The following is a 72,089-nucleotide window of genomic DNA, read 5'->3' as shown; positions in this document are numbered from 1 at the left end:
AGTTTCCCATATTCTGGCAAAACCTACTTTCTTCCGGATCCGGCTATATCTCAGTGAATCCCAGTTGCATGAATTTGGAAAGCAGACAAACATGTTTGTAAACTACATATAATTATTTTTATTCTGAATAGAATTAATAAGTACATAGTACAAAATAAAAAGACAATGTATAATAAAAAAAAATTTACCAGCTCCCTCTAAGTTTATCCCTCTCTTCAGCTCTAGAAATCCTAGACATAGGAGATGCCGTGAACCCAAGTATCTAAAGTTCAGTGTGCCTTTTGAGTGAATGAAGGAATGTAAACAATACAACACAATTCAAAATGATATCAGACTCACATCCATCAGGGTTGATCAACAGATGTTGATTTAGAACTTCTGGAGAAATCTTGAACCCAGACCTCTTAGCTCTGGCAATGGAGATGCCCTTACACTTATCCACAACTTCCAACATGCTCTGGTTGCAGCTGGTTTGTCTCTTGTGTAGTGTGGTGGGTGGGCCCAACGACTAGCCTTAGCAAAGATAAGCTACCTGGCATTTGTCCCATGCCACCCCCAGTCCCAATCTCAGTTTCCGTCAGCACACCACTGTTCTCCTGTAGCTACCTGTCTCATCACTCCTCATCATTCTCATCACTCAGCTAAATCCCTGCAGCTCCATGCAGAAGGGTGGGGTAGGTGCAGAGTGAAAGGGGTACTATAAATACAGGGCTGCACACATAAAGTCTCAAGACAGAACCTTACACATAGATGGTGCTTAATAAAAGCTTTGGAAATAGATGAATGAATAAATGAATGCCTAAATAAAGAGTGAAAAAAGGTCAAGGAAAATCACATTATATTTCCCAGGACCTTGTACCAACTTCGTAGTGATAAAGATGTTTTAGAAATGGTTAAGTTTTTTTTTCTGTAATCACTCTAAAAACCTCTAGAAAAATCATAGTTCATCAGAGCGCCAATAAACACTGACATTGCTACTGCTCTAGAGTAGGCCCTCATCATCTCATACTTGGAGTCAGGAATACCTGGGTTCAAATCCCTCTTTTGGTTCTTACTAGCTATGTGACACTGGACGAATCACTTAATCTCTCTAAGCCTCAGTTTCTTTCATCTGTAAAATAAGGGAGTTGGACTTGCTGATGAATCTGATGCACAGCACCTAGAGCTTAAGAAGTTTAAGTGATTTGCTCAAGTTCATAGAGGCAAGAAATGTCAGAGAAGAATTTGAATCCAAGTCCTCTGAGCTCTTTTCACTGTGTCATGGAGCTTCCTTCAATCATGTTTACAATTTGTTTCCTCCTTAGGGAAATGTAAGTTCCCTGAGGGTGGAGACATTCATCTTCTTGGTATCTCCTTCACTTAAGTGCCAACGTGCATAATAAGTGCTTATCTTATTTAATCGAATTAATGCTTTCCCAGTTTCCTCTACTGTAGGCTTTCCATTGTTAAAAAACTTTTCTCACTCATTTGGGGTCTTTACTTAATAAGTAGATTTTTCTTCCTCCTCCTATACTCATTCTAGCTAAGAGGTGTCTCAATAAACACTCTCCTCACCCTAAATCCTATTACTTCCTCCTACCTGAGGAAGCAGAAATGTTATCAGTCATAATTAAACTGGAAACCCAGATGCCTGCATTGGCCTAGCTAGTGGCGCAACAAAAATGTTCTCATGTACCTTGCTGCTAATGAGTTTAGTAATATGGAAATCTGATCAGAGCTCATTCAGATAGGTTTCAGGGTATAAGATTATTTCTACTAAAGAGAAGAATTAATTTTAAATAAAAGCTAAGGGAAAATTGTTTCTTTGCACTGTGTCAGCAGCTCAGGCTTACCTAGACAAGGAGCTGGCTTCAGGCATTAGAACTAAAGGCATTTATGGATCTTCTTCTAAACACATTTGCCTCTGGCAATGGCATAATGGAAAGGAAAACCATAACTAGCAATTCTGGCACTTGCAACAATCAACACAAACCATACCTTTAGATCAACTTTGTAATTCACAATATGAAAACACAAGTAAATCTGAAAAATGGCAAAATTACAGAATCTTAGAATTTTGGAATTGGAAGAGATCTCAGCTACCGTCTGTCTGGTCATACCCATACCCTCAAAGGAATCTCCACTATGACATTTCTGAGAAATGGTCATCTAATCTCTGCCTAATGACCTCTAAAGGGATCTCTAATAAGACCTCTACTCTCCCAAGGCAATCTATTCTACTTATGGTCATTTCTAATCATTAGGAGATCTTTTCCTGGCATCAAATCTAAATCTGCCTCTTCGTAATGTCCACTCTCTGTTCCTGGTTCCAACAACTGGGCCAAATAAAGCAAGTCTTTTTTTTTAACCTTTTCAGTCAATCAGGGTTAAGTGACTTGCCAAGGATCACACATCTAGGAAGTGTCTGAGACCAGACTTGAACTCAGGTCTTCCTAACTCCAGGGTTGGTGCTCTATCTCCTGTGCCACCAAACTGCTTCCATATAAAACAAGTCTAATCTCAACTCTTCAAATCCATAAAGACAGTTATTGTTCTCAATTGAATCTTCTCTTCTCTAGGCTCACCGTCCTTTAATCAATTCCTTCAACCAGTTTTCACATGGTATAGATATAAAGACTTTTGCTATCCTTGTTGCCTTCCGCAGGACATTTTCTAACTAAATCCATATAAGCGGAAAGATAAATTAGTTATTATAGTGATGGCTACACTGTTGAGGGTGTGTAGGTGGTAATTCTGATGTCCTCATTTTCAATCTCAATTTTTCAGACCCCCAGGATTTGAGAATCACAGGGTACCTCAGCATCCATCTAATCTAATCTATACGCAAAAAGGAATCCTTTCCAGCAAGCCTCTACTTGACGACCTCCAAAATAGGAGACCATGCCACATTTTAAGGCAGCCCTTTTCATCTTTGGACATCTCCAATTGTTAAGGGGTTTTCTCCAACACAAAGCCAAATAGTCTCTCTTTGTAACCTCCACTGGTTGTTCTTGGCTCAACTTTCTGGAACTAATAAAAGAAGTCTAATCTATCCAGGACACAATAGTCTTTCAAGTACCTGAAAACAGCTAACATGTTCCCCCTGGGTCTTCTCTTCTCCAGGTTAAACATGCCAGGTTCCTTCAGTCAATCTTCACATGAGAAGGACTCAAGGCCCTTTGTTATCTCCTCTAGACAGTTTCTAGCTTATCAATATACTTTTTAAAACCATGGTACCTAGAACTCAACACAATATTCCAGACGATATATGGTGAGGGCAGAACTGTGGAACTTTCCCTTCCCTATTCCTGAAATCTATTCCCCTCTTAATGCAGCCTGGGATCTCATTAGCTTTTTTGGATGCTACCCATCCGCACTTATGGCTGTAATGGAAATTAATCGAGCATGGTGGCCTTTGACATAACTTCTATTTTTTTCCTTCTATTTTAAGGGATCAGAGCTGACTGAGGCCAGGGGAGAGCAGAATCTTGCCATCTCTGGAAACGTTGCTTATTTTTCCTATAATTAAAGGATTTTGCCTGGTGGCTTTTATAGTAGCTATCCCAATCTGCTTTCCATGCTCAATTTCTCCATGCACATAATCACTCTAAGAGATTGTCACAGTCTAGAGAAGCTGCTAATGCCCAATCCATTATGGGGCTGGATGATTTGTTTTATTTTAGGGTTTTTTGTTTGTTTCTTTGATGAGTTCTGTACCTTCCCTTAGTGACAACATTTGATTGGGTGGTGATTTTCATTTTTTAAACCTCCTAAAACATTCGTGTTTATTATCTTAAACAACTAGATCAATGTATGATTTAAACATGCAGTTTCCTAAAATGAGGTAATACCTCCTAAAACTGACTATTGAGGAATAGCCCACTTCTCTGTAGTAAAATGTAAAATAACCCAGGTCATAGCAGTCCTTTATAATGCTGAGATTTCCTAGATGCTGTTTACAAGTCTGAAAGAACACATAGTTCATCAACTCAGGAAAGAAAGACATTTGAAAGTCTTTACTTCCCAATGATTCTGTTGGAATGGAGATCAGCAAAGGGCAACAGAAAAATCACTGAATTTGCAGTTTCACCTCTTTGGGCCTCTGTTTCCTCAACTATAAAATGAGAGAGTTGTCCTATAGGACCTCTAACATCCCTTCAGACTTTACTATGGTCCTAAAGTATTTATGTATATCTCTTAGAGGATAGAAGCAAGGATGTAGGACATGGCCCCTTTATCTTCAGGCTGCTGCTTTGACTACTAATCTTAGGAATGGCAAAAGGAAAAATTTTGTTCTTGTTAAGTTCAAGTAGAATGTCTTTTACAGGAGTAACATCTCCTTGTTTCCCTAATATGTTATATTTTCATGTTGATGTTTCATTCAGCTTTTTTGAGCCATTTTTGAATTGGCAGTTTTACTTTTAGGACTTCAGCACAATTTGGTATTTTGCTTTTGTTTGTTTTTAGCTTCCAACACTTCATAAATCACTCGATACTTTCAACCCTATTACTACAGAGTTGACGTTTGATAAACACGGTTTGCTATTTAGTCTCTTCTTCCATCATTCATCCATCTCTTCTTCATCTATTTTTCTTACACATGGACTCAAGTGCTAAAAATACACAGCAGCTGTAGGTGCTGCCAAAATGCTTTCAGAATGAGTAATCCCACTCGCCCAAGATTCAAAGTGTGAGGGTCCTGAAATAATTTCCTCTCAAGTGAATGAACCAATTCATGTGGCACAGGCAGGAAGAGAGGAACCTGATCTCATGTATGGAGCCATAAGCTCATGGTAAGATAAAGTCACTAGGTCAGCTCAACACCAAGGCTGGAAAAAGTTGATGTTTGTCACTCAAGCAAATCTCTCTCCTAACTAGTTCTGCTACCTGGGAGAAATATCTCTTTTTTTCTTCTTACAGCCAGTGACACCAAATATTCTCACTCCTTTCTTAATGTTTACTTTGCATTTGTAATAGAATCTTCAATAAGGTACTTAGATTTCTCTGATTCTTGAATGGGGATGAATGGGACTGGGCCATACAGTGAGGCATTTAAATCAATTGCTTTGCTGCCATTCCACTGGGAGAGAAGTATCCTAGATTTGGAGTTGGGGAATCCAGATTTGAATTCCAGATTTGTCACCTGTCTGACGTTAGGCTACTCACTTCATTTCTATGGGTCTCAGTTTCCTATAAGTATTAGGGTTGAACATTTTCATTTGGCCCAACAGAAAACTGCTAGATCCCTACAGAGGTAAAAAGAAAAAGATAAGGGGCAGGTAGGTGGCACAGTGGATAGAGCACCAGCCCTGGAGTCAGGGGGACTTGAGTTCAAGTCCAGCTTCAGACACATAATACTTCCTAGCTGTGTGGGCAAGTCAATTAACCCCAATGGCCTCACTGAAAAAAAAAAGAAAGAAAGAAAGAAAGAAAAAGATACAAATGTGTGAAAATATTTATACCCGATTTTTTTTTTGTGGTGGCAAAGAACTAGAAACTAAGAGGATTCCCATCAATTGTGGAATAACAAAATAAATTATGGAATGTGAGCATAGTAGAATTTATGATGTTGTACTATAAGAAATGATGAAAAAGATGGTTTCAGAGAAACCTGGAGAGATTTATGCAAGAAGTGAAGAGAGTGATGCAGAGCAAAGTCAGTAGAACCAAGAGAATAATTGGTTGTTGTTATTATTTTTAGTCATTTCAATCATATCTCACTGTGACCCCATTTGGGGTTTTCTTGGAAGAGATACTGGAATGGTTTGACATTTCCTTCTTCACCTCATTTTATAGATGAAGAAACTGAGGCAAACAAGGTTAAGTGACTTGCCCAAGGTCGCACAGGTTGTAAGTGTCTAAGGACAGATTGGAACTCATGAAGATGAGTCTTACTGACTCTAGGCCCAGCACTCAAGACACTGTACCACCTAACTGCCCCATGAGCATAATTTATGAAATAAAAAATATATCTATTCAATGACCATCTACTATTTCAGAGGACCCGAGATGATGTGTGCTATCCACTCTGACAAAAGAGGTAGACTCAAGATGCAAAATGAGATAAACATTTTTAGACATGGCCATCATGCTAATTGGTTTTTGCTTGGCTATGCTTATGTTTTGCAAGGGTTTTGTTTTTGATTTTTTGTTGTTGGGTTGGTTTGTTTGTTTTTCTTCAGTTGTAGCAAGGGGAGGTGGGAAGGAGAAAAAATAAATGCTTATGAATTTAATTTTTTAATTTATGAAATAAAATGAAGGAATTGGACCAAATAATAGACAAGTTCTCTTCACATTCTATCTGTAAATCTCTGATTCAATCACCCCCATTCATATTCCCAAGCAAATCAGGAGCCCTGTGCTTCACAATAAACCCCTACAACCTTATCAGCCCAGATCCCTTTCTTTCCTGAAGGATTTCACAATGACCCTCAAGTGTTTGATTGACTGGGTCAAGAATGAGAAACTCCCTGAAGGAAAAAAAAAGTGTAAGATAAGAATGTTGTCCTTCTTTTTGCTTTACCAGTCTACTGATCTTTCTTCTTTTTGATGAGGAGGAAGCCCTTCAGGATCTTATTTGGACCTTTCAAGATCTCCCACTCCCCTCCCCATTTCCATCTCATCTGATCAGGTCCTGAGTCTCAACTACTATCACTCCAGATAATATTGACTTATTTATATATATTTACTTCATTTTTAGCAAAGTGTGTTGAAGGCCTATGAGTTCAGTAATATACTTTTAAAATGTACCTTATGCCTCCAAAAAATGACCTTTCTTTCCATTTTTCAGCTGTAGCTTTACTCAATTTGATGCCCCTCTCAGGCTAAGATAATCACTTGAAATCTCATCATGATGCTGCTAACTCAGCCTTATATACTCAACACCTTCCCAAATCCCTCAACTTCATCTCCCAGGATCTGGTCTTTCTAGCTAACTCTCCACTTTTAATCTGCTGTTTTCAGTCCCCACACTTATCTGAGCTCCTAGCACATAATAAGTTTCTTAATAAATGTTTATTGAATTGAATTGAAATGGATTGAGGCCCATCCAAAGGAGGTTTGGTTAAGCTCTCTCTGGACCTTCCCCTTCTGTTTTGTTACCACTATGGTAAGCAGCTGCTTTTTATTAGGACAGCAGGAAATTGTATAAATTTACCAAATTTTAAAGTTCGAAGGAATCCTAGAGTTTGTCTAGTGAGTCTAGCCCAACTTCCCAGTCAATGTAAAAATTTTAAAAAGCTAACATTTATATAACACTTGAACAAATTTGCAAAATGCTTTACCCATATAGTTAATGTGTATTATTTTATTTGACATGAGCTTCACAACTCTATGAGATAGATATTACTACTATCCTCATTTTACAGATGAGGAAACTGAAGCAGAAAAAAAGTTGTGACCCTTGCCTACAGTCACATAGCCAGTAAATATCTAAAGCAGGATTTGAATCCAGACTTTTCTGACTCAAGTCCAATGCTCTCTCCCTTTGTGACCTCATAGCCCATGTCAGGAATTACCAGATAGCCCTGATGAAAGTCATCTGATTTCTGTGTAATAATGTCCAGCATTGGAGCACTTAATATAGCATAAGACCACCCATTACACTCTCAGCCCTAATTATTAGAAAATCCTTCTCTAATGTAAAATCAAAATTTGCCTCCCAATAACTTCAAAGCATTGATTTTTTGCCCTCTGGAAAAAAGCATAAATTCAACCCTTTAAATACCCAAAAAGAACTATTACCCAGACCATTCCTCATATCCCAGCACCACTACCATCACCAAATGGTCTCTAAGTTAACAGTCCCTAGTTACCTTACCCCTTCTTCAGAACCTTTCCAATTCTGAATACTAGAAAGCATGTTATAAAATGTAAAGCATTATGGAAATATAAGTTACTGTTTTTTAAAAAGATATTCCAATTATCAATGTTCTCTTAAAACTGTGATGCCTAGAGCTGGACACAAAATTTCAGATGTGATCTGACTGATGCAGAGTACAGTAGGAGTATGTATCTTCCTCAGTCTGTACACTCTATTTCTCTTAATTCCACCTTAAAATTGAAATTATATCTTTTAAAAACTTTGTAGGAGCCACATGCAGTTAAGTGCCTTGTCAGGGATAAAAGGCAGGTCTGAGCACTCTTAAGGCCATGACAATGACAAACCTCAACACCCTGCTGCACTGAATTGGCTGGCCCTTGCAACAAGGAAAACCTACTAACGCAAGGCCCAGTAATGGACTCTGTCATCAGAAATGCAGCCTAACTAAATTCAGAGATGGTTATCACCTACAGGTTACCTACCAAATAATGCTCTGGAGCAGAGTGAGTAGACTATAACACATAATCTTGTGTACTAACATGTGAAGAGATTGAGATCTACATTGTTGAAGGGAGCGCCCATCCTCATGAACCCCTGGATCTTTTGAGGAATTTTAGTGATAAGCAGCCAACTGATATTTTTGGCTTCCATTGTTTGTGCTTAGCTAAAATCCACGAAGTGTTTTAAACTAAATCCCTAATCCCACCAACAAAATAATTACAAACTATTTTACTCTTGATTACTTTCTAGAAAGTATTTATTTCCAAAGAAGTATAATTCTCTTCACTTTATGCAGACTCTTCCTGGTTTTACATTCAGTATTATCTGAAATTCTATTTAAATTCTGAGGGTGTGTATTTGGCATACATATACATGTATATGACTACTATATATATGCATGTGCAATTATAATAATAACAAAACTAGCATTTATTTAGCCAAAGCACTTTACAAATATTATCTCATTTGGTCCTGTAAGGTAGGTGTTATTATCATCCCAAGTTTACAGATTGAAAATGTTGGTAAATGTCTGAGGCAAGATTTGAACTCAGTTTTTCCTGAGTCCAATTTCAGCCCTCTGGAGACTGTACCACCAATATATAGGAGGGGTGGCATTGATCAAGAGCTGACCTGGAAAAAAAGGAAGATTTGGCTCCAAGTTCTAACTCTGACACATACTATGTGACCCTGGGCATCTTTTTACCTCTTAGCACTTTTATTGTATTCAAATTTTAAAGACAATAACATTGCAGAGAAGGTACTGATTTGTATTGGTACAAGGCATTTTCTCACATTGGAGTTGTCTGTACCAAAGACATCACAGTTATGTATCCATACACTTAGTTTAATAACTGCTAACATTTAAAGTGCTTTAAGGTTTGTGAAGTACTTTACATAATTATGTCATCCAATTCTCACAAAACCGTGCTAAATAGGTGCTATTATTATTCCTATTTTATTGATTAAAAAAATTGAATCTCCTAGAGGTTGTGACTTAATTTGTGGTCACATGGCTGGTCAGAGGCTGGATTGCACATAAGTCTAGCACGCCTTCCTCTACAATATGATACCTACTTATTATGTGTCCTGTAGGCCCTGTGCCCAAATAAAAAAAAATAGGTACAGTGTAATATTGTTTCTAATTAGCTTGTGACCAACATACTCTGAACTATTCTCTCCACTCTAAACAGATTGTTCATAGCCTGGTTTTAAGTGGTCAATGTGCATTTGTAATTTCAGGTTAATATTGTCATTTTATTCTCTTCTATGATTGAAAGCCATAATGAGAAAGTCATATTCTTTTTGGTATCTACAAACAGCCAGCCTCCTTCTCCAAAATGGTCTGAAGCTCTTTCCTCTAATGATAAGGATTTTTTTCTTGAGCAACTTTTGAGCAATCCTCTTCTCTAAATATTTATCAGTTGAGTCATTAGACCCTGAGATCCTTCAGGGCAGAGATTTTTTCTTTTTTTTTTTTTAACCTTTCTTTGTAACTAGCATTTAGTATAGTGCCTGGTGTAGGAAACTCAGCATGTTAAGTGATAAAAGCATAAAACTTGATTATGGAGAAGAAGTGATGTAATATTTGAAAAGTCAGATCAATGAATAAGTATTTTGCAATAAGAGAAATTAAGTAAAATTCCTCTAAGGAAAGTTAAGGTATTAATATCAATTTTCAAAGAGTCTAGTAATGACAATGGAGTAGCTCCAAGAAACTCTAGAATGCTTCAGAAGAACAACTTTTAAAAATAATTTTAAAATATCAACAAAAAATGAGAAAGTTGGATTATATCACCTCTAAAATCTCTTCCAGATCTAAATTTATAATTCTGGGAGTTTTTCATTCTAGGTTTAAGGTGCCTTTCCTCTGAAATTATCTCCCAATTCATCCTGCATATATCTTGTTCATACATAGTTGTCTGCATGTAGTTTCCCTGATTGGACTGTGAGTTCCTTGAGAGGAGGGGCTACTTTTTACATTTCTTTGTATCCCCAGCACTTAACACAGTGCCTGCTGTACTTAATAAATGCTTGTTGACTTGTTTATATGACTTTTAAAGGATAAAAATATAACTATTAAAAAGCAAATCAAATAAGAAGAGTATAGAATTTTTAACAAATGATGGAGACATTCTTCAATAAAAAGATTCTCTGAAAAAGTAAAACAGAATTAGAAGACAAAAATGCAGAGGCAGAAGGAAAATTTTAAAGAAAAAAGTCTGGAAGAACATATGGGAAAGCTACAAAATGAGAACATTGAACTTGAAAATAAGATGAATAGAGGTAACATAACAATCATAGTTCTCTCATAAAAATATCACCAAAAAGAAAATCTGAAGTCCATACTTTAGGAAAATTACATATATATAGATATATATAGATAGATAGATATATATGTGTGTGTATGTATGTAAAAATATAAAATACATATTACCCAGAAATATATATGTATATTGCGCACACACACACACATGCACACACACACACACACACACACACATACACATGCAGGAAGGAAAGAACTTTTCATTTCCCCAAAAGAATCCACCAGAATTTAATAGTCATGCCTTGGTTATAAAAAATCAAAGGAAATCTTTGAAAATGAAAGTCTGGAAATAAAAGATCAATTTGCCCCTAAAAGTAAGATGTCATCATAGACATGCCTGGAAGAGTGTGCCAGGTTTGCTGGCCCAATCTAAAATGCCACTGAAATTTTTCTGAAGGAAAATCAGGAGCAGGGATAATATACACACAAGGAATTGCCTTCTAGGCATGCTCCTGCATATCCCACACAAAGCTGCACTTGGCATTAATAATTGGTCAGTCAGCAAAATGTAAGAATTAGAATCATTCTTTCAAAAGAACCCATAGGTAAGTAGGGTATTAAACATACAAACTGAAGAAATAGAAGAAAGCTAAAAAATGGTCAGCAATGTAAAGGAAAGAAACGAAATGGTTCATTGGACTACTACTACATAAATTCATAAATATATTAGGATCATGTTTTTGTTTATCATTTAATTTTTTATTAAGAACAAAAGACTTCACACTTCGTCTGAAAAACATTGATAAGGCAAAGAGAGTGTCAGAGGGCTAAAGGATCTATGGAACAAAAAAAAGTGGGGGAAAGAGCAAGGGGGGATGAAATGAAAACATTTCTTGTAAAGGAGTATTAAAAATTAATGCCACTGAAATAGAAAAATTAATGAGGTATGTGTGTGAACAAGGAAGACTAGTCACCTCATTCATTTTTTGTTTGTTATATAATGTTTTGTTATGATTTAGAATTTTCTCCAAAGAGAACAATATCATAAAAATTCAAAGTATCAGAAAGACTGAGAAGGCTGCTTTTCACTCAGTTCAAGTTTTGCTTCCAAGCAGTCAGTGTGTCCCACAGTTGTTTCCACTGCTATCTTCCAAATGTCCAGTGTGCACTATGACTGACAAGTACTTTTTCTGTGTTTGCTCAACTTTGCAGTAGACCATCTTAGTTCTTACAGCATCATTAACAAATGCTTCCACACCATCAGTTCCAAAAGTTCTTGTTGCATTGTGTCAAAAGATTTCTTTGTTCTCTACTGCCATTCCCATAAAAGTAAGTAGTCTCCTTTTTGCCGTATTCTGTTCATTCAGCAAGCCAAGAGAATCAATGATGTCTTTATTATTCTGGTAAAGCTTAACATATGATGCCAATTTAGCACTCATGAAAATGGTTAAATGATCATGGATAATCTACCCTTCCAAATACTTGACTGGTTTTAAGGGAAGAAGGTGGTCAAAAGGAATCAGTTTGGATCTTTCTATGGCCCTGCAATATACCTGTGGGCATCAACCCAAGCCTGAAAAGCACTGAATTCTGGGTAACATCCTAAAAATTCTATTCTGACTTTGGAAAAGTGTTACTCTTCTTGCAGTCCATACATGTTTCATAAAGTAGCCTCAAAGGAGTATGGGTATTTTTTTCCATTGCTGAGGTTCCAGTCAGAAATAAATTTCTGAACTTGATCCAGTTCAGTTGGAAAATATTTGATGGTACCACAAGATGCTGCTACTTTAATAAAACTGCAATAGACTGTATATCTCGCATGAGCGTTCTTATCCATTTCTTGGAAATGATTGCTCAACAACTGAAGCCACAGGGATGGATGTTAACTTTCCCAAAATTAACCAGCTTTTCATACAGGCTTTCAATCCAAGCTTCTTGCTTATCAGGCTCTTGGACCAAGAAGAGGGATGCAATGCTATTCATCACACTCTCGATGTCTTTATCATCCTCTTTTAGACAAACATCACATGCTTCAATGTTATGAGTTAAATCTACATGGAGTTTGCCTTCAAAGTTCTCTTCTGAGATTTCAGCTCCTTTAGCTTTCAGGTAAGCTCAAAATTCTGTAGCCTGGTCCTTTTCAATGATGTCAGTGAAGCCAGGATGCTCATGGTGAAAACTGGGCACTGCAGTGGTCTCAACTCATTGCTCCATCACCACGTTCATTTTACCTAGAAAAGGGAATGGTAAAATAAACCAAAAGAGAGAGAATAATAATTCCAACAAGTTCCAACACTTGGGGGATATGGGAATAAGGGGGTGTTAAAGGAAAAAGAACATGATCAGTTGAGTGTAAACAAAGAAAATCATGGAGATTTGATGCTGATTTATGAAAGAAAGGAATTACACGCATATATGTATATATGCATGTATTTCTGTGGATATATATTATTCAATAGAAGAGAGCGTGTTTAAAAAACAATTTAACCCTAAATGTCAGTGAATTAAATTTCCCAATAAAAAGAAAGAAACTGAAGGTATGGATTAAAAAAAAACAAGATCCAATAATTTGCTATATACATGAAATACATTTAAAATATATAGACATACCCTTTGATCCAAATATCCAACTGATAAGCTACAGATCATTGGCAAAGTATATCAAAGACAGAAAATATATGCTAAAATGTTTATAGTGTTTATTTTTGTCTTTAGCGGCAAAGAACTGGTAACAAAGCACACGCCCACTGAATGCCAGAATTGTTTTTTAAAAATTGTGGTACGTAGATATAATGTAAGAGTACTGAACTATAAGAAACAACGAAAATGAAAAAACACGAAGGTTCATGAAAAGCACATGGACTAATGAAAAACTAAGTAAATACAGCCAAGAAAATAGTATCCACAATTTAATTGGAAATAACAACAAACCCTGAACACTGTGTAAATATAATATAAATATAATTATAATAAATGGCCAATATAAGCTTAGTCCTAATGAAAAGATAAAAAAAAATGCACCTTCTTCACTTCTTTGCAGAGAGTCAAAACTTTGGGTACATAATGTTTGTTTTTAAACTAAGTTGCTTTGTTGGTTAATTTTATTGAACTGATGGTTTTTATTCTCTTTTTAAAATTTTTCATTCAAGGAAATGGCTCTGTGGATAGGGGAAGTATGTAATTGGAAACAGAGGTGATACAAAAACAAAAGATATAATTTTATCAAAACAAAGGAACAATTTTATATTTATAACAAAATTAAAGTAAAAATGGAACAGATCTATATGAAGTAAAAATGAGAGGATAACAAAACATCTATTATAATTCAGAAAACATTAAAAAGACAAAAATTACAATCATGAGTTCAGATCAGTCACAAATAATAATTGATAACATCAAGAAAGACCAAAAAAAAAGAAATTATGTAATAATTGCAGGCACCAGAGACAATGAAAAATAACAATATAAAATATACATGCACTAATTTGCAGAGAATTTAAGTTCTTAAAATAAAAGCTAGGTGAATTGTAAAAAAGACATTAATTATTAACAAAAGCAATTGTAAGAAACTTTAATATTTCCTCCTCAGTGATGGACAAATCTAGAAGAAATATAAACAAGAAAGAAAAAATGAAATATTTCTAAGAATAATAGATGTACTAACCTATTGTGGCTTCTCAACGATCACATTATAGAATAAACATATTTCTCAATATTCTGAAGTACTTTTACAAAACTCAATCATATACTATGGCATAAAGGAATCATAAGCAAAAGCAAAATGATAAGTGCAATAAACACACGTTTTATAGGCCAAAGCACAATAAAATGTGAAAATATAGAACTAAAAGCAAACTAAGTAATCCCATCCTGAATAACGCCAGTTAACAAACAAATCATATGAACAATCGTTGCATTAGAAATTAGAGCAATGATACAGTACATCAAAACAGAAGCTACAGCCAAAGTGATCAGAGAAAAATTTACATCTCCAAATACTTATATTACAGAAAAAGAAAAGAAAAAAAGGAAAAGGTAAAACTGATTGAGCATGCAGTGAAAAGTGAATGAATGAACCAAGCAGCACTTATCAAGTACTTACTGCATGCCAAAGACTGAAGATAACAAATAAAAAAGTGAGACAGTCCCTGCTCTCAAGGAGCTCACTTTTTTTACTGGGAGAGACAGCACAAATAAGCAGCTCAGCTGTAGGGCACATGGAAACACCCAGAAGTCCTAAGTGTTCAGCCTATGGTAAATCCTAAGGGTCTTTAGGTTGCATTGGTAAGTCAAAAACACTAGATAAAAATGTTTAAATTGCAACCTTAAAATAATCAAGAAGAAAAAGAATCAATTAAAACCGCAGACAGTAATGGTTACACTCCTAAATATAAATTATTAATGGAAAGAACATCTCTTCTAACAAAAATTAGAAAACTAGAAAACGGTTTGGCAAGTGTCAGGTTGAGACCAGCTTTTTACACCATACACAAAAAACTTAAAATGGTTATACAACCTGCACATTAAATGTCACATATCAAAATGAATTAGGAAAAAAAAATAAATGAAGAAGTGATGGACTAAATATACACAATGAGAAACATTTTGGGGCAGGCCAATGTAGAAATTTGTGTAACTTGATTATGCATGCTTGTTATAAGTCCTGTTTTTTTTTTTGTTTTTTGTCTTTAGTGGGAGGGAGAAAAGAATAAATGCTTGATAGTTTTAAAAAAATGAAATATATGAACCTGACAAAAATAAATTGAGAAAAGGACACCTTTTTATGGCTAGAGGAAAAATTATTAACTAAATAAACGATACGAGGACATAAAAGACAAGATAGATAATTTTGATTGTATAAAATCAAAATAATTCAACATAAATAAAATCAATGAAGGTAAAATAAAAAAGAGAAACTGTAGATTGGGAAAGCATCTGTACTGTCACCAATAAAGGTATGAGAATCAAGAAATATTGGAAAGTAATGAAAATATGTAATACCAAGATCTACTCTCTAATAGGAAAGCGGCCAAAGGACATGAACTATTTTAAAAAGAAAAGAAAAGAACCACAAACAATGGGCACTTTAAAATCTGGTTCCAATCACTAATAGTAAGAGAAATGCAAATTTTAAAAATGCCAAGGTTTCCCTCTGCAAATTGGCAAAAATCACCAAAAATGAGACTAGTCAATGTTGAAAGGACTGTGAGAAAGTGTATTAATCCATTTTGAGTGGTGTTCTGAAATGATACAAACTTTTTGGATATGCCTTTGGAATTATGTAAGAAAAGGAACTTTACTGTACATACCCTTTGTCCTAGCAATCCCATTACTGGGCATATATACCATAGAAGTCAAAGATAGAAACTAAGGTCCAATAGATGCCCAAATATTCATAGCAGCAGTTTTTGTGGCAGAAAAAAAAACTGGAAACAAGTTGCTGCCTATTGATTGTGGAAAGGCTGGAGGGCAGAATGATTTTTAAGTGTAATGGAATATTATTATTAGTAACAAATGACACTATGAGGAATTCAGAGAAACATGAGATTTCTATATATTGATGCAGAGTAAAATAAGTAGAACCATAAGAAGAATACATCCAATTACTACAGCAATATAAGTAAGAAATCACTGAAAAGAAGCCAAATTCAAGATGATTTTAAAAAATGATGATAGGCTTTAAAAACAGCAAGACGCTATATACGTCGTCAATTGTAACCACTGTATCTAGTGTTTTCACTTGTTTTTCTTTGTTGCGGCAGTCACTATGGGATCACTTTCCCAACTTCCACTTAAATGTTAGGCAGGATGCCCAGCAGGTGGCTAATTGCTACCTTAAGAATTCTATGGTGTAACTCAGAGGGATTGGGAGTCTGATACTGTCACCAACATGCCCCAGTGTGCTTCCCATTGATTATAAGCCATTCTTAATTACCTTTGTTAAGAGAGAATTTACTGAGAAAGCAGAGCAAAGACAGTAGCTACGGAAACATCTCCCTGAACTGAAGGCACACTCCCAAGGTCTCTGGGAAAAGTGGGCTCGAACACAGAGAGCTCATGTAGACAAAGAGTGAACTCAGCTCTTAATTACAGGAAGTATTTTTTCTCTTCTTGGAATCGTCATGAATTTCCTCTTAGGTGTAGCTCTCTGCTGGGCTCCAAAGATCAGTGCCTTTGTACAGTCCTGAAACGGCCTTTTTTCAACATGTCAAATTGTCCTCTGTGTGTCTTTCAGCTCCCAAAGCAGATGCTGCCATCAGTGACTGCTGCTTGGAAATCCTGTTATTGATGTTGATTGGAGCTCCAGATTTTCTGACTTTTTTTGAGGTTCACAAGTTCACCTGGCCATTGGGAGGTGGACCGCTCCCTCTGGGCTCACTCTTCCCTTCCTCCCCTACTACCCTCTGATACAGTCATAAGTATCTGTCTCTTCACAGTCCTCCTGAGCCTGGAAGCTCCTAATCTGCGATGTGTAGGAGAAATTCAGTTTGAAATATCCAATAGGCACTTGTTAATGCAGAATTAGAGCTCGGGTAAGAGACTAGGAATGGAGCTGAAATAAATTAGCATTTGAATTAACTAATTCAGGCTTCTGAAATCTTCTGGTGCAGCCTTGGACTGTATGGAACTACTTTACTGGATTTTCTTTCTATCTTCTTAAACATGTTTTCATCAGGCGACCTTTGTAACTCTTTTCTAGTGTGTTCATCAGGAAAGTTGGGTTCTGCTAGGGCCTTTCATGTTGTTATCTGAACTAGAAGTTCTAACTCCTCTACTTGGGCCCTTGGTCCTATACCCTCCAGTCTCCTCCACATCCAGGAAACTGACCCCTCAATTAATTCCTATTCTCTCATCCTATTTTTTCTTATCTATTAATAAGATAATAGATTAATAGAATCCCCTGACTTATAAATATGCTCAGGTCTCCCTCATTCAAAAAAAAAAAAACCAGCCCTAAACTCTGCATGATCTTTGTTCCAGTTACACTATCCTATTTGTTGTTTCCAAACTCAGCACTCATTTTCTTCCTCTGGCCCTTTTCACAGGTCTCCTCCATGCCTGGAATACACTCCCTCCATACCTTTAGCTCTTAGAATCCTGAGGTTCCCTCAAGACTCAGCCTGGGTGTCATGTCCTGTGCAAAACTTTATACAGTCCCCTTCAATTATCAATGCCTCTCTTTCCTCAAATTATCCTCGATTTACTCATCCCTATCCATGTTGTATCCTCCAGTGAAATGCAGGCTTTTTGAGGACTGGAGCTGTTTTTCACTTTCTCTTTGTATATCAACACCTATCACAATGCTTTGAATAGAGAAAGCATTTAATAAATGTCAACATTATTTCATTGAATTTCACATTTATAATTCTTTTGGTATATTCAGGCAGAGATAGTTAACAGTCAATGGATAATGTTGGATTAGAGCTCAGGAGAGAGTTTGTGGCTTGGTATATAGATCTAGAATTCGTATAATACATATAATGACATTTAAAACCATAGACACTGATAAGATCTTCAAGAGAGAGGAGACAAGAGGACCCAGGACACAACCCCTGCCATTACCAAGGGATGGAAAGAGGAAAGAGATAATAGACCAGCAAAGGAGACTCAAAAGGGGTGGTCAGTTAGATTGAAGACGGATGGAAACGGAGTAGCATCACAGAAGCCAAGCCAAGGTCAGAAAAGCCCTGAAGGATGAGGAATGAGAAATGGCCATCAGATTTAGTGCATAAGAAATTTGGTGGTAGACCCGGAGACAGTCATTTCTGTAGAGTGGGGAGACTGGCACTCATAAAGAGTCGAGAAGTGAGTGAGGAGTGAGAAAATAGAGGCAACAAGAGGAAAAAGTTTAAGAAGCTTGGAAACGAAAGGAAAAGAGAAATATGAATATGGTTGGAGGACGGTAGGGACAAGCAAGAGGTTTTCTTTCTTTTTTGGTCTGTTTATTTATGTATTTGAGTGGTTTGGTTGTTTTTTAATAAGAAAGACCTGAGTATATCCATAAGTGGTATGGAAAGAGCTTGTAGAAAAAGAGGTTGAAACTGAATGATAGGCTTACCCTACAGGAAAATAGGGGAGAAGGGGGGGGCAAAATGATAAAGGGGAGGGCAGATTGGGGAGGGGATAATCAGAAGCAAACACTTCTGAGGAGCGACAGGGTCAAAAGAGAGAATAGAATAAACGGGGGTTGGGGATGGGAATAGGATGAAGGGAAATAGAGTTAGTTTTTCACAACATGACTGTTATGGAAGTGTTTTGCATGACTACACATGTATAACCTGTATCGAGTTTCTTGCCTTCTCAATGAGGGTAGGTGGGGAGGGAGGAAGGGAGAAGATTTGGAACTCAAAGTTTTAAAAACAAATGTTAAAAATTGTTTTCACATGCAACTGGGAAATAAGATATACAGGCAATGGGGTATAGAAATCTGTTCTGCTCTATAGGAAAATAGAAGGGGTAGAGAAGGGGAGGGGGAGATAGAAGGAAGGGCAGATTAGGGGAAGAGGTATTCAGAATGCATGCCGTCTTGGGGTGGTGGAAGGACAAGATGGGGAGAAAATAAAATAAAACGATATAGATGCTAAGCTCAAAAAAAGTAAAAATTTTTTTAAAAAAATGAATGATAGGAAATGATTGATAAGGCAATTTCCTTTAAAAAATAGAAAAGGAGGACAGAAGTAGAGGGTATGGCCTTGACAAAAAGAGCCACATCTTTCTTGAAAACTGGAACAAACAAGACAAGAGCAGAGAAAGATGTGGAGAGGCTTTGAGATATGTTGTAGAGGAGAGAAGGAAGTTTAGAATAGATGTTCTCACTTTGCTCAGTGAAGTAAAATGCAAAAGCATCTTCTGGGAGAGTGGACAGAGAGCTTCAGGAAAGTGAAAAAGATATAGAGTAGCTACACACATGAGCTTGATAAAGTTAATCAGAAAAGAGTAAGAGGATTGCAATGCAGCAGTGGGGAACCAACTTTAGACTTTTCAAAATAACGTCCTTCAGAATGACAAATCATTGAAGAGATGTGAGAAAATAGAAACACTAATGCACCGTTGGTGAAACTAGTCCAACCATTTTGGAGAACAATTTGGAAATGTGCCCAAAGGACTATAAAATTGTACATATCCTGTGACCAGCAATACTGCTGCTAAGTTCTATACCTCAAGGAGATCAAAGAAAAAAGAAAAAGATGTGTCTGTACAAAAATATTTATGTTGTGGCAAAGAATCATAAAGTGAGGAGATGTCAATCAATTTGGGAATGGCTGAACCAGTTGTGATATATGATTCTGATGTAATAATATTGTGCTATAAGAAATGATGAAGTGGAGGTTTCAGAAAAACCTGGGAAAACTTGTATAAGCTGATGCAAAGTGAAGTGAGCAGAACTAAAAGAACACTGTAAAATAATAGCAATATTATAATGACAATCAACTGTGGAAGACTTAGCTACTCTGGTCAATACAATGATCCATAACAATTCCAAAGGACTCATGATAAAAAAAAAATGCTATCCACCTCCAGACAGAGAACTGATGAACTCTGAGTGCGTATTGAAACGTTTGTTTTCTTTCCCCCCCTTGCAACATGGCTAATGTTTTGCATGACTTCATATGTATAATGGATATCATATTTCTTGCCCTCTCAATGAGTGGTGGAGTAGTTGGAGAAAGAGATAGAATTTGAAACTGAAAACAAAAGTTGTTTAAATATATGTCAAAATGTCACCGTTTAGCTACGGCCAAGAAGTCTGAAGCAGAGTGGTACAATGGAAAGTGTACTGGATTTGAAGTCAAGGACCTAGGTGCAAATCCTATTTCTATTATTAATTATCTGAGTGATGTTGGTCAAATCCCTTACGCTGTGTAGAAATCAGTTCCTCATCTGTACAATGAAGAAGTTGAACCAGATGGCCTCGGAGGTCCCCTTCAAGCTCTCAATTTTTGAGCCTATGAAAACTGGAACAAGACTGTATTTACTTAAGCTTGATTTTGAGTAGGGAATAAACAAGAGCAAATGAATTAAAACAAAGCAGTTTCTCCTCTCTTCCAATCTGGTAGGCACTGAAAGAAATTAACACCAGAAATGTGGTCAGTATCCACTGGACGTTCACTAAATAAAGAAAATGCAATGCATCATCTGCTCTGCCTAACAGCAATTTGAAATGAGTTGAGGTACCAAGGGACTTGAGGAAAATGAATGTATGTCCCAGTTCTTTCATAAAGGGATGAGAAAGGAGCCAGGAAATATTAGACTAGGACATTTGACTTTGATGGGAAGCAAGGAACTCAAGAAATAAATAAGAGATGAGATCACACAACATCTGGGGAAGTCTGAGATGCTACAGACTTGCCAGGATCATTGGAGACAGCAAATTTTGCTTGAAAAATATGGAGGCCTTTTCCTATGGGATGAGGTTTAAAGAAAGTGTGCTGATATAGTGGGCTTTAGTAAGCCATCTGTCATAGGATATGCTTGGGTCAAAAGTCACAATCTGGGAGTTAAGGGGTTCATTAAACATTGAGTGTAATAGCCATAGTTCTGGATTAAGGAGCAGAAAAAGAGAAGCGGCTGTACATTCAGTGTAACTTTCTTTTTTTAAGTCACTCTAGGGCACTTGTAGAGTTCTTTTGAATTGTCTTAAATTTATTAACTTATCACCAGCAAAGCCTCTTTCAAGTACCTCAGACTGCAATAAATGTTCTGGCTGAAGTGAGAATTTTACCCATTATTTATCATTTGCTTCATCAGGATGCTGTGCAAACAGTGCAACTAAACCAAATATTTTGTCACTGCTGGGAAATTCCTCTCACCTCCTCTTCGAACAGGAAGCTACGGCATTGTAGATTTTGCTAAGAGAGTAAAAATAAAATATCCTTTGACCCACAAAAGGGGTGGGAAATGGACTCTGCTCTTCCCCCCTCCTCTTCCCTCCACTTAAGAAATAGCTCTGAGTTTAACCCAGTGACTCACTATGAACGTTATCTACAAATCAGAGGGGGAAATATGCTTTCTAGGCAGAGAATTAAGGGTGAGCATAGCTTTATAGGATGTGGAAGGCAGAACTTTAGAGAGCTGTACATGGGTAAAGCTGATGAAATGAAGTTTACAGAAACGACTTTCTAGTCCCTATGTCAAAAACAGCCACAGGAACGACACTATTTAGCAGCAAAGGTTAACATGCTGTCTTATTAAGGAAGAGACCTTGTCTTCAGCCCAAGCTACAGGGGTATTTGATACAATCAGGTCTCTTTGAATCTGTTATCAAGCCAGAAAGTTCTTTCAAAAAATTCAGATCAAAAAGGCATGTTTCAGTGACAAGTTAAATAGAAAATTCTTAAAGTTCAGAGACTATGTCTGACTTGCTCAATGTGCACCATTTAATCAGAGACTTTAAAGATGGTTACCTGGAAATAGTAAAAAATAAATTAATTATCCATATTTTAAAGGCCTGTAAATACACAGGTGTGGATCATGCCCTAGGTGTTGTCACCATAAACTAGGCCATGGAATTAATGTAAGGTTTTTCCCAAGGTAATCCATTGGAGCTCAATCAACATATCCTTCCAAATATAAGAGAACCCGTGTGTGTGTGTGTGTGTGTGTGTGTGTATGCACGTGTGTATGTTGAGTAAGCACCAGAGGCATTCTCATTCAACTAAATTTTATTCTGGTGCCTTATGGACGTTTAACTTGGAAGTTTGAAAAGAGTTCTGAACTTGGCTTCAGGAGCAACCTTGGTTCAAACTCAGCCTCAGGCACTTACTAGCTGATTGCCTTGGCCAATCTCTGTGTCTTCATTTTTTCATCTGTGAAATCACATGCATGTGCACGCGCACACACACACACACACACACACACACACACACACACCCCAACCAGTGACTTGATCACTATGGGGAATTCCCCATGATTAAACTCCCTTTATAATGGAATTCAGCCATCACTCCACAACTTTCACTAAGTTGATAAATGACTTGTACATAACCAGTATGTATTAAAAGTAGGATTTAAACCCAGGCCTTCCTGGCCCCAAGCCTGTGGTATTCACTTCACAGAGTTGTTTTTAAGGAATAAATGAGATAATATATGCAAACTTTAAAGTGCAACAAAAGTAGCTAGCATTTATATGGCACTTTAAATTTTGCAAAGTTCTTTATGTACACTAATTCATTTAATCCTCATAACAACCCTGTGATGTAGACAATCTTATCCCCATTTTACAGATTAAGAAACTGAAGCTGTGAGAAATCAAGTGATTTCCTTAGAGTCTCTTATAAGTAGTGTCTAAGACAGGATTTGAACTCAGGTCTTCCTGACTCCAGGCCCAAAGTTGTATCCATATTTATGGCACTAGCCTGCCATTTTATGTCAGTTACTACCTGCACATGAATGTGATGCTATGCTAGATACTTTATGGAGCAAGTTAAACAAGGCTTATTAGGACATTTCATATTTTAAAAAAACCTTAATAATGTTAATCAAGGGGTTTTTTGTTGTATCCCATACCTCAAAATCATTTTACATGGCCATCTTTCTCTTCTTTTGCTCCAGTCTCCTAAAATGAGGTGGTTCTTCTCTACACTAATGTCAACCTCTACTTGTATCCTTTATCCCATCTTTTCCCATTGTTTGGGGAGTTTTCCCCATTGACCCTCCCAAAACTCATTCTAAGGAAAATATGCATACCAACTATGTTTTCATTACTCTATAGACAGCACTCCTAACTCTTCCGATTTTCTCAAGCTCTGTGCCTCTGCTCACCGCACCCCACTCAGTGAACTTCCTTGCATGTGTATTCTACCAGGCATTAGAATATGAACTCCTTGAGGGCAGGGATTGTCTTTTGTTCTGCTAATATTTGCATTTCCAATGATTAATAGTGGTTCAGAGTGTGTCCAGCTCTTTGTGACCCCATGGACCATAACACACTAGGCCCTTTGATCCTCTACTATCTCCCAAAGTCTTTCTGAGCTCATGTTCCATGTTTCATGTTTCCATGACTCTATCTAGCCAGCTCATCCTCTGCCATCTCCTTTTCCTTTTGCCTTCGATCTTTCCCAGTATCAGCGTTTTTTCCAATAAGTCCTGTCTTCTCATTATGTGGCCAAAGTACTTAAGCTTCAGCTTCAGGATTTGACCTTCCACTTAGTAAATGCTTAATAAATACTTGTTCATTTAATCAGGAACTATTTAATTATTATTTTTATTATTATTGTTGACAATAATAATAATGAGAGTAAATAAATGTCTTCAAATCCATTGCAGTTACATAATGTAGATACCTTTCTAGGGGGAAAAAAAAAAGAAGCCCTAATCATATTTAAAGTTAGCATTCTTTTCTGAGATGAATTGTTTGGGATGATTTTCCCTTCAGCTTCTCCCTCTGTGAAGAAATTTTTGGAAGCACTATGTCATAAAGGTATGGAGACCAGTCAGAAAATGGGAAACAATCCTCAATGGCCAGATTTGAAATCCTAATAGGAAACAATTATTAAGTAGAGGAAATGAAGGGATCATTCCCATGACTGGGTTGACAGCAGGCTGTGGTTTCCTCATTGGCCTCTATCTACAATCCTAAAAACCCCAGCCAAAAACCTTTGTCTTCTAGGAAGGGTAGTTTTAACAAGAAAATAAAAAGACATCTTCCTTTAAGAGAACTAGAGTCTGGCTGAGATTTCCCATCTGGGACTTGGGCCTTTGTACACCACAGACATATTTAAAACAGATCTTCATATCAAAGGAATGAGCAGAGTATTAAGCCACTCAACTATAGTGCTGTACATCCCTGATCTTAGAGAAAATACTAAATGAAACTACTTTAAATAATGTTTCAGATCTTCAAATATTCATATCTAATAGGGATGGTAGGAAAAAATGTTAGAGATAGTAAAATGTTACAAATCTACTTGAACACAGAAAAAAGAGAAAAACCTAAAAACCTGATCAACACGATTGATTGGTTGAAAGTAAAATGCAAACATTTTATGGCCCAGAAGTTCCTTTAAATGAATGGAGAAATATAGCAATACTTATATATACATAACCTTTCTTTTGTACACATTAATATTACATTTACAGTTTTACTGCAAGTGAAAGAAATATATTTTTTTCAACTGGTAAAGCCAAGGTTAAGCTCCAAACAGCATTTTTTTTTAAAGCATTAGAGGTGTCTTGGGTTCTCTCCTCTCTACCCCCTTTAAGTAACTAATTATTGAACTCTCTTCTCTTTTTATCCTCAAATAGGCCTATTTTTAAAAAGTAACTGCTGTCATAATATACAAATAACTCTCTCTGGAAACATTTTATGACCATGCCTGCTTTTATTTGCTTAAGGATAGATAATAATATGGATCTCAAAAGAAGCTATATTTGTGTCTCTCTATCTCTTAAATGTGGATGGTAGTATAGATTTCAGAGCAAAGAGCTTCATGTTCTGTGATGTATTCACCCACCCTCTTTGCAAGTTTAGTATCCTGAAGATCTAGAGATCAGGCAGATTTACTTGTCCCTCACACCAAAACAACTAGTATTTTTTTTTCAAAGGTTTTTTTTTTCTTCCAGGAAATAGTCTTTATTTCTGGACTATTTATCTCTCCCCTACAGTGGAACATATCATAGACATGTTTCAGCTCTCTTTCCTATAAAAGTATCTTTCTGCTAAATACGAAAAGTAGAGCCAAGAACTGGCAAATACCTGGTGAATTTGATCCATGTGGGCAAAAAATTCAAGCCAAAAACATCTACTCTGGATTTGTAGTTGGACTTTCCATACTAATCAAATTCATCTGACATTGCCAAATGCACTCATTGTGTTTTATTAATGAAGTCCCATCAGAAGAAGTTTACCCACTTGCTTTCTTTAACTCCCCTTTACCCTCAGCCTAGGCCCATCTTGGGAATTTAATTTTTGTCACTTGTGGAAACGTGTTCCTTTAAATATAAGGCTTATATGTGTATAATAAAAATTTCAAATTTTCCTTTAAGTACACAGTTTTGTTCCTTTAAATACAAGATTATATTTATATAATAAGCATTTCCATTTCCATCTCTGGTGCCTAATTGTTGTGGTAGAGGTAGCCACATATACTGAAGGTTATGTCAATGGAGTACAAGTGCTGGAACACTCTACCATGCCAGAAAGGTTTTATATGTGGTCCTAGCGATAGATCAAGCCTGCTTTACAACTCAGCTAAGTATTAAGAGATTTCTGAACAACACATTGGCCTGATTTTTTGGCCAAAGCAACCCATGAAACAAAGAAAATTATACAATGGCCCCCAGTCTATGTAGTCTCTTTCCTTTCTTCAAGAATGATGGGTAATCTAAATGTAAATTCTTTCCCCAGTGCCTAAAGAGTATGCATACAACTAGAGAAACTGAATCATGTTCATCTTGACATTTTCAATATATATAAAACCAGAAGGAAGAAGTAAGTTGCAGCTAAATGGAAGGATGGGGAAACAACTCATTAAATGGGACCATGAGAGGTTACAGAGGAGCTCAGTTTTCCCACATAGACTCCTGCAAAGATCTAAAAATAGTATCAAATCAAATATGTTGAAGAAATTCAAAGAAAAGTTAGAGAAAATACTTTAATCCAGTTAAGTGCTGGAAAAAAAAACTACCAGAAGCCCACAGGATCCTTGCACCAGGGAAGCCAGTAGGGGACAAGGTAAACAAACTGCAGGCTTGACAGAGCCTGGGCCAAAGACATAGCAGGGGGATCTAAAGTTTGTAGACCCCTCTATCTAGGCAGAAGAAAAGCCACAGTAAGTGAAAAGGAAAGCCCCAAAGGATTAAGGAACCCACAGTGCTCTGACCACTCTGACCAGGGCCTTGAAAATGGTAACAAGCAACACTCTGATATCAATGTCCTGTGTGGGTAGAAAATCCATAGCAAGTTGACCTATGATGCTCCAGAGGGCCATTAATCCCATAACACTTTGTACCAGGGGAAAGGCATCCTGGAGTGCTGGGACAATAAAACTTCAAGGAAGGATAGATAGGAATGCTCTGGCAGTTATCACCACAGACACGAGCTGGGAGATCTCAGTGTGTCCAGGACACACAAGGAGGGTATGGAAGTCAATAGCAGTATGACATGAGGTACTCCAGTAGGTCCTGAAGACTAAAGTACTCTGTACCTGGGATCCACAGGGATCTGAAACTTGACATTGCTCTGATCACAGATATGCCAGGGAAGGTGAAAGTCAGAGGCAAGAGCCCAGATACCAGAGATCAAGACCAGAGTCTGACTGTCCCATCCAAGATGATGGGAAAGGATGAAGCCTGGCTCTGGCACAAAATCTGAAAACAGGAACTGAAGCTAAAGATGTTAATAAATAGAAAAGGATATTAAACACTATAAAGAAATATTACAGAGTAAAAGGTGCCCAAAAGGAACACCAGGAAAAAGAAAATAACTCTGTAAGAACTATAAGAGCCTCTGAGAGAAAAATAAAATGACTGAGCCACAAGGACTATGAATGCCTGAAAAAAATGAGTGAAGAGATAAAAATAAAATGTTAAGTGAAACCAGAACTTTGAAGGAAATATCTGGAAGAAGAATAGCTTAGAACAAAAGGGAGAAAATCTTATTCAATTAATTTTACCTCAAAATTATAATGAGGAATCAATGACTCCATGAGACAATACAAATATTAGAACAAAATCAAAATATAAAGTCTTCACTATAAAAAAAAATAACTGACCTGGAAAACCGGTCAAGGAAAGATAGTTAAGAATCATTTAATTTCTTGAAAACCATGACCAAAACAATCTGGATACCATATTTTAAGAAATCATAAATTAAAACTTCCCAGATCTACTAGAACTAAAGTGAAAAGTAAAAAAATAGAAAGAATCCATCAGTCATTTCCTGAAATTCCAGAGTGAATTCTCCTAAAAGTCATGCCCCAAATCCAGAGCTTCCCGGTCAAAGAAAAAAACACTGACAGCAAGAAAAGTCAAGTACCAAAGATCCAGGGAGAGTATCACACAAAATGTGTTGGCTACCCATGTAAAAGAAAGGCAGTCATGGAATATGATATTTCAAAAGGCAGAAGAAAATACCTTGTAATCAAGAATGACTTATTTAGTAAAACCCAAACTTAGTTCGAGATGGACCATTAATGGAATGTATCAATGGTTATCAAATGTTGAAAACTCAAAGTTTTATGTGAAAAAATATCTGTTGATATTTATGATATTAGAAATTAAAACATATTTAAATATGTACTAATTCACTTAACAGTAATAATAATAAATGGCTTATAGGTTAATGTAAATAACATATTTTACTATAAAAAAACCCTTATTTTCCAAAACAAAAAAAAAAAAAGAGTGAGAAGAGTGTCATTGTTTTTATTTTTTTTTATATATTTTGGCAGATTGGGTTAATCGAAGACAGATACATTTCTGTATGTGCTTCTGCATTTAGTCTTTTATAATATGTTGCTTTGGTTGTGGTATTTGAAGAAAATCTGGCCTCATGTAGATATGTAGTTAGAAAAGGGAATATTTTCATAAGCAAGTAATGTGTTAATATTATTATGAAAATAACTTTGACCTTCTGGACCCCCTGAGAGGGTCTTGGGATCCCCAAAGGTCCATGGACCACACTTTCAGAATTTCTGGAATAGAAAACATTAAATATTCCTTAATGAAAGGACCAGAGCTTAATAAAAGTTTTGAATTGCAAACACAGAAGTCAAAAGATAACAAGGAAAATAAACACATTTGAACCCTTGAAAGGGGGCTATAGAATAATAAAGTGATTATATCCTAACAAGGAAGAAGAAACAAGGCTTCCTTTCAAACCCTTATGTCTGCAAAGATCATAGGTAGTTATATAGGCAAAGAGGTGGCATAGAGGTGTTGTGGCTCTGTTATGATGTTACTGAGAGAAGAAAGAAAAGGGAAGTAAAGGTGTGTATAGGAAAAAAGGAAAGAGGGAGGAGAGGAAATATACTTTCATATAATCATGATGTAGGGAATCAAATTCATACAAATGCAGAGGAAAGTTTGGAAAGAATGAAATTCACTTTCATATGAACTGAACAATGGAAGATTGAACACATGCTTTCAGGTGCTCTTAGGCTCATATAGAGAATGAGTTTGATGTGGAAATACATTAAACTCAAGAGGGAAATAGGTGGAGAGAGGGAAAAGCAAGAGGATGGCTTAAGTGAGGAGGTAGCATCAGTAAGTGATATCATAAGCTAAATGAACTCCATCATCAAATGGTGTAATAAGAAGGAGCGGTTAAAAGGAAAGAAAGGTTAAAAACCTATGGTCAAGAGCTGGGTAAGGAAAAACAGGGGGGAAAAAAGCAGAACCAAGCTGCTACACTTATAGATCATATAAGTGTTCATTTAAGCACACTTATATAACTTTAACAAGAGTTAAGTTATTCTTAAGTAACCTTTTTTGAAAAGAAGGAATGGAGGCAAAAAGAGGAGAAAACATAAGAAGACAAGATGGAGAGAAATATACAATTAATAATCATAACCATAAGAGGAATTAATTCACCCTTAAAAGAGAGGAAGATAGCAAAATGGATCAGAAAGCAGAATCAAACAATATGTTGTTTATGAGAAATGGGGGGAAAAAAGCCAGTTAAAATGAGTGGCTATGGCAAAATTTATTATGCTTTAGGTGAACTCAAAAAAAAAACATGGTTAGCAATCATATTATACAAGGCAACAGTAAAACTAGAAGGTAGATTAAGTATAGTATGCTTAAAGAAACTATAGACAATAAAATAATATCATTACTTGACATATATGCAACTAATGGAATAACATCTCTGTACAGGGTGTCACAAAAGTCTAAGTGTAGTTTTCAGCTTAACTTTATTTTTTAAATAATTTTTTATTTAATTAAATATTTCTCAATTGCAGATAAAAATTAATCTTTATTTTTTAATTTTGAATTCCAAATTCTCTCCCTCCTTTTTGCCCCTCCTCCCTCCTTGAAAAGGCAAGCAATTTGATATGTATTATACATGTAAAATTATGCAAAACATATTTCCATATTAGCCATGTTGAAAGAGAAAACAGACAAAAATGAAACAAAAATAAAAAGTTCAATCTGCATTCAGAGCTTATTAGTTCTCTCTCTGGAGGGGTTATACTATTTTTCATCATGAGTTCTTTGGAATTGTGTTGGGTCATTGTTTTAATCAGAGTAGTTAAGTCTTTCACAGCTGATCATCCTTACAGTACTGTTGTTACTGTCTATAATGTTCTCCTGGTTCTGCTCATTTCACTGTCATCATTTCATGTAAGTCTTGCCAGATTTTTTCTGAAAGCAAATTGGTCATCATTTCTTATAGAGCAATAGCATTCCATCATAATCAGTCACCCCAGCTTGTTCAGTCATTCTCCAACTGATAGGTGGCATCTTCTCAATTTCCAATTCCTTATCACCATGAAAAGAGCTGATATATTTTTGTACAAATAGTACCTTATTTTCTTTTCTTTGATCTCTTTGCAATTCAGAGCTATTGTGGTATTGCTGGGTCAAAAGATATGCACAGCTTTATAGCTCTTTGGACATTGTTCCGAATTGTTCTCCAGAATGGTTGGACTAGTTCACAACTCTACCAACAGTGCATTAGTATCTCAATTTTTCCACATCCTCTTCAACATTTGTCATTTTCCTTTTCTCTCATGTTAGTCAATCTGGTAGGAATAAGATGGTATTTCAGAGTTTTTCTCTGTACAGTATTGATTTAGAGCAATTTTTATGTGAATAGTGATAGCTATGATTTCTTCTTCTGAAAACTGTCCATGTTTTTGATCATTTAGCAACTGGGGAATGGCTCTTATTTTTATAAATTTGGCTCGGTTCCCTATGTATTTGAGAAATGAGGGGCAGCTAGGTGGTGCAGCAGATAGAGCACTGGCCCTGGAATCAGGAGGACCTGAGTTGAAATCAGGCCTCAGACACATAACACTTATAAGCTGTGTGACCTTGGGCAAGTCACTTAACCCCATTGCCTAGCTTCCCCCCCCAAAAAAAAAAGAGAGAGAGAGAAATGAAAACTTTATCAGAGAAAATTGTTGTAAAAAAGTTTTTCCAGTTTCCTGTTTTTCTTCTGATTTTGGCTACAATAGTTTTGTTTGTGCTTTTTAATTTCATCTTTTTAAGCTTTTTTACTTTTTAAATTAAATTAATTTTTTATTTAATTTAAATTAAACTTTTTAATTTCATCTGTTCGAAACTATCTATTTTACTTCCTATGATCCTTTCTGTTTCTTCTTTGGTCATAAATTCTCCCCTTATCCCTAGATCTGACAAGCACATTTTTCCATGCTCTCCTAATTTACTTATGACATCACCTTTTATGTCTATATCATTTGTCCATTCTAACCTTATATTAGTATATGGTGTAAAATGTTGGTCTATGCCTACTTTCTGCCAAACTGCTCTCTAGTTTTCCCGGAATTTTTTGTCAAGATGTTGAATTCTTACCACAAAACCTTGGATCTCTAGGTTTATCAAATATTAGATTACTATGATCAATCACTACCATGTATTGTGTATCTAATCTATTCCACGGATGTACTACTCTATTTCTTAGCCCATACCAGATTGTTTGATGACTACCATTTTGTAATATAGTTTGAAATCTGGTACTGCTAGGCTGCCTTCATTCACATTTTTTTTCATTGATTCCCTTGACATTGTTGACCTTTTCTTCTTCCAGATGAATTTTGTTATTTTTTTCTAGGCCTATAAAATAATTCTTTGGTAGTTTGATTACTATGGCACAGAATAAGCAAATTAACTTAGCTAGAATTGTGATTTTTATTATATGGGTTTACCCTACCCAAGAGTAATTAATATTTCTCTGATTGTTTAGGTTTGTCTTCATTTGTGTGAAATGCATTTTATAAGTTTATTCATAACATTCCTAGGTTTGTCTTGGCAGATAGACTACCAAGTATTTTATATTGCCTGCAGTTATTTTGTTTTTTAGATTTTTTAAAAATTGTTTTCAATTTTTTTTTGAATTTTGAGCTCCAGATTCTCTCTCTCCTTCACTCCCTCTCCATACACTGAGAAGGCAAACAAGATGATATCACTTATACGTTATAAATTGTGCAAAAATATTTCCAAATAAGCCATATTGCAAAAAAAAAAAAAAGATGAATGAATTGAGAAAATTCTACTTCTCAGAGTTCATCAGTTTTCTCTCTGGAGGTGGATAACATTTTTTCTTCATGAGTCCTTTGGAATTGCCTTGGATCATTGTATCGATCAAAGTAGCTAAGTTTCTCATAGTTAATCACCATTACAACATTGTTGTTACTGTTCACAATGATCTCCTAGTTCTTCCCACTTCACTTTGCTTCAGTTCATATAGGTCTTGCCATGTTTTTCTCCCTGAAAGTACTCTCCTTGTCATTTCTTATAACACAATAATACTCCATCACAATCATATGATACAACTTATTCAGCCATTCCACAGTTTATGAACATCCCCTCAATTACCAATTCTTTGCCACCACAAAAAAGAGCCACTATAAATATTTTTGTATATATAGGTTCTTTTCCTTTTTCTTTGATCTTTTTGGGGTACAGACCTTATAGTGGTATTGCTGTGTCACAGGGCATGCAAAGTTTTATAGCCCTTTGGATATAGTTTCAAATTGTTCTTGGGAGTGGTTGGACCAGTTCACTTCACCAGTAATTCATAAGTGTACCTATTTTCTCTCATCTCTTCCAGCATTTGTCATTTCTGATAGGTGTTAGGTGGTACCTCTGAATTATTTCAATTTGTCTTTCTCTAATCTATAGTGATTTAAAATATTTTTTCATATTACTATAGATAGTTTTGGGTTTTTTTCTTTCTAAAACTGCCTGTTCACATCCTTTGACCATTTATCAATTGGTAAATGGCTCTTATTTTTATAAATTTGTCTTATTCCCTATATATTTGAGAAATGAAGATTTTATCAGAAAGTAGGTATAAAATTTTATCATATTGCTTTATTGTCTATGATACCTTTTAGCAAAATGTAGTTTCTCTGATTATCTCTTTCAATTAGGTTTAATTTTGCTTTTACTTTGTCTGATAGCTTGATTACCACCCTGTTCTCTTCACTTCAACTGAAGCATAATAAACTCTACTCCATCTCTTCATTTCAACTCATTGTGTGTCTTTCTGTACCAAGTGTGTCTCTTATACACAATATATTGTCTGATTCTGTTTTCCAATTTATTCTGCTATCTTCTTCCATTCTGTGGGTTAGCATATCCCATTCACATTCACATTAATAATTATGAACTGTGAATTTCCCTCCATCCCATTTTCTTGTTTATCCTTCTCTCTCTCTCTCTCTCTCTCTCTCTCTCTCTCAACCCTGCCTCTCATTAAAAGCTTGTCTAGATTCTGAACATTACATTTCCCAATATGCCTTAAGATTCACACACACACACACACACACACACACACACACACCACACACACACACCCTCTTATCCTCATATCTCCCTGTTGGGTAAGATAGATTTCTATACCTAACTGAGTGTGTGTGTGTGTGTGTGTGTGTGTGGTGTATATGTATGTACGTATGTGTGTGTGTGTATACGTACATATATATGTATATATATATTCCCTCTTTGAACTATGAGAGTAAAGTTCAAGCATTGTTTGTCACACCCCCTTTTTCCACTTCACTGTAAAAGTTCTTTGTTGTGTACCTCCTATATGTGACATAATTTGCCCTATTCTACCTCTCCCTTCTCCCAAGGAGTCTCTGTTTTTCTCCCCTACATTCTTTTTGTTGGAAGTTATCCAAATATAATCAACTCACACCTGTATCCTCTGTCTATGCAGACTCCTTCTAACTGCCCTAATAATAATAAAGCTCTTAGGAGCTACATGCGTCATCTTCCCATATAGGAATATGAACAGTTTAACTTCATTGAGTCCCTGATGGTTGTTGTTCAGTCATTTTTCTGTCACGTCCAACTTTTCCTGATGGTATTTGGGTTTTCTTGGCAAGGATACTGGAGTAATTGGCGATTTCCTTTTCCAGCTCATTTTACAGATGAGGAAACTGAGGCAAACAGAGTTAAGTGATTTGCCCAGAGTCACACAACTAGTAAGTGTCTGAGGCCAGATTTGAACTCAGGAAGATGAGTTTTACTACCTCCAGGCCTGGCACTGTATCCACTGGATCACCTACCTGTCCAGTTCTAATAATTACTCTTTCACATTTACCTTTTTATGCTTCTCTTGAGTCTACTATTTGAATGTCCAATTTTCTATTCAACTCTGGTCTTTTCATAAAAAATGTTTGGAAGTCCTCTATTTTATTAAATATACATTTTTCCCCCTGAAATACTATAGTCAGTTGTGCTAGATAGGTTATTCTTGGTTGTAATCCCAGCTCCTTTGCCCTCCAGAACATCATATTCCAAGCCCTCTTCTTCTTTAATGTGGAAGCTGCTAAATCTGTGATCCTGACTGTGGCTCCATGATATTTGAATTGTTTCTTTCCGATTGTTTGCAATATTTTCTCCCTGAGCTGGGAGCTCTGAAATTTGGCTATAATTTCCCTGGGAGTTTTTATCTCTTTCAGGAGGTGATCAGTGGATTCTTCCAATTTCTGTTTTACTCTCTGGAGCTGAGATATTGGGGCACTTTTCCTTGATAATTTCTTGAAATATGATGTCTAGGGCTTTTTTTGGTCTGTCTTTCAGGTAGTCTAATAATTCTTAAATTACCTCTCCTCAATCTATTTACAGGTCAGTTGTTTTTTCCAATGAGATATTTCACATTTTCTTCTATTTTTTTCATTCTCTTGGCTTTGTTTTATTGCTCAATTCTAATTTTGAAAGAATTATTTTCTTTAGTGAGCTTTTGCAACTCTCTTTCCATTTGGCTAATTCTGCTTTTAAAGGAGTTCTTTTATTCACAGAATTTTTGTGCCTCTTTATCATTAGGCCAATTCTGTTATTTAAGACGATATTTTCTTCAGTGCTTTTGTGCCTGTTTTACCAAGCTGTTAATTTTCTTCTACATAATTTTCTTACATCACTTTCATTTCATTTCTTAATATTTCCTTTACTTTTCTCTTTCTATAACTCTTCTGGGAATTATTGCTGGCCTTACATTTAACTATCATTTTTCTTCGAGGCTTTGCTTATAGCTATTTTCACATTCTTGTCTTCTTTTAAGTTTATGCCTTGGTCTGCCTAGCCACCACAGTAGCTTTTTATGGTCAAGTTCTTTTTTTGTTGTTTGCTCATTTTCTAGCCCTTTTTATAACTTTGAACTTTATGTTAAAGTTGACCTCTGCTCACCTAGAGGTGCAGAGGCACTGTGCCAAGCTTCTGTAATTTTTGTGCTGCTGTTTGCCAAACTAGTTCTGGGAATCTGCAAGTTTTCAGTGCTTCCAAGGTGGTGTTATTGTGGGAGAAGTGGTTGTCAGTGCTCTCCTTGTCTATGCTCCAGTCTTCACCCAAGAAAGGCCTTTTTCAAGTGCTAGCACTCCTCTTGGCCCTGAAACTGATCCTGGCCCTTGCTGCCTCATGATTGATCACAACCTCTCCTATCTGTCCTGGAATTGCAACCCAGAGCTGTTTATGGACAATAGAGTTGCCAATCAGAGCCAGCTGCACCCAATGTTATCAAAGGTTCCCCTGTAATCTCCTTCTGGCCAGTTGTCTGACCCTCTTACTGTCTCTGGGTTTAGAGCTCCCAAAACTGCTGCTGCTGCTGCTGCTGCTGCTGCTGTTGTAGCTGCCCCTATGGCCCACCACTGATGCTCCAGCCACACTTAAGTCCTGTACCCACCATGGTGTTAGTGTTACAATTACAGTCTAAAAGACCTCTCCTGTGTACCTTTTAAGTTCTTTTTAGTACCTCTGACCTTTTGTTGGTTCTGCCACTCCAAAATTTGATTTGAGGCATTATTTTAAAGTTCTTGAGATAGGAAAGTTGTGTCCCAGCTTGTACTCTGCCATCTTGGCTTTGTCTCTGCAGTTAGTTTAAATGCAATTTCTCTTTGTATCTCTTCCTGCTGGGTTTTGTTGGTAGCGTATGGAAATGCTGATGATTTATATGGGTTTATTTTACATGCTGTAACTTTGCTAAAGTTGTTCATTATTTCAACTAGTTTTTTCAATTAACTCTCTAGGGTTCCCTAAGTATACCATCATATCATCTGCAAAAAAGTGATACTTTGTTTCTTCATTGCCTATTCTTACTTCTTTAATTTATTTTTCTTGTCTTATTTTTGTGGGTAGCATTTTTAGTAAGTACAATGTTGACTATCAGTGGTGATAATGAGTATCCTTGCCTCACCCTGATCTTATTGGGAAGTCTTCAAGTTTATCCCCATCAGAGATAAGTGTTCTTGGTTTTAGATAGATACTACTTATCATTTTAAGAAAGGCTTTATTGATTCCTATGTTTTCTAGTATTTTTAGTAGGAATGGTTGTTGTATTTTTTCACTTTTTCGGTGTCTATTGATACAATCCTATGATTTTCATTGATTTTGTTATTGATGTGGTCAATTATGCTGATAGTTTTCCTAATATTTAACCAGTCGTAGAGTCTTGGTATAAATCTCACTTCATCATAGTGTATAATCTTTGTGATATATTGGTGTAATCTCTTTTCTAGTGTTTTATTTTAAAAAATTTGTACTGCTATTTAATCATAAAGAATTGAATAATTAAGGAACAAATCTTAGAAACAATAGATAATTTAATCAAAGAAAGTGATGACAATGAGACAACTTTGCAAAACTTTTGAGATATAGACAAAGCAAGCATAAAGGGAAATTTTGGCTTCATAAACTCTTTCATCAACAAAAGAAGAACAGGAATAAAAGATGTCATCAAAGAAATGTATGCTAGGAAGAGAAAAAGGTCTGACCATGTTTTAAGAGTAAGGAATGATAAATAGTCCTACAAATTGCTCAATTGATATTCTCATGAGATCAGAATAAAGCAAAAAAGGCACCCCAAGGGTTTGATGGATACCTGTGGAGAACTTATAAGAACACATTGATAAAAAAAAAATTACATGAAATAGGTAAGTATAGAGGGATTGTAATTGGCATTTTTAGAGTCAAGGTCCACATCAATGAGATTAAACATCCATTTGAGTACTTGAGTGGGCAACTATGAAGCTCGCTTGCTCTCTCTTTCTCTGTTTCTCTGTCTCCAATCTATAAAAAAAAATTATATTTTTCACACATTTTCAAGAGTAATTATAAAGGGGAATGAATGGATAAATTTTAGAATATTTGATAAGTATGTAATTGTGTGACAAGCAGTATAGTAGTCAAATGGGATTAATTAGGAAGAGGAATATATCAGGAAGGAAATATAACATAAAATCAGAAAACATCAATAACATTTTTTTAAAAGCAAAAAGAATTTTTGATGTGTTTCTTTTTATTTTTTAACATTTTTATTTAAAGTTTTGAGTTCCAAATTCTATCCTTCCATCCCCTCACCCTTCCCTTAGAAGGAAGCAATCAGATGTAGGTTATGCATGTGCAATTATGCAAAACATTTCCATATTAGCCATTTTGTACAAGAAGACTCAAATAAAAGAAAAAAATGAAAGGAAGTAAACAATAATATGCTTCAGTCTGTATTCAGTTAATATCAGTTTATTTTCTAACATTTCATCATTAGTTCTTTGGGATTGTCTTAGATCATTGTATTGCTGAGAATAGCTAAGTTATTCACAGTTCTTCATCAAACAATATTTCTGTTACTATGTGCAACATTCTTCTGGTTCTGTTCACTTCACTATGCATCAATTTATGTAAGTCTTTCCAGGTTTTTTTGAAATCATCCTGCTTACTATTTCTTATAGCACAATAATATAATACCACAGTTTGTTTAGCCATTCTCCAACTGATGTGAATCCCTTTGAATTCCAATTCTTAGCCACCACAAAAAGGAGCTGCTATATACACTTTTGTACAAATAGGTCCTTTCCCCCTTTTTGGATGTCTTTAGGATATAGATCTAGTAGTGGGATTGCTGGATCAAAGAGTGTGCACCGTTTTGTGAAGTTTAGATTCAATCAAAGGGCTGCACTTGAGGACCACATGTGGTCACATGTGGCCTTGAGGACCCAGGTTCCTTAACACTGGTCCAGCACATATTAGTTACTTAATAAATACTTATTGTCCCATCCACCTTTTTCTCATTCTCATCTTTTATGATGGAGTTCAGATAGAAATAGTCCTGGTACCAGTCACTATCTTACTGTGATTATTTTATACTTAGTAGCACTCTGAATTACTGTTTTCATTGGTTGAATAAAAGCATTCAGATGTAAGCACATCTCTAAGGTTACTGGAAACATTTTCAATATAATCCTGGTAGCCAACAGGCCATATCCATCTCATCCTTTCTCCAAATGATTTTATTATTTTCTCCTGCCTGTGGAGGGCCTTATGACTCTATACTTGGATCATAGCTTTTTTATAGGTTCCATTGGGAGGTAAACTGCTTTCAGTCACATTCAACAAATCCCACGGCATGTACTTGTAAAGATCCTTTTTCTGTTGCTCAGTGCAGTGAAGTCTACTCATTCCAAAGGTATCTTTTTTCTAAATTTTTTACTTTTATCACATACTCTGAGAATATCCAGTAATCCTTTCTGGTGAAGAAGTACTCACCTTTCCATAGCTTCTTTAATGTGATGAGTTCTACATTTCATTAAGATTGTATGAGTTTGTTTAGGATACTTTCCAAATATGCAATAGTCCATTTTATACTTCCTGAAAATATATGTTAAGACTTGTATTAAGTAGGTTCCAATTACTTTGAATGCATTCTTCTCATTTACCTTTTATTTTAGGTTATTAGTAAGCCTCTTAACTTTGTCAGGCATAGCTTTCTCCTTGACAGCTTTGTATTCAGCCTAGAGAAGATCAAGGTACATATAATTATAATTTATATTTATTAATCATATACTTTCATCCGTAGGTTTAATTTGACTTCTATATTCAAGCCAAGTTTTTAGCTTCTATTGTTCTTTCAAATACATGAAGAATTTTACATCCATCATGCCCAAATGATATTTTGATATCATCAGAGAAAGATCCCATGAGATGAAGATACTATTTAATATGTTTCTAGTATTGTTGTCTCAGATGTCATGTATGTGTGTATGTGTGTATATCTATGAATGCATGTATATGTGTGTATGTATGTATATCTGTAGGTATGTAGCAGAGCAGCTAAGTGGGGCAGTGGATAGAATGATAGGTCTGGAGACAGGAAGACTCATCTTCCTGAGTTCAATTCTGGCCTCAGACACTTACTAGCTGTGTGACCCTGGTCAAGTCATTTAACCCCAGTTGCCTCAGTTTCCTCATCTCTAAAATTAGCTAGAGATGGAAATGGCAAACCACTGAATTAGCTTTGCCAAGGAAACCCCAAACAGGATCATGAAAAGTCAGACACAACTGAAAAACTGCTGAACAAAATATATGCATGGTCATACATACACACATATATATGTATACATACATAGATATAATAAACATACAAAGTGATTAAAATGTTTTGGTACAATTCCAATTTGGAACTTCATTTGGAAGCCATACTTAATTCTATTTAGGAGAGATGATAAAGAGTTTAAAGCTAGGCAGGGCTATAAGGGGTTTAAACTGTCTCCAGAAAAATGCCACTATTTGATGACTATTATTCATGTTTTGAACAGAGCAGTTTTCCTTATAAACACCAATGTTATTGTTATTCTTGTTTTTGTTGACAAATTATGTAAAGTGGGAATAATATTAAAGTTGAATTCAATCAAAAGATTACTAAAAGATGTAGACTTTATATTTTATTTAAATGATCTATACAACATGAGTCTTTCAGTCTTAAATATAAGACCTAATAATTTCATGACAAAAAACCTCATAGAATAGTGAAAGAAAGAGAAAGAAAGAAAGAAAGAAAGAAAGAAAGAAGAAAGAAGAAAGAAAGAAAGAAAGAAAGAAAGAAAGAGAAAGGAAAGTTTGAGATTATAAATCTTGGTCCAGCATCCTATGATCTGGGATCACATGAGTTGTATTCAAACTTGAGGAGTAACCTAAAAGAGCACAAATTCTTTGGGGTTTTTTATGCCTTTTTTTTTTCATCACACAGTAAATCCATAAAAATAAGGAACTAGATAAGACCATATGCATAAATATAGAAAATGCAAAAAGGTCTAAAAATAGTCCGTAAATAATCATACAATCTTTCTCCCTCTTCAATGAATTATACACCCCATAGGGATGCATGCAGTGTCCCTCAGACTGCTAACACTGTTCTCACAGTTTGAATATCCCTCAGAAAGAAATCAAATTTGAGGTTGCCAGCAAGGCAATATCCCATTTTTCTAGAGAGTTTGTCAGTGAACATATCCATTCTCTCCATACCAACATACCTTCAAATGTTCCAGAAATAGAAGAAATACGGTATCCTGAAAAGAATGCTAGATTTAGATTCATAGGGCCTAAGTTCAAATCATAGCTCTCCTACTTTCTACATATGTGACATTAGCTAAACAAAAGTATCTGGAGTATCTTACCATTTATAGGAAATCTCTCTCCTCATGGTGTGCTGACCCTCTTGAATAATAATGTCAAACACCTTTGGTGAACATGCATCTCCTTTTTTTAATGTATTACTTTATATTAACAATCAGAGGGTGATCAAACAAAGTTATCTCTGTGGTTATACCTTTCAAGGATTCTTGTAAAATTTAGATATATGTGGGGGAGACATTTTGTTGGAGGAGAGCCTTAAAGACAACATTCTGTTGTACCAAATAAAATGTTTAATTGTACTTAAATATAAGCGCAGTGGGACTTAGTATTCTCTGTGTCTTTTTCTGGGAATCTACCATGTATTTTAGAGTGCAATATATCTATATTCTTCATAACTTCCCCTTTTTCCTGCCCATATCATCTTCCATTTTATCTCTGACCCTCCTCCTCCTTCTTCCTGCCTGGGATTGATGAACAGCTGTATCTCTCCTGAATAACAAAGTAAATTGAATTTACCCTTTGATATATAGCTCCTGCAGCTCCACTGTGACCAATAATTGATGTAGTCACTTAATAACAACAAAGGAAATTGAGAAAAAGGAAAGGTATCTATCAGTGAGCAGAAAAAGAATGAGGCAAATTACACAACATTCGCCAGCACAGGAAGAAGAACTGACTTTCAGCTTGATAGTTACTCGATGACCCACAAATAAGCTTCTGCCTCTTCCCTAATTTGAGTCACATGGTGAGTTCATTGCTAATGTCTTTGCCTATATTAAGCTTCTGGATCAAGTCAGAACAACGAATTTTGATTTGATCCAGGAAACCAACCCCATAAACATATTCAACAAGAGCTAGAATTTTCATTTTTGGCCTGAGATGACAAAGAACCCAATTCCTAAGTCAGAACCAAAAGATTGCATTAGAAATATCCTGTAGCATGTTACAATTTCTGTTTCCCGTCTAAATAGTTCCAACACGCACACTCCAAGAGAATTTAAACTTCTTTATGCAGAGATATTTCATTTTTACTTTTCTATTTTCATTATTAAACATGGTGCCTAACATTTGTTAGACGTTGAATGAATCTATATTAATTTTTGGAAGACAAGGAAGCTTGACCAGATCACAGTTAAAATTCTCTGCAGCTACGAATTTAGATGACTGGGGCTTGGGAAAGTTTGGTACCTTGAACATAAATAAGGAAATTTGGAGGAGGGGTAGGTTTTAGGAAGAGAGATGATGAGTTTCATTTGAACAGGTTGAGTTGGTAATGCCAATGGAATATCTAGGCGTTAATCAAGTAATTGACAATATGAGACCAGAGGTCAGGAGAGAAATTAATGTTAAATATACAGAATAAGGAGTCGTCATAGAGATGATTATTTAACATGTAGGAATTGATGAGGTCAACAAGGAAGACAATATAAAGAGAAAAAATGGGACCCAGGACAGTGCCCTCAGAGACATCCATTCAGAAACAGGGTAGAGATGAAAAAGCAATAGAGGAAGCTGATAAAGAGTGGTCAGACAGGTAGGAGTAGAAACAGAAGAAAACATTATCACAGAATTCAGGGGAGAAGAGAGTATCAAGGAGAAAAAGGTGGTTAATGGAATTAAAACCTACAGAGAGACCACAAAGGATAAGAACTAAATAAAGGTCTTTGCATTTAGTCATTAAGAAATGTTGGTAAATAATTAAAGAGAAGTATTTCAGTAGAGCAGTGAGATTGAAAAGCAGATATTAAGAAGCTAGTGGATGATGACGAAGAGGAGGCAGTGAGGCAAACACTTTTTTCAGGATCTTGAAAAAGCCAGAAAAGATCTTTGACTCAGTAATATTGCTTCTAGGGCTATATCCCAAAGCAATCGTAAACATAGGAAAAGGATCCACATGTACAAAAATATTTATAGCAGCTCTTTTTGTGATGGCAAAGAATTGGGAATTGAGGGAATGCCCATCAGCTGTGGAAAGTTTGAACAAGTTGTGGTATATGAATGCAATGGAATACTATTGTTCCATAAGAAATGATGAGCAAGTGGATTTGAGAAAATCCTGGAAAGATCTGTATGGACTAATGCTGAGTGAAGTGAGCAGAATCAGGAGAATGTTGTACACAGTAATAGCCACGTAGTGTAATGACTAACTTTGACAGACTTAGCTTTTCTCAGCAATACAAAGATCTAAGACAACTCCAGAAAGACTCATGATAGAAAATGCTCCACATCCAGAGAAATAACCATGGAGTCTGAATGCAGATCAAAGTATACTATTTGGTCTCTCTCTCTCTCTCTCTCTCTCTCTCTCTCTCTCTCTCTCTCTCTCTCTCTCTTTGTTTTGTTTCTTCTTTCTTCTCATCATTCCTCCCATTCATCCTAATTCTTCTTTACAACATAACTAATGTGAAAATATGTTTAATAAGAATATATATGTAGAACCTATATCAAATTGCACACTGTCTTAGAGAGGAGGGGAGGGAGGGAGGTAGAGAAAATTTAATACTCAAAAGTTTATGGAAGTGAATGTTGAAAACTAAAAATAAATAAATTAATTTTTTTTAAAAGATAGAGGAGAAATAAAGGATGATAGCTTTAGGAGGTGTTAGGGTTAATTGAAAGTTTTCTAGGGATAGGGGAAACCTGGACATGTTTGTAGATAGCAGGAAAGGAACCAGTACTGAGAAAGAAGAAAAGTTGAAGATGAGGGAGGAATCAAATTATAAATGGTGCAAGTTCCAAGAAGAGATGGGAGAATAGGAGACCAAGGACACAAGGAGAGGTTTGGGCCTTTCACGAGGATTATCAGAGCAAGAGTAACTGCCTAGGAAAGCAGAGAGAAATGGAAGTTCTAGAGGTTTAAGAGGAATGAGGCAAAATGAGAAATGGGGTGACAAGTGATTATGAATACATAAGAGAATTTTAACAAACAGAATCATGAAGGGGGTACAGTTATGGGTTATGATAGGATCAAAGCTATGACCTCCCTTGTAGATAGCTAAGATGGATTGAAGATGTAGGTCATGAGGATTAAGGAGTTTGATGTACTAGAGTCCAAAATGTGCAAGGGGACAGCAGTGTTTACATTGAAGTATATAAGCATAAAGCCAGGGTTTAGATACAAAGGAAGACTATGCTGAAAGGTGCTTAACTCCTTTGATGAAGGAGAATGTTGAAGTCTGGTAGGTTAAAGTAAAATGATCTGAACAGAGATGGACCCTTGTACAGGTAGAATGTACAGGCAGAATGACCCTTATAGGGAGAAAGGTTGATAAGTGATGGCAGTCTAGAAAAGATTATGTCAGGGAAGAGGAGGAAGTATACTGAATCTTCCTCCTGGCCCACCATGACTGGTGACACAGGAGAAATCTCATCTAGCACTCAAGAGGGTAACTAGAGATATGAGATCTTTAAGAAAGAGTCAAGTTTCTGTGAATTCAAAAAGATGGAGAGTGTGGGAAGAGATTTGCAATGAAGCACAATTTGATAAGAATAGGGGTTCCAGGGAGAAACAAAGGGAGGGCAGAGGAAGAAAAAGACAAAGATTAGGAAGGCAGAACAAAGATAGAATTGAACTGGATAGGGATCTATTCAAAGGGAGGAGTAGTAAAAGAAGGTTGTTTTCACTTCAGAAGAGAATTATTCTGAATCAGGCACTTATAGAGCTGAGAAAATACTAGCTGGGGGCAGCCAGGTGGCACAGTGGATAGAGTACCGGCTCTGGAGTCAGGAGGACCTGAGTTCAAATCTGACCTCAGACACTTAACACTTACTAGCTGTGTGACCTTGGGCAAGTCACTTAACTCCACTGCCTAGCCCCCCCAAAAAGAAAATACTAACTGACTGTGTCACCTTCCTTCCCTCCCTCCCTCACACCCATACACCACACGCACACACACACACACACACACACACACATACACACTTCAGGATACTGTACTAATAGGAAACATTATTGGTATGTGTGTTTAGCCCACAAATACCAAAAAATAAAGACTGGTGATGGCAGAGAAATAGGGCTGAAGGTCTGGGTCATGTATATTTGGAAACTGTTATCATAGAGAAACAAATGCACTTGCATTAAATGTCAACTCTAGTTTCTTTCCGAGATAATGGAGGCTGGATGGATTAGGCATACTCAAAAGTTATCAAAAACATGAAACATGCTTATGACACTATATCAGGCCTCATATTTCAGACCCTGGACTTTTTGATATTCAGCATGATGTGTGAGGCCTTTGTCCAGATGATGTGAAACCTTTCTCCATATCTCTGAGTCTTTTGGAATCCAATTTGGTATGCAAGACCCCAAGTCCTTTTAGCACTAGACTAACGAACAAAAAGTTCTACTCTAGAGAAAAAGAGAAAAATGTTTTACCTGAATATCCCAGTTCATTATGAAAATGATGCTATGGTACTAGAGTACCAAGTTGTCCCAACTCTACTGTGGGATAGAAAGTAAATCACCTATGATAATTATAAAGCTAATATCCATAAGCACAGCACGTCTACATTTTTAAAGTGCTTTCAAGTTGATTACTTCATTTGATCTCCACAATACCTTATGAGTAGGTAAGGACAGTGTTATTATCCCCAGTTGGAGCTCAGAGCATTTAAATGGCATGCCCAGCATCACACAACTGACAAGTAATACAGCAGGAACTCCAAACAAGGACTTTTTCCACTGCACAAGATTATATTTCAATTAATAAGAGCCATTTTGGATCCAGCTGTCCAATATGGGTTTGGTTCCTGGCTAAGGGACTTGTTTTTGTGGGAAGGAAGGGGGTCCAGGAGCTTCAATCCAATCAGTTAGTTCCAGGCAACCACTCTAGGCAACCTCTGGCACTCAACTTTCTTTTCTTTTTTTTTAGATTTTGATATAAATTTGTTGATTTTTAGTTTTCAACATTTACTTCCACAAGATTTTGAGTTCCAAATTTTCACCCAGTCTCACCCCTCCCCCACCCCAAGATGGCATGCATTCTGAATATCCCTTCCCCTAGTCTGTCCTCTCTTCTATCTCTCTCCCCTTCTCTTATCCCCTTCCCCTTCTATTTTCCTGTAGAGCAGGATAGACTTCTATATCCTATCTCCTATATTTCTCATTTCCCAGTTGCACGTGAAAACAATTTTTTTAAACATGTGTTCTTAAAACTTTGAGTTCCAAATTTTCTCTCTTCCTCCCTCCCCACCCACCCTCATTGAAAAGGCAAGCAACTCAATATAGGTTATACATGTGCAGTTATGCAAAACACTTCCACAGTACACATGTTGTGAAAAACTAACACTATTTCCCTTAATCCTATCCTGCCCCCCCACCATTTATTTTATTCTTTCTTTTGACCCTGTCCCTCCTCAGAAGTATTTGCTTCTGATTACCCTTTCCCAATCTGCCCTCCTCTTATCATCCCCTGCTCTCTTGTCCCCTTCTCCCCCTATTTTCCTGTAGGGTAAGACAGATTTCCATACCCAATTGAATGTGTATGTTATTCCCTCCTTAAGCCAAATCCTATGAGAATAAGATTCACTCATTCCCTCTCACCTTCCCCGGTTCCCCTACATTGTAAGAGCCTTTTCTTTTCTTTTTTTTTGTGTGAGATAATTTACCCCATTCTACCTCTCCCTTCCTTCTTCTCCTATATAATCCTCTCTCATCCCTTAATTTTATTCTCCAAATATGACCCTTAATCTTCAACTCACCCTGTGCCCTCTATCTATCTATCTATATCTATCTATCTATCATATACATACATATATTTTTTCCTCCAACTACCCTAATACTGACAAAGGTCTCATGAGTTATAAATATCATCTTTCCATGCAGGAATGTAAACAGTTCAATCTTAATAAGTCTCTTATGATTTCTCTTTCCTGTTTACCTCTTCATGTTCCACTTGAGTCTTATTTGAAAGTCAAATTTTCTATTCAGCTCTGGTCTTTTCATCAAGAATGCTTGAAAGTCCTCTATTTCACTGAATGACCATTTTTTCCCCTGAAGGATTATACTCAGTTTTGCTGGGTAGGTGATTCTTGGTTGTAATCCTATCTCCTTTGCCCTCCAGAATATTATATTCCATGCCCTGCGTCCTTTAATGTAGAAGCTGCTAAATCTTGTGTTATCCTGATTGTGTTTCCACAGTACTTGAATTGTTTCTTCTGGCAGCTTGTAATATTTTCTCCTTGACCTGGGAACTCTGGAATTTGGCTACAATATTCCTAGGAGTTTTCCTTTGGGGATCTCTTTCAGGAAGATCGTGGATTCTTTCAATTTCTATTTTGCCCTCTGGTTCTAAATATCAGGGCAGTTTTCCTTGATAATTTCTTGAAAGATGATGTCTAGGCTCTTTTTTTTCATGGCTTTCAGATAGTCCAATAATTTTTAAATTCTCTCTCCTGGATCTATATTCCAGGTCAGTTGTTTTTCCAGTGAGATATTTCACATGGTTTTCTAATTTTCCATTCTTTTGGATTTGTTTTACAGTGTCTTGACTTTTCATGAAGTCACTAGCTTCCAATTGCTCTATTCTAATTTTTAAGGAAGTATTTTCTTCAGTAATCTTTTGGACTTCCTTTTTCATTTGGCCAATTTTTGTTTTTAGGGCATTCTTCTCCTCATTGGCTTTTTGGACCTCTTTTGCCATTTGGGTTAGGCTATTTTTTAAGGTGTTATTTTCTTCAGTATTTTTTTGGGTCTCCTTTAGCAAGCTGTTGACTTGTTTTTCATGATTTTCTTCTCATCACTCTCATCTCTTCCCAGTTTTTCCTCTACTTGTCTTCCTTGCTTCTCAGAATCCCTTTTGAGCTCTTCCAAGGCCTGGGACTGATTCATATTTTTCTTGGAGGCTTTGGATGTAGGAGTTTTGACTTTATTGTCTTCTTCTGGTTGTATGTTCTGATATTCTTTGTCACCAAAGAAATATAGTAATATAGTCTGACTCTTTTTGTTCTGCTTGCTCATGATCCCAGCCAATTACTTGAGTTTTAAACTCTTTGTTAAGGTAAGAGTCTGCTTCCAATGTGGAGAATGTACTGTCCCAAGCTTCGGGGGTTTGTACAGCTGTTTTCAGAGATACTTCTAGGGACCTGTAAATTTTCAGTTCTTCCAAGGTGGTATGATAAGGGGCGAGGTGTTCACTCCTTTCCTGGCCTGTGCTCTGGTCTATTTTTGACCACAAGCACTCCTTTCTGTCCTGGAACTGTGAGGAGGGTTTTCTCTTTACAGCAACTACAAACTCCACAACATCAGCACTCCTCTTCACCCCAGGACCGCCGCCCAGAACTGTGACCCAGATCCAAGCACGGGCAAAGCAAGAGATTCCTGCCTTAGCACAGGCAAAGAGATCCCTGCAATCCTCCTCTGATCAGCTGCTGGATTCCCCCTCAGTCTGTGGGCCAGAAGCTCCGGAAGCAGCTCTAGCCCCAGGCTGTGCTCAGGGAATGGAGCTTAGACCACTGCTTCTCTCTCAGCAACGCAGAAACAGACTTTTCCCACTGACCTTCTAAGTTGTCTTTGGCGTGAGTGGATTTAGGAGTCTGGAAACCGCCACAGCTGCCAGTGATTCAGCCCTCTGAGGCCTGCTCCAGGTTCATTGTGGCCTGCGTGACCATGCCAAACTGTGCTCCTCTTCCCACCCGGCACAATAGACCTTTCTGATCAACCATCCAAGCTGTCTTGGGCTGGAAATTTGCTTCACTCTCTCTTTTTGTAGGTTCTGCTGCTTTGGAATTTGTTTAGAGCCATTTTTTATAGGTATTTGGAGGGATGTGGGGGAGAGCTCAAGCAAGTCACTGCTTTCACTCCGCCATCTTTGGGACTCAACTTTCCACAACCTCTGAAGGAAAGCCTTAGCACCTGAACCTAACAGCAAGACGGTTCACGGTCAGGTTACCTCCGGTAGGAGTAAGCTCCCAACCAATGTAAACTTTGAATCAAAGGTTAAACATCAACAGGTATTCTGATGCATTATTTCTATGCACCTTTAAGGCTTACAAAATCCACACACAAGGCTCTTAACTGCTGTGGGCCTTCATTTCCCAACTGTAAAATGGGAATAATTACATATATCTCTGAAGCTCAAATGAGAGACTATATGTAAGGAACCATAAAGGGAAAAAATCCCTTTTCTTGTAAAACCCCACTGAACTGCTATTAAGGGCAAAGCGATTATCTAACCCACAAGCTCTTGGACTCTCATCAAAAGCTGAGTTGCCAAAATATGATCTTCAAGTTTTTTGTATTGAGTCTACTTGGCTCACAACCTTCCAAAAACCTGTTCCACATTTGTCAATGTTAATATTAGACCCATCTTATCTGGAGACAGCAAGCAGCAGCAGCCTGACAAGGACTTCTAGTGGGACTATAAATTAAATTTTCATATCTCTATTAAAATTCTTAACTTGCCCAAACCTAAATTTCTTGTTAAACCATCTGATATGCCTCAATTTCTGGACAGGTAGACCTGTATTCATTTGCATAGCTACGACAATGGACTGAACAATAAGCTCAACGAATCATATTCATCAATTGCACGAAACAGTTATTATTTGATAAGAGATCATCTAATCTTAACACTTTCTCCACAGTCTTGTCTCTTCCTATACCCTTTGACCAACTAGAAAATGCCAGTGTCTGATTTATGGAATTCCTGATGGGAGAGCTCTTCCTCTATGGGAAAGCTCTTCTTAGTGGAGAAAAAAGAGCACATCCAAAAGGATTTAGCCAATGAGTGTCCAAGCCTTCAGAAAATGTTTAACAGAAAAGAAAACATAGTCTGTGGCTGAGAGGTTACAGCTAAGGAATTAATAGTAGAAGGGAAGGAATTTCCTGGGCTTCTAAACTACTGAAACAAATAAATCATCATGAAGTAGAGGATTTAGCTAGGATTCATGGCCAACTCATATACCCTTTATTTTTTAACACCATGGACAACTTTTCACAAATTTCCCTCAAGGGTAGTGCTGTGTGTCACTGCTCCTCATCCTTGGAACAATCATTGCTCTCTGAGAATATTTTACATTTCATCACTTGGTAATGTGAAAACCTAGACTTTTTTTAACCCTAATGGAGAAATTAAAATTTCTCAGTGACATCATCAGAAGGGTCCTCTAAAAAATAAAACAAAAATATTGAAGGTAAATTAAAGACATAGATAGACTAGAGAAATTCCATCCATCTTTGGGGAAGGTGGGAATATTACTGAGTTTTTATTTTTAAATATTTCTTTTGGTGAACAAGCAAAATTGTTAGAAACAAATGAGGGGATTCTCAAAGAAATACACAGAGAAATAATTTCCGCTTGAGATGGAGACAAATAAGCATAATTTCCAAAAATAAACTTCTGGAATCCATTATAAACACATTAAATAGTGTTTTCTCACAAAGCATTGAAAAGAAAATGAGAAAACTATTTCCTAAACTTAACTCCATTTGCATTCCATTATTTTCATTCATGAATCCACTTACTAATTCAACAAACATTTATCAGTCACTTACTCTGCCCAAGACATTGTATTAAACCCTGGAGATAAAAAAAAAAATATCACAGTCCTTGTCGACTTCAAAGAACTTATAATATAATAGATACATGATCGTAGAATCATAGATTTAGAGCTACAAGAAACCTTGGAAGCCATTTCATCCAATACCTTCATTTTACAGATGAGGAAACAGAAGCTCAAAAAAGGTTAAGTGAATTTTCTAAATTCACACAATGCCACAGCTAGGATTTCATGCATTATCCCTTTAAGAAACTAATAGTGCTTAGGATACTCGGGGTAACAAAAAGGACTTTAAAAAAAAAAAGCTAACCTGGGGTCCAGATAAAGATCAAAGAAGGGATAAGAGACCACTACTTGGGTAGAAGTAACATTATAATGATAAGGGATGATAAAAAAAAAAAAAGAACAGCTTAATTTTTATTTTGCTTGTGTACCCTCTACCGAGAAGCAGATATGGCAAAGAAGATAGAGTGCAGGCCCTAGAACCAGGAAGAAAAGGGTTCAAGTCCTTCCTTTGATACATACTAGCTATGTGATCCTAGGAAAGTGATTCAACCATTCCTTGCTCTAGGACACTTTCCCTAAGACTGTAAATTGCACAGAAGGCATTGAATTGTCAAATTGCATTGCCAGAGGGAATTTCCTCATCCAGGAATTTTCTTTGTCAATTAAATCAAAGGTTCAATCCTTATCTCAACTCTTTCTCTGCCAAGAAGACTAATTTGGGGCAGGGAAAAATTGAACAAAAAAAGTAAACAAGGATTTGAAGTCTAAGATAAGTAAAGAATTATTCATAAAGCAACTAGCTTTCCTCAGTGAGTTCATGGAAAAAACTGGGGAGAAAAAATACTGAAAAACTTTGGATAGTGGAGGAGGTTCTTACAGACTGGAAGTAGACTCATGTAACAACAACAACAACAAATTTAATGTAAAGTCTTCAGACTGTAGGACAAGGAGCTTGACTGATTAGTCCTGGACAAGTTCTAGAATATATTTTTAAAAGAATAGTTTGCAAATATTTAGAAAGAAGAGTTGTGATTAACATGTATCAACATAGTTAATTTATCAAATCATTCCAGACCAAGTTTCTTTTATTTTCTGACAGGGTTATTAGACTGATGAATCAGGAGAAGCCATAAACACAGAGTATTTGAATTTCAGTCAAGCCTTTAATAAAGATATGCTAATTTTCAGGTAAGCTTATGGTCATGGTAGGAAGCTATCTTCAGAACATGAAAACTGATGGAAGGACTCAGGCCAAAAAAAAAAATACTAATTAGTCAGTTGATATCAACATAAAGGGAGAGCTCTAGTGAAGTCCCTTGGGTATTTGACTAACTCTGTTCTGGGCAACATTTTTATCAGTGATTTGAATAGTGGCATAGATGAACTGCTTATCAGATTTGTAGATAGCAAAAAAAAACTGAACACATTGGATAAGAGAAGAAGATCCCAAAAGAGATCAGCAGACAGTGAGTTAAATCTAATAAGATAGAATACTTTTTCCAGTAAAAACTTGAATCACTTAAATCCAGAATAAATATATTTTCAGAGATTTTTTTTTAAATATGCAGCATGGTATACTAAAAAGGGGGATGGCTTTGGAGAGTGGAAGACATCAGCTTAAGTCTCACTCTGGACATGCACCTACTGGGTAACTTGGCTTTCAGTGCTCTAGGTAACTCTCTAAAACAGTTCAGTTACAGAGAAGGTCCCAACCTGCAGTGGAAGAGGGTGTTTTCTCCCTAGTGAGTTCTCTATACCAGTGAAGTCACAGATTCAATCTCTGTACCTACAAATGTATATATTACTCATATATGTAAAAGTAAGAACAGAAAGTCAAGAATATCAAAGGAACTAGTGAAAAAAATGTAAAGGAAGATTAGCAGTACCAGATCTTAAACTATGTTACATATGTGTATACACACACACACACACACACACACACCCCTACATATATATAATATACATTCATATATACTATATATATTATCAGTTTATCTGGTACTGGCTAAGAAATAGAAAGGTAGATCAATGGAAAAGGGTAGATATACAATTTACAGCCACAAATAAATATAGTAACCTTGTATTTCACAAATATAAAGACTTAGGATTTGGGGATACGAATTTATCATTTGGTTAAAAAAAATTGTTGGAAAAACTAGAAAGTAGTATGGCAGAAATTGAGCATAGGCTGCTATCTTATACCATTTACCAAGATCACATAAAAATGGATATATGACCTAGATATAAAGAGAGATATTATGAGAAAATTTGAAGAACATGGAACATGTTACTTTTCCGACTTATGGCTAGGTGAACAAATTATGAATGACAAGAGAGAGAGAGCAGAACGAGGTATAAAGTGGAAATTTAAATTATATTGTACTAAAAAGTTTTTTGTACAAATAAAACAAATGTAGCCAAGATCAAAAGGAAACCAGATAGTCAGGGATAGGGAGGGTGGAGAGATTTATAGACAGTTTCTCAGATAAAGATCTCATATCTCAAATATATAAAGAACTTTGTAGAAGTTATAAGAATATGAGTCATTCATCAATTAATAAATGGTCAAAGGATATGAACAGATAGTTTTTTGATAAAGAAATCAAACCATTTCTAGTCATATGAAAAAATGCTCTAAATCATTATTGATTAAAGAAATATAAGTAAAAACAACCTTGAGATATAATTTGACACCTTTCAGATTGGTTTAAATGATTGAAGGGGAAAGCAACAAATGTTGGAGGAAATGAGGAAAAATTGAGGCACTAATTCATTGTTGGTAGAATTGCGAACTGATCCAACCATTTTGGAGAGGGTCTATACTGGAGAGGTAGCAGGGTCGGAGGGAAAGGGTGGGGGGAACATATAGGAAAGAGGTTAATAAATGTAGAAACAACAAGCCTTGGCTACCAATGAGATATAGGGTGTGAGTGAGGGTAAAGGAGCACAGGATAACACTTAGGTTGAGAGCATGGGTGACGAGGAGGATAGTGGTACCTTTGATAGTAACAGGAAAGTTTGGACAGGGAGTGTTTAAGGAAAAGGATAAGTTCTGTTTTGGACATGCTGAATTTAAGATATCTACAAGACAGTGTCATTTGACTCCCCTACAGCCATCCCCTTAACTTCCCAAATCAAAACACCCTGCCCTTGCCACCACATAATGTGTATACATATATGCATGTTTGTAGATATGTATATATTACATGTATGTGTATATGTGTATTTGTGTATGTATATTGTGTGTATATACACATATATACACATATGCATATGTAGGTGCATGTATGAATGTATGCATGTTTCTATATATAATTTGTGCATATATGTACATATAGATGTATATTTTCCAAGTAGTATGTAATGGAATAAAGTATTAGATAGAGATAGACATATATGGAAGAAGGATCAGATTCCTTATTCTTCTTGGCCAAGGAGGGCAGAATGAGAAGTAATAGGTAGAAGCTGCAAAGAAGTTGATTAAAATTTTATATTAAACTTTTTCCTACTTTTTGAGCTATCCTAAAGTGGAGTAGGAGGACTTGGGAAGCTGAGGCTTCTCTTTCTCTGGAGAACTTATAGCCTAAGTGGGCTGCTTTGTTGGGGATGTTAGAGAAATTTGGGGTTCAAGTATAAGTGGGATCAGATGATCTCTGAGCAGCTTTCTAGATCCAAGATTCTGTATTTCTGTGGACAAGGAGAAAAGGGAAGGATGGAGGGACAAGGGGCCATGAGGAGGAGTTCTGAAGCAGCTTTTTAAATTTGCCTGACTTGTTTTGGTGTTTTTCACTGTGTCAACATAGCAGAAGTGGGGGAAGGCCCCAGGGGAATCTACATAACACCAAATAAGCAGCATTTTTTTTCTTCACTAACGTGGACAGTCACTTGGCTGAGTAGATAAAGCCAGCTGGTTGTTCTGTTTTGGAATTCTCTCTGAGAGAGCAGGAGACTATGCAGGACTTTCAATTCAATTCAAATTAGTTTGAGGAATATTTGGTCATTTGGTTGCCTGGACCAGATTGTTCACACACAAATTAAAAGTATTTTATTTCTCATTATTCTGTGATTCCACTATTAGTACAAGTACTTGAGAAATGAACAAAGTTAACAGGCCTTGTTATGATGGCCTAACATAAGGATTGATTAAAGCAGTAAGTCAGAGTGGAAATAACCACCTGATCATAGATTAGGAGCTCTAAGGAATCTCAGAGATCATTTGGTCCTCCCCTCCTTCCATTTTACACATAAGAACTGAAGTCCAGGATCTGAACCTGGGTTTGCATGTTCCCTGGATTTGGAATCAAAGAACCGAGGTTCAAATTTTTGCTCTGTGATTTGGTACCTGTGTGACCTCTAAACTTCTCAGAATCTCAGGATCCAGATGAGAAATTCTTAACCTAGAGTCCACGAACTTGGTGAGTTTAAAAAAAAATGTATTTCTATATAATTGATTTCCTCTGTATGTATTTTTATAATAATAAGAAAATTTGGAAGTGGAAGGTTTAGAAAAAAAAAAAGATGAGTTCTGTTTTGGACATGATAAGTTTAAGATGTCTACGGGAGTGTCAGTTGACACCCCCTTAACTTCCCAAGTCAATTTTATTTTATGCATCTAAAAACATTATTCCAAGAAGGGATTCATAGACTTCACCAGACTGTCAAAGGGGTCCATCACACTTACACACACACACACACACACACACACACACACACACACTAAGAAATCATCTGAAGAGATTTACCATCTAAACGATTTCTAAATCCCTTTCAGTTCTGGATGAATAAGCTTCATGAGCTCTAAGAAAGATCATCTCCTAGTTAATCCTTTTTAAAAGAGACTCTCACTTTCCTTCTCTTCATTAAGGGATTTTGTCAAGGAAGGGAGAAACATGTTCATTTGGTGAACTCTCAAAGTCACTAGTGAAACCATGAATCGGTTTGGACCTGATACAGTCATAAAGATAAATGTGCCAAAACCTTAAAATAAATAATAATTCTTACCAATCCTTTATCCTGACAAGCTTATTGTTCACAAACAACACACTTCAAAAATATAGGTAGATAAATAGATAGATATGACAATTAATGGAAAAAGATGAATTAGTGACTCAGTAGTTCAGCACTGCCTCTCACAACCTGACTCCCCAATCATATAGGCTTTTAAAGAGTCGAAAGAAAGCTTCCTTCCAACATCCTGGGAGAGAACACATGCTGCTACCCTGGCATTTTCAACTCATCCTCTGCCTTATCAGATGTAACGAAGGGTCCTCTTTGAGTCAGTGTTCTCAGTGTAGGTCAGTGCAACACCGCCCACATCCTTCCTGGCAGAGGGAGATGTGATAACCAAAGCCACATGAGGTCTGCCTGCCCTCTGTGGTGGAGGCTTTCTGAACTCAGAAGATCCCTATAGTCAACCAGTCTTCCTTTACCCCTCCCTTGCCACCCAAAGCCAGGACAAACAGTAATCTTGTCTTCCTATAAACAAAGGGGAGCTGATTGGTAATAATCAATTCCTTTGAGTTCAAGTTGCTCTTACATGTCAAAACACTAAGCTCAGTCCTGCCTTTACCCCCCCTCAACACACACACACACACACACACACACACACACACACACACACACACAAAACATTGATATCATGTTGAGAAGACAACCAGCCAGTTAACTAAATGTCTTCCTTTTTCCAGCCATCTTTTTTGGTATTGTGTAAACATTTCAAATTGTCGATTGACTTTGAGCCTCTAAGATCTTGTAACATCCTCTAGACCTCTTTGTTGTAGTCATTACATAATAAGAAAGCATCCCTCCCACTAAACAGAGAAAAGTTGTTTTACTGTTTATCAGTACAGATCAATGATGAGCAAATACATATGACTATTGACCAAATCATCTTCAATTAGCAAGGTTTTCTTGGAAAAGTTGCTAGAGTTCAGAAATCCTGCCTGCTGTGAGTACACCCTAGCCGCACCAAAATGAGTATCAAGGGTTGTTCTTAACTTTCCATGAAGACTCACTTTGGTTGCCAAATCAGAGCACTGAGTATTGGCAGCTCAGGGCACAGTACTTTCAATGCCAGGTCATTTTGAGACATTCTCCAAGTGACTGGGTGCCCTACTGCCCTAATAATAAAGTTTGTTAAAAATAGATGTGTACAGACCAAGAGCACTGTGGGATGTGGTTTTTGTCATTTCCATTGGTCACACATGCCTCTGCTTCCCACCAACCAATCTCTAGAATGGGACTGTTGTTCACCCTTTGTTCTTGAAGAGTACCAATGACGTCACAAAGATGATGTCTTGACTTGCACATGAATTGGATTCAAGTGAGGCAGAGCCGTGCAAAGTCATCAGCCTCACTCTCTCCTCCAGAGCCATCAAAGTCCAGTGGCAAGACAAAAGATGACTGGCAAAGGCCCAGAGCCCCAGCAGAATAACTGACAGACCAACTTAGCCTCTCTCCAGGAATAGCTTCAAGAACACTCAGACTTCATCTATATGTGTAAAGGAAGGTGAAGACTGTGGCAATTATAAAGGAATTTCAGACTCCTAAGTCATTTTTGCCTAAAATTGCCAAATAAATGAAGCAAAAGTGTTTTATAGGGTTGAGCTATCAGAATAACTGCTATAATTGAATGTCACTTAGATGGATACATGTGCCTCCCTGCTGTAGAAATACAACTATGCTTGTTGGTCTCTCTAAGGTCCTTACCTGCTCTAAATCTAATGTTCAAGCAGCCTAGTACGGTGGGAAAAGATTTTCATTTGGGGGCAGAAGCTCTGGATTGGAAACTCAACTCTGCCATATATTATCTACAAGTCACTAAATCTATCTGTGCCTCAGTTTCATCATCTATAAAATGAAAGGGATAACCTCGGAGGTCCATTCCAGCCCTAAACCTATAATCCTATGATGCATTGGTAGAAGGGTTATTATGTGCAAATGTCTATCTCCAGGTGGAAAATTCTACTGAAAGGAGGGATACCAAGTCAGACTAAAAATGCCAAAGCATCATCAAATTCAGACAACTATTTACTATCCAAGCAATAAGAGCTACCATTTCTATAGTGCTTTTAGTTTCACAGAAAGCTTTATGCTTTATCCTCACAGCAACAGTGAGGGAGGTGCTACCATTATCTCCATCTTAGAGATGAGGAAACTGAGGCCCAAAGGCACAAAGTGACTTGCCCAGAGTCACACAACTAGCAAGTGTCTGAAGCAGGATTCAAACTCAGGTCTTCCTCTGTCCAAGTCCCATTCTCTATCCCACATAGCAATCTGCCTCACCTACAAAGGCAAACAACTTGAAAAGGTCTTCATAGATTGGATATGATGGTCTGAAGGCAAGCAGGAAGAAATTATAAGCCCAACTTTCCCCCATATGCACCAGAAAGTCATAGAGGAAAGTGCATTATACTTCCCTCCTACCAAACAGCAAAGAAAAAGGGAAAGAAAAATATTTTCCACCACTGCCACCCTTCTACCATCACCTCCAATAATTCATAAGCATCACTGGGCTATATAACTTCATTTCATCTAATAATTGATCTAGTTGAATGGCTTTTTAAAAACAGCATGACTCAGTATTGTTAATGATGATAACCAGTATTTGTACAGCATTTTAAAATTAGTGATGCACTTTATAAATGTCATCTGATTTTATCCTCACACCAGCCCTAGGAGGTAGATGCTATTATAATCCCCATCTTAAAGCTGACAAAATAAAGGTAGACAGATATTAAGTTACTTGTTCAGGTTTACACAGTTATAAGTGTCAAGGGTGGGATTTGAACACAGGTCTTTTTGACTCCACATCCAGCATTGCAGCCACTCAACCACTAGTAAGGAGTTACCAGATAGCATACCTGAATAAGATTCCTTACATCCCTCTAGCTTACTTCAGCATGTGATCTCACTGATGTAGTCACGCCCTCCAATGACATAACCATCCACACCTTCTAGTTTTGTGTCGTTCTTGTTCATGTCCTCCCAAAAGGGATCAACCCAATTTGTTTTGTGTCTTCCCCTGAGTTATTCTTTGAGTTCCGCTATAGCACTTAAGTTATCTACTTGTTATCCTCTACTCTTTCCATGTGGCTGAACCAGCTCTTTTTCTAGCCTTACATTTTTCAGATCATAGATCTTTCATCACTTCTCACATGGAAGGTATCATTGGTATCATTGAGCAGCCTACGTTTATACCCACCATGCATCTCTCTATTATCCTCTGGATCACCTACAGTTCTGATTCTTCAGAGATTATGGTCTTTCCCAGCCTTATTACCAACAACCTGTAAAACAAACCCCCTCCAGCTACTCTGTAAAAATCTCTGTGGGGCAAGAGACTTTTTTTTTCTTCTCTCCATCCAGGGCATGTCAGAAATTAACAGAGAGAGCATTCTCTGGGGCAAACCTGACCTGGGTGGTAAATGTATTGGTGACTGCCAACTTTGGTATATTGTATTGGTGACTTCCCAACTTTAATTCTGTTGATTCCCTGGATGATTCAGGATGGGAGGACTGGGAGTTCTTTTCCTCACCATACACAGGAAATTTGTGTTGCTAACACCTTCTGAGATGTTAAAAGGTAAGTTCAGAATCATTATGTCCTATTTAGTCACATTTTGTATGCTTATAGTATTTTGTAGGAGACCGCAGTGTATCTGGTAGACCAGATCTTGTTCCTTCTCAGAATAATTCCACTGAGACAGAAATATTTATAACCATTTTACAGATTAGGCAAGTAAGGCATAGAACAGGAGTTAGGGGGAGGGAAGGCCCAGTTACCTCAGAAGCATAAATAAATTCAGGTCTCTGTTATTAATAGAGATTGCAAAAATGATTCACTAAAGCTCTAAGGCCCCTCTCATCTCAAAAATTCTACAGTTCTGTTATTTGCAAGCCTGTTTTAAGGAAATTATCTAGGAAGGGAGGTTTTTCTTTTTCTTTCAGAGAATATACTTTGCTTCCTTGTCTCCTGCATCTATTGGGAGAATTGGACACCATAAGATTTGCAAACCTGGCAAGATGGAAAGTCAATATTCTTACTCTGTAGAAAGGCAAATCTGCAGTGTACAAAGAAGCTGAGAAATTTCACCAAAGCTGTTTAAGGATCTGAGCAAGAGAAAGAAGAGTTCCAAACATTCCCTGTGCCTAAATTGGAGCTGTATGGTTACACTCTAGCATCAGAAAAAGGAGAATATTTTTTCTACTTGGCAAATTGTGGTGATTTAGAAGGAAATCCTCATTTTTCTTCTCTCCATTAAAGAATTTTGTCAAGAAAGGAGTGAAAACTCTAATTTCAGGTGATTTGGGAGAGTGACAGGTAGTCAGGCAGCATGATCCAAGGAGTCATTCAAAAAGATGGAAAATAGAAGTGGTAATAATGTCCCAGAAGAAAATCCTCCAACAACAACCAAAAATGAATAGGGAGATTTCTGTGAGCTCTTACATCCAACCAAATGCCCAGAGAAGAGTGGAAGAAGAATGAAGGAGCCAAAACTTTCTCTTCTTGCTCTGTCAACTTTCACTTTGAAGAAGAGATCCTAAATCAATACCTGAAGTGCTTGGAAAGAATGAGAATAATTATACATAAGTCTGATATTTCATTTCTGTTTCTGCTGCCAGTCCCTGGAAATGAACACGAAATCCTTGAAGGAAGGTGAGTCAGTGTTGGGTGAGGTAGGAATTGGAAAAAGAACAATCCACCTTGGGAAATCTATAGCACTAGGGCATGGAGCCAATGTATGGAAATTGTATGAAGAAGAAAAGGTGCAAGATGAAAAGAACCCCTTAGAAGGACCAAACAGAAATTGCAGTGAACTGAAATGTCTCCACAAAGGGACAGTGCAAAAATTAGATCTGGCAGCTTAATTAGAACTACATATCCAGCTAATCAGAGTAATTTGGGTCCCTGCTTGGATTTTTTTTGTCTTTTGTAAGAAAAAAAAAATTGACAAAATGTCAAGGTTTGAGTTTTAGCATGTCTATGGTATATGATAATAATAAAAAGGATAATAATATCTGGAATTTGTATAGCACTTTAAGGTTTACAAGGTACTTTACCTTTATCTCATTTGATTCCCACAACAATCCTGTGAAATGGGTGCTATTATTATCCACCCCCCCTTTACTGATAAGGAAACTGAGGCTGAGACATCTAAGTGACTTTCCTAGAGACACATAGTATCTGAGAAAGGATTTGAACTCAAGTCTTCCTGACTCCAGGTCCAACACTATCCACTGAGCCCACCTACCTTTTTAATTATCTGTCTATTAAACTATAAGCTCCTTGAGAGCAGGAACTGTCTTTTGACTTTCTTTATATCCATAGTGCTTAGCATAGTGCCTGACATATACAAGGCACTTAACAAATGCTTACTGATGGGGGCACCTAGGTGCCACAGTGGATAGAGCACTGGCCCTGGATTCAGGAGGACCTGAGTTCAAATCCAGCCTCAAACACATAATGCTTTCTAGCTGTGTCACTTAACTCCTGGGCAAGTCACTGAACTCCATTGCCCAGCCAAAAAATAAAAGTAAAAAAACAAACAAACAAATGCTTACTATCTACATGCAAACATATATACATGTAAATGCATATATATATATATATATACATGTAAATACATACATATATGTATGCACACACATGCATGTACATATGTATATCTGCTTTGTGCACACATATACATGTGTGTATGCATGTACACGTTTCAGAGGGGCACTTTGATAGAGAATATATATGTATAAATGTGATATTTATATATATAACATTTATATAGATATGTAAAACAGCATCTACTATATGTGAAATATATGTATATAATAGATATAATAGCTATAACATACAAGGTGTTATTGCTCAGTTGTTTTTCAATCATGGCTGATTCTTTTGACCCCATTTGGGGCTTTTTGGGGCAAAGATGCTAGAGTGGTTTGCCATTTCCTTCTCCAGCTCATTTTACAAATGAGGAAATTGAGGCAAACAGGGTTTCGTGACTTGCCCAGGGTCACACAGCTAATAAGTGTCTAAGGCTGGATTTGAACTCAGAATGAATCATCTTTCTGCCTCTAAGCCTGGCACTTTATTCACTGTGCTACCTAGCTTCCCTAAGATATATGGTATACATGTGACATTATGGTATCTATGTATAAATATATTACATATGCATATGTCTGTTTCATATCTATATCTATATATATATATGCATGTGTGAATATATGTATATATGTATATGTGTATATATATGTGTGTGTGTGTGTGTGTGTGTATATATATATGCATATATATATACATATATATATATGTATGTATGTATGTATGTATGTATATATATATACTCTACTGAAGTGTCCTTCTGATGCCTCACTAAGCCAGAGATGTGGCCTTGGGATGTTGAAGAATAGGCCTACAAAGCTAATCTCTGGAAGTTTCTACCAAGCCGGAAAGGCTTTGAGTGCAAGTTCAATCATAATTTCAGTTCTAGCCTCCCTTAATTCTGAGAGATATTAACAGAATATTGTTAAGTGCCTATTGTTTTTACTGTAGCAACTCTTACTTTTACAAATACCTTTGTACTCTGCATTTGTGGAGAATGTATCTTGGTAATTCCAGCTCTCTAATAAGTATATGGTTAGGAATACAGATAGGCATTGAACCTGTGATTCATTGGCATGGAAAGCTCACTGGAAAACTCCAGTGAAACTTGGTCTCTTCTTTACAATTTATAGTCTTAGGGAGTTGCCTGGTGCACTATTGATTTGCCCAAGGTCACGTAGATGGTGTATGTCAGAGGCGGACCTTAAACCCAGGTTCTCATCTCTTCAAGACCAGTTTGCTATGTATGTATATATGTAAACACATACCCTTACACATATCATGATTTTGTAGATGTGAGTTTATACAGTGGAATAAGGAATACCCACAATGCAAGTTGTACGAGACAGATGTCATCCCCCACAAACCTGTGCAGAGCACAGCACATGATAATACTGCTCCATCCTCTGTTAGCTGAGGGCAGGTATAGCAGGACCTGAAAGACAGTGAGGTTTGATCCAGGAGTTCTGAGCTTGGATATAGGTAAAGAAAAGAGATAGAGATAGGGAAGGAACAAAAAATGATGACCTAGCTGTGGTTCTCCTTCACCTGAACTTCCTCCTACCAGGGCTAGCAGACACTGAACCTTGCTCATGCCAACACTAAACTTCCAGACATTTGATAAGGCAGTCTCCACTCCTTTGATCAGGTGGTGCTGGAATTTGATGGACAGTGCTTTGGCTACCCTTTGATGCTTTCCCCCTTCCATGCCAGAAAGCCACGGATGAAGAATTGTAAAGACTCTGGTCGAGCTCCAAGTGCAGATGAAGTCCCAGGCGTCAAGATCCAGCAGCCTCAAAGACCCTATGAGGAACTGAGAAGTCACTAACTAGCCTTTCAATTATCCCTAGACTGAGGACTGATCTAATTTAGCATAGCAGGCTAGTGGCAAGCTAGACTCTCCACTTCTCATCCTCGGAGTTTGGGAGACATTTTGAAGAAAAGAGTATTGAGAGTGTTTACTCTCAATTTTAATTTTATTATTGCTTGTCTTGCATTTCTATTTAAACGATGTCCTTAGCATCACTATGGAGTCGTGTATGTTTCTAACTCTGGCTAGCAGAGATTCAAAGGGGAAAAAAAATAGAGACTCATAAGGATTGATTGTGCTCCCATACAGGTTTTAGATGCATATAATTAACATAGAAGGGTGGCTACAGATTATGTGAGGGGTGTGCGTGTGTGCATTATCTATGTTCTATTATTTGATCATACAAATTGTTGATTTATTTTGTTGGCACAGTGGAATTTGCATTGGATTAGAAGTCAGAGGTCCAAAGTTCAAATACTGATTCTGCTCCTCACCAACTACGTGACCTTGGGTGGCAAGTTGCCTCATATCTCTAGGCTTCAGTTTCATCATCTGCAAAAGAAGGAGTTGGATAAACAGCCACCAAGGTTCCTCTTAACTGTGATCCTTTAGATTCTTACTAGCTGCAAGTCACTAAACCTTGTTTGCCTCAGTTTCCTCATTTGTAAATTGAGCAGGAGAAGGAAATCGCGAACATCTTCAATATCTTTGCCGAGAAAACCCCAAATGGAGTCATGAAGAGTTGGACGTGACTAAAACAATTCAACAAATGAGTGTTTGACTGGTGAATGGGTTTACCTCCAGTGCTGTTGAGGGTTTCTCCTTGATTCTTCTCCATATCTTTCCGTATATCCACCATAGAAGATTCATTCAACTTGCTGGAATCTTTGCTCTGGTTCTTACCATATTTTAAGGGTATAAATCTAGTATTCATACTGTTATCTGTTCCTGCTAGAGGCCATCTCATTTTCCAGGTAAATGCATCCTTCATGATATCTTTTATGCTACTTTTCATGGAAGAGATTGGAAATGGTGCTATTACAAGACATTGAGCTGAAAGGGATTTTCAAGATAAGGGAGGTTTATTAACCCTTTTGCACATATCATTGAACCCTTTGGCAAGATGGAAAAACCAATGGACCCCTTCTCAGAATAATACTTTTGAAAAGATAAAATAAAAGGCATAAGAGTTCAGAGAAAACCAATGTGGTTAGCAAAATATTTGAAAAAAAAGTTCCTGGATCCCAGGTTAAGAGTCCCTGATCTTATGCAACCTCCTCATTTTTACTTTAATTTTTAAATTTTTATTTATTTATGTACTTTATAAGCATTTATTATCTCTTCCTCTGTCCCCTGCCCTCACTGAACTTAAAAAAAAACATTCACATCAAGTATGTATAGTTCATCAAAACAAATTCCCTCATTGGCCACATCCAAATATGCACATTTCAATCTGGATTTTAAGTTATCACCCCTCTGGCAGGGTGGCGGGATTCATCTTTGGTCTTGTATTCGTGGTTTATTATTGCATTAATCAGAGACATAAAATCTTTCAAAGCTGTTTTTCTCCATAATATCACCACTGTGTAAATTGTTCTAGTTCTGTTCTCTTATCTCTGCATCAGTTCTTACAGCTTTTCCTAATTTCCTCTGAAATTGTCCATTTCATCATTTCTTATTGCATGACAATATTCCATTACATTCATATACCATGATTTGTTCATCTCTTACCCAGGAAATGGGAACCCTTTGGTTTCCATTTGTTGGCTACTATGAAAAAAATTGTTATTAATATGTGTATGTCTGTAAGCCCCTCATTTTACGTATTAGCGAACTAAAGCCTAGAAAAATGAAGATGTGAGTCCAGGCTCACACAGATAATAAGGAACATGGCCAGGGTTCTAATCTAGCTCTTCCAACTCCAAATGCTGGGTTTTCTCAACTACCCCTATCCATAGTGTTCAATTCAATTCAATATAATTTAATACAACCACACTTATTAAGCCTACTGTCTACAGCACTTGCTTCCTTAAAATTACCTTCTGGAAGGACCAATAATATAGATGATGCTACTGGGTAGGGGGGAAAATGAGTCAGGTAGCAGTTGAAGTACAGTTGGGAGCATGGAAGAAAGAGAAAAAGCACTCCCACAGAAGAATAAACTCAAAGCAGGCATCCTGCTGTAGTAGAAAGAGTTCTGGATGTGGAGTCCTAGGTCCTGGATTCTAATGCTGGCTCTGCCAGTTCCTACCTATGTGACCTTGGGCAAATCACCTTACCTTCGTGGCCTTCAGTGTCCTTATCTATGAAATGAGAGGATTTGACTAGATTACACCTCCACCTGGATCCTTCACTTCTCTTCTTCCAATTATTGTGAATAACGAATCCCCTGAAGTGGTCACATTATTTAAACCATACTGTATGCTTCCATTGGACTGTAACCAACTGCCATATTTTCCATAATTATAACTTTGAATTACTACAGATTCAGAACATGTTCAACCATTTCACTGGATTCAATATTTGTGCTTCAAATCCAACATCCTATAATCAAGGCCCAAGTGAAAAATGAGTCACCAAAAGAGCAAAAGTTGTTTAAAAATCATATTTGAATTATTAAATCAAAATAATAGAAAATAGCCATAATACCATCAAATATTAACATGAATTAATATTAACAGAGAGACAGCATGGCATAGTGAATAAAGAGAAGGCACTGGAATCAGGAAACTTGAGTAAGTTCAACTCTGGCAGATACTGGCTCTATGACCCTGGACAAGTCATTTAACATCTCTCCACTCCAGGCAATTCTCTGAGGCAATTGTTTGCAGACTCAGGTGCGATCTTTATTGATGGAGGGAGTTTCTACATCACATGTTCTGTACACAAGGAAATCAGAGGACCAGACCCTCCCTACCAAAAAAATATTACCAATACATTAGAAATGAAAACAGAAAAGCATGATGTGATAGCAATTATCAACTTAAAGTTGACTCCGCTTACCACAATGACCGACACGTAGTAGGTGCTTAGAAATGTTTATCGACTGACTGCCTCAAAACACAAGCATCCAAAACTCATTTAAAATTTTGATTTTCCACATTGATAAGAGATTCAAATATATCTGAAATTGAAGAATGACTTCTTTACAAGGTATGAAAACCTCTGAACTGCTCCAAGCCTGCCTGAATAGCATCCAAACAGCTCTTGCAGCACCAGTGTTAGAAGGGAGGCAGGGAAGGGAAATAAGCCCTCCCGTTTCCTCTTCCACTGGAGATGGTTGTTTATTAGTTACACGGCATTATATTAATATAGATTTAGAACTGGAAAAGACTATGAGGTCATCTACTCCAACCCTAGTAAGGGAGCCTTTTTTTTCTTTTTGTCTTTTTTATTGCTACATCTTTTGACAGACACACCAACCATATTCAAAGAACCACCCAAATACCACACACACACACACACACACACACACACACACACACACACACACGCATACACACACCCCACATTCTCTGAAAACAGTGAAACAAGAATGACTAATAGAGTGAGTGCTATTGATAACTTTCCTACATGCTACGTGTCACTTTCCATTTTTGTAGTTCATGGTTTCTTAACAAAAAAGGACTTGAGTTTTAATTTTAATAATTTAGTATCAGAACTGTCTATTGTATTACAGCTCAGTTTTTTGGTGAGGGGAACCCCTTTTTTCGATGTGTATTTGTGGAGCTAGAACTTAAATGCATACCATGCAAGAATAGTGACATTTCCTCTCATTAATTAATGAGAGCTCAAAACAGGAATTCTGTCTTTCCATTAAAATAGGAGATTGGAGTGAATCTAAACAAAATTTATTGGGCAATTACCTTAAATAATTTCCAGGTGACAATTGAAACACTGGGGTTTATCTAAGCCCCTTGCAAGGTATTCCATGCTTCTGCAGAAATCTCTTCAATGCTTTTCCCAGATCAGAATTCCCAGAGTTGTTAAGAATAGAGCCCATTTTTCTGTCCTATCTCGAACATCTCCACACCTGTGTGTCGCAGACTGGAAGGAGTTGGGAAACACCAACCAGAGAGATTTGTAAAGAGATTTGGCAGGTAACATTTGAAGAGCACAGGAGATGAGCACCAGGCCTGATCAAAGAAGACAAAACATTTACTTCTCTCATGAGTCATGAAGTAAAGTCTCTTAACATGCTTAGGGGGCCTTCTGAACTTTGAAACTTGGATTCTGTCCAGATATGAAATATGGAAAAGAGTTCTTTATGCAATGCTTTCATTACCATAGCCTCATCTCCATACTTTCCTTTCTGGTAACAGACAACAGACACAGGGCACGTTCTTGTAATCTTGTAAACAATTATTTGTGTTCTTAGGAAACTGTTTACATGGAAAATTAAGAGTATTTTAATTGAAAAATAATGATCATTTGGAAAATGTTTGATAATGACAAGAAATTCAAAGGAAGCAGGACTCTAGCCAGTTAGGCGGATCCTCCATGGAGGATTTATGGAAAGACATAGAAAAGATTCATGTGGAATGAGAAGGCAGAAGGAGCAACCACATGAACAAAGCAAGAGCTAAAACCAGCAAAACCACAGATCCATCAAAATATACATACGACTTCTGCTAATATATGGATAATTTATGGAAACGATAGTTATGATGCCTCTAATTTTAGTCTTAAAAAGTAAATTAAGGGGCAGCTAGGTGGCATACTCGACAGAGCACCAGCCCTGGATTCAGGAGGACCTGAGTTCAAATCTGGATTCAGACACATAATACTTACTAGCTGTGTGACCCTGGGAAAGTCACTTAACCCCATTGCTTAGCAAAAAAAATTTTTTAAAGTGAATTAATAGTGATTAATATTCAGAATTAATATTATTAATATTAATCAGATTAGTATTCAGAAAGACCAAAACAATCGAATCACAAATTCAGAGGAAAAAAATCAATCAAATCAGTATTTTTAATTTGGTTGGATTTTGTGTATGTATTTTGTTATTGTTAAAAATTATTATTTGAGTTGGTATTTACATGTTACTTTGAGGTTTGCAACGCTCTTTATATATAAAGTATGAGTATCACATTATCTCATTTAATCTTCATATTAATCCTGTAAGGTAGGTGCTATTATTATTCCCATTTTATAAATATGGAAACTGAGGCTCATAGATGTTAAGAGAAGTAACTTGTCCTATGTCATATAGCTATTGAGTGTCTGAGGAAGGTTTCAGACAGACCTATCCTGATTTCAAGTCCAACCCTCTATCCACTACTTCCACCAACCTGCCTCATAATTTATACCACCACCACCATCAACCATCACTCCCAAAAAACAAAACAAAACAAAAAAACTTGGGTGTAAGCATTATTGTGCCCATTTTATAGAGGGGGAAACTGAGGCTCCAAAAAGTTAAGTGAGTTATCCATGCTCATAGTAAGTATATAAGGCAAGATTCAGACCCACACATCCTGACTCCAATTCTAATCCTTTTTCCAGAGTGTTGCCTAGTGTGGGTGATAGGGCTCTGGACTGAGTCAAGGCAACCTGGATTCAATGACTGGCTCATACAGTTACTAGTTATGTGCCCTGAACAAGTCACTTAACTCCTTAGAACTTCAGTTTACTAATTTGCTAAGTGATCATAATAACAGCAGCTACCCCCCCATAGGATTTTTGAGAGAATCAAATGACACCAGAGTATTTTAAAAACCTAACATACTATGCAAATTTCAGCTATTACTACTATTTATTGTAATTATTGTTATCCATCATCATTATTATTTCCAATAGACACTCTGCCCTTCAAATGACAAAATTTCTAGAGAAGACAGATTTTCCATGATATTGAAAAATCATAATATTTCAACGCTAGAAGAGGCCTTAGAGATCATATAGTCTAGTCTTCTCATTCAACCAAAAGAGAAACCAAGTTCCATGGAGGGTAAATGACTTGACCAAGGTTATATTGCAAGTAAAATGGAGGTACTTGTCCAAGGTTACATTGCAAGTAAGATGACTACTAGCTCAGTCCTCTTTCTCCTACCCCATAGGGCCATTCCTCTCAAGGTTCTTTTCTCCTTTTTATCAAATTGTCCCCACAAAAGAAAAATACACTTATTTGTATTTTCAGTTACGTTGGCTATTTAGCCACGTTTCCTGCTGATGAGTCACTTGTACAGCACGCTGAAAAATAAATTGAGAGCTCAAGCCCTGCAAAATTAGGGAGGGAAGACGTAAAAGTGACGCCAGCACCCAAATAGGGATGGGTTCAGAATCTAATCAGAAAACAGGTCATTGGGCACACTAGTATAAAGCCCCAAGAAGTGCAAACCAGGCTCATTTTGCCTAGAGATCAGCAAAGCCTACACTTTCTGGAACACCTCTGGTAGATTTGCCCATCTGACATTTGTAAGCAGAAACAAGCACTAATGAATTATCATTACATCAAACCACATCTACCTCGGGGCTGTAGGAGAATTGATTTTTTTTTCAACTCAACTCTATTTGGTGTATGGATGAAAGTTCTACTTCCTCTACATTTGTCTATGCAAAGAAGTCTTCTATGGTGGGGAAGGAGAAGGATATTAATTGAGTACATCAGTCACCTTTACTACTTGAGAGAGCAAAGTGGGCTCTGGTCATCAGGTTGCTAGCAATGGCAGATTCTAATTGGCACATTCAGCCTGTGCTCAAATACAGAATAAATGTAAACTTCAGTCCTTTCCTTCCTGATTGGCCTCATTTGGCAGGGAAGTTTAAGAAGGAGGGTTCCTTCGGGGTAAAGGTACTGCATGTACTAAGCAACTTCATAGTTACAGGAATATACATGTATCAAACTGCCTGAATAAAAAAACCAAAGATGATTCACAGTGTCACCAGAGAACCTAGAAAACAAAATATATAAAGTCACCCAGGGATATCAATTTCATTTTTATGTACAAGTGCTTTTTGCTCTGGCTTCAGAGTCAGAATCTGAGTTCAAATTCTGGTTCTGGCTCATCCCACCTGTATGACCTAGGGCCAATCAACCAGTTAAATCACTTAACTGGACTTCAGGCTCCTCATCTGTAAAATGTAAAATGCACTATATGATGCTTAAAGACTGTCTATAAATCTATAATACTATGATCCTATGATTGGTTACTAACATTTCTCCAAGGATCATTAATAATATTAAGAGTCCAGAATTCATAGAATGTATACCTCATTTGCACTGTTGAGAGGGGTAAGATTCCTAGGGAATAGAGTAAATTTGCAACAATTGACACTACACTTCTTTATTGATACTTTTTTCTTCCTTGGATTTCAAAACCTTTAACTGTATTTGTTCACCTTCTACTTCTCTTCCCACCCACCCTACCCACAACCATTCTCCCTCCAATGTCTCCTCTTTTTCACACTATCTCCTTAAGTTTAGCATTCCTACACATCTCTCCTCAATCTCCTTCCCTTCATTTTTTCCACTCTGTCTCCCTTGGAGGTGTCATCCATTCCCAAACATGTATCTCCAACCCTGATCCAGCTCTTGATCCCCCAAACCATATTTTCTTTTTTTTTTTTGGTGAGTGAATTGGGGTTAAGTGACTTGCCCAGGGTCACACAACTAGTAACTGTCATGTGTCGGGGACTGGATTTGAATTCGCATCTTCCTGACTCCAAGGCTAGAGCTTTATCCACTGCACCACCTAGCTGCAAAAAAAATTCCATTTATTTATTTGTTTGTTTGTTTGTTTGTTTGTTTATTTATTTGTTTGTTTTGTTTTCAAATCCAAGTTTTCAGTTGCCTCCTGGACAGCTCCACCTGGATGACCTACTAGGACCTCAAATGTCCAGAAAAGAAATGTATATTCTTTCCTCCAAAACTTAATAATATTCTCTTGACTTCCCAATTTTTATTCTTTCCAGTCACAATATTCGAAGACTCTGGCTAATCTTTTATTCCCCTCCCCCCAATCCATCTACTTGAGTTTCAAGTCTTGCCAATCGAACTCCTGATTATCTCTCCCATCTATTCTCTCCTTTCCATTCCCCCAGTTATCATGGTTTATTTCTCCCCTAGACTATTGTACTGGCCTTTAGTTTCTCTACTCCAGGTCTCCTCCCCTTTCCTATCTACACACTATTACCAAATTAATCTTATAAGCTCACGTCTCACATCTCCACTTCTCAGAAAACTGCAATGATTCTCTATCACTTGCCGAATAATGCTCAAACTTCTTGGCTTGACTTTGAGTTTCACTCCATGAATTGATGTCATCTTTGCTTTTCAGCTTTATCTCATACTCCTTACCTTCATGTGCTATGCGGTACAATCAAAATGGAGACTAATGTTTTAGATGTTTTGTCCTTTCCAACCTCCCTGCCTTTGCTCATCCTCTTCCCTATACCTGACAGTCTCTAATCCTGTAATTTTGCCTTTTGCCCCTGGGATCAACTACAAACTCCTCTGTCTGGTATTTAAAGCCCTTCTGAACTTGGTCTGTCTTTCCATGCTTATTACATCTTGCTCCCTGTCATGAACGTGGCAGGCAAGCCAAGCTGGCCTCATATGCCACATTTCATTTCCCACCTTGCCTTTGCATGGGGTGGGGGGGGGGGGAGAAGGAAAGAAAATAAGCATCTGGATAGTACCTACTCTGTGCTAAACACTGTAGTAAGCACTTTCCAAATATTATCTCACTTAATCCTCAGAACAACTCTAAGGGGTAGGTGCTGTTATTATTCCCATCTTATGATAGAAGAAATGGAGGTAAAGAGGGGTTAGCTGACTTACGCAGGGTTATACAGTTAGTAAGTGTCTGTGATTGGATTTGAACTTGGGTATTCCTGACTCCTGGCCCACTGCTCTATTCATGGTGCCACCTAGCTGCCCCTAAGCAAGCTATCCCCCATGCCTGAAATGCATTCCTTTTGTTTGATTTCACTTGGACCTAGAATCTCTAGCTTCCTTCAAACTCCCTTAAGCAGCATCTGCTTCATGAGGCCTTGGTTGAACCCTTCCTCTCACCCCCAGTTTCTAGCCCCACCTTACAAAATTTATCTTATATATTCATGGTTTCTTTACATTTTGGTATGTACTTATATTTTATGTGCTGTTTCCCCTGATAGAATGGTAATTCTTTGAAAGCAAAACCAATTTCATTTCAGTTTTTTAAATCTTCAACACCTAGAACAGTGCTCAGCATTTAATAAATGTTGGTGACTGATAGATTAAAACCTATAAGTCCTTCAAAGTCCAGTTCAAATGTCACCTGTTCCATGAAGTCCTCCTTGATTCCAAAGTTTGTAGTAAATATTCCCTATTGAACTCAGAGTACTTATTTTTTTTGGACCTCTCTTCTTAACTTATCTATAATGCAAAGTGGAAGATGATATCTGTGTGTATTTTTTTTTCTTTCCTAACTTCCTAATGAAGATATGTTTATAAGAGAGCTAGAACTATGTTTATCCCACTTGGTGACTTGCACATAGTAGGAATTTAAAAAGTGTTGAATTTCCATATTGTTTTCTTTACAATGTGCAAAGGGAAAATGTTGACCTCAGTCACTCTACCAGGTGAACGTTGACCTTCTTCTATTGACCCACTCTAGCAAGCAAAGTTACACAATCTTTTATAGCTGTAGCCCTACCTGTATTATCACAAATGAAAAGTTTCAGATTCTGTCTTCATGTGAAAATCCCCACAAGTCCCTGTTATTTACCTCACAGCTATCAGTCTTTAGATAGTCAGCAAGATCTTGCTATAGATGAATACAGTGACTAAAGTATTGGACTGTTAAATCTAAGAAGGCCCAGATTCCAAGCTTGCCTCCCATACACAGTAGCAGCCTGACCCTGAACAAATTAACCTTTTGGCATAGTAGCTGCGTGAACCTGGGCAAATTAACCTGTTGGCTTCAGTTTCCTCATCTATAAAATGGGAATGATAATAATTTCTGATTCACATAGTGGCTGTAAAGATTAAATGAGATCACGCATGTAAAACACTTTGTAAACTTCAAAGGGCTATATAAATGTCAGCTCTTATTATTATACTATGCAGAATCTGCTCCCAGAATGGTTT

The 72,089-nt window shown here is 36.9% G+C and overlaps 1 pseudogene; it reads right to left on the bottom strand.

The window, feature by feature from the left end:
* Window positions 1–11,576: 11,576 nt before the first annotated feature.
* LOC110220819 (eukaryotic translation initiation factor 3 subunit M-like) lies at window positions 11,577–63,005 on the bottom strand (annotated as a pseudogene).
* Window positions 63,006–72,089: the final 9,084 nt, after the last annotated feature.

This window comes from Phascolarctos cinereus, unplaced genomic scaffold, assembly GCF_003287225.1.
Source record: "Phascolarctos cinereus isolate Bilbo 61053 unplaced genomic scaffold, phaCin_HiC Scaffold_2;HRSCAF=192, whole genome shotgun sequence".
Classification (NCBI taxonomy): Eukaryota; Metazoa; Chordata; class Mammalia; order Diprotodontia; family Phascolarctidae; genus Phascolarctos; species Phascolarctos cinereus.
The sequence above is the reverse complement of the archived record's forward strand: the minus strand, read 5'-3'. Positions and strand labels throughout refer to the sequence as shown.